The sequence below is a fragment of the Spermophilus citellus genome, assembly GCF_964194105.1.
Source record: "Spermophilus citellus genome assembly, chromosome: 1".
Taxonomy (NCBI): Eukaryota; Metazoa; Chordata; class Mammalia; order Rodentia; family Sciuridae; genus Spermophilus; species Spermophilus citellus.
Window position 1 is genome coordinate 40,281,670 of NC_138182.1, and position 72,089 is coordinate 40,353,758.

At 37.0% G+C, this 72,089-nt stretch overlaps 1 protein-coding gene and 1 long non-coding RNA gene across 2 annotated transcripts; one reads left to right on the top strand and one right to left on the bottom strand.

Annotated features, from left to right (window-relative positions):
- Window positions 1–2,416: 2,416 nt before the first annotated feature.
- Window positions 2,417–24,878, bottom strand: ITM2B (integral membrane protein 2B). The gene is made up of 6 exons (XM_081263507.1): window positions 24,567–24,878; window positions 8,485–8,613; window positions 6,478–6,684; window positions 5,059–5,169; window positions 4,319–4,469; window positions 2,417–3,155 (listed from the first exon to the last, which is right to left on the bottom strand). Exons 1-6 carry the CDS (start codon window positions 24,681–24,683, stop codon window positions 3,070–3,072), a joined length of 801 nt encoding a protein of 266 aa, XP_081119633.1. The 5' UTR covers window positions 24,684–24,878; the 3' UTR covers window positions 2,417–3,069.
- On the top strand, window positions 22,154–30,167 carry LOC308632004. Its single transcript, XR_014018413.1, has 2 exons — window positions 22,154–24,446; window positions 29,016–30,167. It is a non-coding gene; the product is annotated as an uncharacterized lncRNA (long non-coding RNA).
- Window positions 30,168–72,089: the final 41,922 nt, after the last annotated feature.

The window sequence follows — 72,089 nt, forward strand, 5'->3', positions numbered from 1 at the left end:
GGTTAGAGCCTGCCTGTCACACTGGACTTTGATGAAAAAGGCAAACACTTGAAGGCAGTGAGAGAAGTTGGGGTGGTTACCACATTTTGCTACCCTAATACCTCAGTATGATCAACGGGAAAACAGAACATTTTCTTACAAAATACAAACCTTTAATGGTCCATAGACTACTGAATAAAGTCCTCAAGATGGCATATAAAGGAACTGGGGGTGTAGCTCAGTGGTGCAGTACTTCCCCAGCATGTGTGAGGCCCTGGGTTCAATCTCTAGCATCACACTTAAAAAAAAGGAAAAAAATAAATAATAAAATAGAGAAGGTCCTCCATAACCCAGTCCCATGCACTTTGCATTCTAAAGTTCCCACTAACCCTCCTGGGTCTGCTTTTCCCTTACAGCACTGATCATTGTGCATTATTGAAGCCAGATTTACAGATAGGTAGTTAGTGTAGTTAGGTAAATTGGGTCTAATATTGAGTAAGAGAACTAAAATGGAGGCCATTATAGAGAATGGAGTCCAGGAAAGCAGAGCAGCACTTGGTTAATGTCCAAGGCTTGGGACCTATTCTAAGGAACTGTTAATGAAACAGCTCCCAGCAAACGGGGAAATGCTGAACAAAGCTGCCCCAGGCCCTTCCTGCCCAGGTTACACCTTCAGGGCCCCTATCTTCCACCTTTTGGGCCTTCCCATCTGCATTCTATCACTGAAAGATAAAGGGAAACAAAATACATGAGTGTGGGAAAGCTGAAAGAAGACTTTAGCTATAAAAAAGGGAAGACCTGCCCCTTCCACGGATTCCGGATTCCGCCTTTTGGGTCCCCTTCTTCCTCTGGGGAGAAGTCCTTTCTGCTGTTCTTTAATAAAGCTTCTACTTTCCATTCTAAACTTGCCTTGGTGTGTTTCTCTGATGTTATACTTCAGCATTCGGGTAAGCAAGAACTCGTCACCATGCCGATAAACAGCGATAACATTATAATTGGCTGGTTATACATAAGTCCCTTTTAGTATATTATAAGCCTCCACAAAGGTGTATCTTTTAACATACAGTGTTGGGTATATATAGGATGCTCAGCAAGTATTTGATGAATGAATAATATGCTCCTACATTTTTATCATGAAGTCATAAAATTTTAGTAGTTCTCCTTTTATCAGAATGCGATCATTATGTATAATTTAAGGCACCAATTTAAAAAAAAATGAACATAACTCTTTTAAAACGAATTCTCAATCCCTAGATATCCACCTAGCTGGCCTACCACTCTAACAATGTTACTGAAATCAAACCAAGAACCAGGAGTTGAATATAATCTTTCTGAATTAGAATCAGTTTCTACATCAAATCCTTTACAGGTTTTTTAAAGCTTTAAAATTTTTGAAATTTTTATCTCAGTAATTTGCAATGAAATCACTCTCAGGTTGGTTGGTTTGGTTTTTTTTTTTTTTTGGTACTGGGGATTGAATCTAGGGGAATTCAACCACTGAGACACATTCCCAGCCCTTTTTTTGTATTTTATTTAGGGACAGGGTCTTACTGACTTGCTTAGGGCCTTACTAAATTGCTGAGTCTGGCTTCGAACTTGTGATCTTCCTGCTTTAGCCTCCCAAGCCGCTGGGATTACAGGCATGTGCCACCGCACCTGGCACTCTCAGGTATTTTAAATGGTAGTAGATTCTGAATTATTTCAGACAGGAAGCAACCTTTGACAAATAAATTCACTATAATAGTTTGCTGGACTCCTTGATGCACATCTGTCTTCCCAGTGACTTGGGAGGATGAGGTAGAGGATCACTTGAGACAGCCTGAGAAACACAGCAAGACCTCTTATTAACACCAAATGAACATCACTACTTTAACTCAAAATGCACCACTTTTGCTGGGCACAGTGGCACACACCTATAATCCTAGCGGCTTGGGAGGCTGTAGCAGGATCACAAGTTCAAAGCCAGCCTTAGAAAAAGCGAGGCACTAAGCAACTCAGTGAGACTCTGTCTCTAAATAAAGTATAAGAAGGGCTGGGGGTGTGGCTCAGTGGCCAAGTGCCCCTGAGTTCAATCCCTACTATCCCACCCCCCCATCCCAAAGGATATACTCAAAAGAGTACAGCATTTTATGCTTCTTGGAAACTTTAGACTTTACTACTAGTACTACTTTACTACTAGCAATTAAACATAAAAGGTATTTTATTTTGAACAGCATCATTCAAAGTTGAGTCTTAAATGTTACTTTAATAGTATCCAAAAAGAATCTGGTTTAGTTATTAATGACTTATTTTTATTTTTAAAAACTCTAGTATTTTACTCACTGTATATAGAGAACTGAAATTTTAAAAAATAGTTTCTTTCTTTATGTGGATTATCTTAAGATATGAAGAACCAAATTATTCTTTGGTTTTATTATACGGGAAAAACAACACGCAGTCTAGTCAAACAACTTTGTGATATTTATATTCCATTGCACAGATATGGGTTATACAAATTAGTAACACAAGTTATTTCTTAAACTCCAACATTTTCTAAGATATTATTACAGCATATGCCTAGGATATTAAAACATCAAGGTGGAAATCATACTGTAAATAGTTGAATGCAACACTGAAAATACTGTACATTTTAATTAAAGGAAAATTAAAATGTGTGCTCAAATGCTCTAACAAACTAGGCAGCAGGGAACTAACAACTACAAATAAGTCACTGTGGTCCATTTTAATGTATGCACATATGTGATTATTCTTTAGATAACCCCTCCTCTTGAAAATGCATAATTAAAACATAAAAATCCAGATAAATGATTAAAAATTTTAATTCATCCTAACACTAAGATTGGTGGTGAAGTGCAGTATTATCCATGACTTCATACAATTACTAATTCGAATATAAAAGACACCACACTTAGAAAGAAGAAAAGATGTTTTTAAAGTTAATGGTTTTAATTGAATTAATGAGATGAAAAGATAGTGAAGCCCTGTTTGCTACTTACATGAAAGTAGATTTAAAAAATAATCACTGCACAAAATACAAAGGATGGGGTTATGCTGTGGTATTAAATTTTTCTTCATGTTTTTCTTGACTGTTCAAGAACAAATTGAAGTTTCCACGGCAAATTTGTTTTCAAAATGCCGAATTGTGACACAATCACTGGCTTCACGTTTCTGAATACCTGTTTGGGAGAAAAAAGTTTTTAAATTTTTGGTTCTTTAATAAAAAATACTCACATTAATCTTCAGATAATGTTTGAGATACATGAAAACATTTCATTATATTCCATAAACTTCTATAGCTTTGCTTACATTATAGATAATTTCTCTCCCTTTTCTGAATTAAGCATCTTCACAGATCATAGCAACAATAATAAGACTTCCAGATTGTTTGCAAATTTTTTAACCTGAAGGTTTTGGAAATGTTTTACATCTTGACTGTGGTAGTATTTGCATGACCATGTGTACATTTGTGGAAACTGAGAAATATACAATAAAAAGGAAAAATTTCGGTATGTATTTTGTATGTATCCATTTGTATGAATCAGTTTTGACTTTAAAAAATTATGAACCTATCTACAAAGAACAAATTAAAAAAATTATGAACCAAGATAATTTTAAAATTTGTTAAGAAATCAAGTGGTAGTTTTCAGATGACTCATCAGCCCCAGGCGAAGAGAACAGTATTATTATTGTTAATAAAAGCCAGGAAAGCCAGGTGACACAAAGAAGTCATACCACAGTGCATCTGAATGGCACTTCTTGATTTCTATAGTTCTGTCACAGGTACTCTTGTATTATTTTTACAATAGAAAGAAAATAGGAACATACTGTTATCCTTATTTTTCAGGTGAGAAAACAAAGATTAAGTGATTTGGCAAAGTGACATTAGTTGGATCAAAGCTCTTAATTCCTCACCCTAATTCTTTTCTAACTAAAGTATGATTATCCTCAATGTGATCTAAAAGAAAAACAGCTTGCTTATGATCCAGATCACTGAAAATACAAGTGAAGATCTGGTCTGAAGAGACCTTCCGGATATCAGAATGGATGAGACACGGTGGGGATAGAAAGTCAGACTAGGCAGCTATATGGAAAGCGAGACACCTGTTTTTTTCAAGACAATGCCATTTCAAACTGACTTGTTTTCTCTATCTGCAAAGGGTATATTTAGAATTAAGACGAATGTATAAATCTGGAAGTATTACATAGTGACACAATATCATTTTATTTTCTCACCGCAAGCATACTGAAAACGATGATCAAGCTTCGTCTAAATATTTTAACACAATGAAGTGGCATAATGGAATTTTCTGCCAACACTTTTAAAGTTAAAAAGTATTACCTTTAATAGTTTCTCTGCGTTGCAGTTTGTAAGTTTCCTTGTCATGACACAGTCGATAAATAAAGAAACCCAAGTGATCGATGTTTTCAATGCGATCAGTAATAACCATGTGCTCATGAATCAGGTATGACTGTGGCAGATAGGTTCCAGCCTACATTTAGAAAATAACATAAGAAAACCTCAAAATGTACATTGAACAAACTAGAAAAAAGGACACAATTCTTAGAGATTTTAGTATTATACAAGAATTGACAAACTACTAACCATCTAGCATATATATATATTATATATATTTTCTTACGGATTTTCGTTTTCTGAGATAGGGCCTGCTATGTTGCCCAGGCTAGCCTCAAAATCTTGAGCTCAAGTGATCCTCCTTCCTCACCCTCCGAAATAGCTGGGACTATAGGTGCAGGCCACTATGCCCAGCTATAAACAAAGAGTTTTGTTGGAATACAGTCATGCCTAGTTGCTTACATATTGTCTATGGCATCAGAATTAAGTAGTTGGCTAAGACTTACTCTCTAGTCCTTTAAGAAAACTTCAGAAATTGTATTTTAATTTCAAAATATAAAACTTTCAAAAACTAAAGAAGACAAAAAGCTATGAGTCTGAGTAGTTCTTTGTAAAACTCTTGGTTATATTTTGGTAAGATGGGTTCCTATAGTGCTAATTTCTCAACAGAGAATTCCAAGACACTGTGACAATATTATTAATGAAAATACTAAACATTTTTATACCTTGATGTTAATAAGTAACTCCAACAGGTTTCTGGGCGGCATAACAATGGAAGTGTTCAGAGGGATCACATAGCATTTATCCAGGTTAAGATCTAAATACGCAGTGAGTTTCTGGGAAGAAAAAGATGCATTCTAGTTAGATGAATATTTGTAAGACAGGCAGCAACTAGATTTTTGAGATTAATTGGTACCAATAAAATGGGTTGACTTTAGAATGTATCAATCATCTGTATTTCAATAAATTAAGAATTTGGTGAGATAGGAAAATAGGAATGGGGGAGAAAAAATTACTGCTAGTAAATAAAATTCTTACCAGGGGCTTGTTTCTATAATAAGTAATAATAGTACCTATTAAAATTAATTACAAATACCTATCATTGGATTGGGAGATTTGGTGCCCTTCATTTATAAGCCCAAATACCCCTTCCCCTCTCTCTTATGTATGTGAAATACTAGCACCATCCTTAGAGCACTGGGAAAACGACCTCTTAAAATGATTTTGTCTTCTGTGGTTCAGATGAGAAAGCCCAGTTCACAATATAGCTTTGAGGATAGAGTTAAAGTGAACCCTACAACACTGAGATTTCTAAGAACTCGGTGTTAGCTACTATTATTTACTGTTTGCTTTGGCTAAGTTTTTTAACTTGAAGTATTTTCTCAAAATGGTTTATATGAAATGTCTGCAAAATTAACTGCAGGGATACATGTCAATGTTCAAAATGGCAAAACCACAGGCAATCAATGAAGTTCTGAATATCTGAATCCTGGTTTGAGGAAGCAAGTTCCTAGGACGAAAGTACTGGGGAAATTGAAATATAAACTAATATAACTAAATAATATGTTAATTTTCTTAGACATGATAATGACATTGTAGTTGTGTAGAAGAATATCCCTTTTCTTAAGAGGTAACAGATTAAGTATTCAGGGGTAAATAGTCAAATGGTAGGAAAATAAAGACGAAGTAAATATGGCAAAATGTCGGAGCCGGATTGGAAGATTTGGATATCACATCAACTCTTTTCCATTGCATAAAAATGTTGAAAAGTAGGGGGGAAATGCAGAATGAGAACTTAGGCAAAGATCAATAAATAATTAATTTCTGAAAAATTCTATAAAGAAGTGGGAACACAAATTACATCCTTCTAAGAAAATACAGGAGTAAGAAAAAAATAAAAATAATTTGCCAGCAAAGGAAGAACAGCCATGAAGTGGGCTTTCACAGTAGGTAAGGCAAGGGAAGAATGGGTGTAAGATGTGAGAAGACCAGGTCCCTAGGGGTCTGCTTGAGAGAAAGCAAAGAAATCCAATTCCATTTTTAAAAGTAAAAATTAAATAGAAAATTTAACAAACACTGATATTAAACTACAAAAAGCACAAACGAAAAACCTACATTCTTAAAATTCTGGACACTTGGCTCACCTTGTTAAAGTCATGAACAATGTTAGCAGGATCACTATCTGCAAATTCTGGGACAGGCACGCTGATGAATTCAACCGCATCTTCTTCAAAGATTTTAATATTTTCTTCAATTGTCTGGTAGCGAGCAGCTGGGGCATCTGCAGAAGGCTCATTTAAGATGACATCATCTTTGATGTACTTTATTCCACAGTAGTACACGTCATCTGGCTATAGAGAGTTTAAACACTCATTTCAGCAATTCAGGGTGAGACAGGTTTTTAAATGTAAGCATTACTTAAGCTGCCACCTCTATCTAAATAGCATTTTGCTTGCAAACTCTTACTTTTAGATGACAGGTCAGACAGTTTAATTACAGAGTTAACACATTCTTTAAGATCAGGTTCTGAAGTAATATTAAAAAAAATGGCTTCAGAAGGAGAAAAACAGCTGATTTTTCCCTTTACTTTTTGTGGTAGATAAAAACAGAGTGTAGGAGAAATTATTCATCTAGTGACAAGTAAGTGTGAAGAAACACACAGGCCTACTTCTACCTGCAGGCACTGTTTTTCACAAAAGAATATATGAAGAAACAAGTCATGTTTTTGTCTGAAAGAACTTGCTTTTGATATAGTTTACTTATTACATGATTTTTCCTTTATTAGCCAATACTGATAATTTTTTGAATTTTACACATAAGTACACGTAAATCTGATTTTTCCTTTATATCATAATTAAGTGAAAAACATAGTAAATCTTTGTAATTGTATTATATTTAAATGTAAGCATTTCTGAAAATGCTACAAAGCCAAGTTCCAACCTCTACCTAAATAGCCTTTTTCTTGCAAACTCTTTTACATTTCGATGATAAATAAACCAAAATATAGACTTCATGTGTGTGTACATGTGGGGGGGTTGTTTACAGTATACATATATACAATAAATACTGGAGGCCTATTAACAAAATGTTTTGGCGCCAAATGTTATCTCTGAACAGTAGAAATGCCAAATGATTTTTGTCTGTATCACATGTATTTTTATAAAAAATTATATTTTTAAAAATGACTAGTGGGCTGGGTTTGTAGCTCAGTGGCAGAGTGCCTGTCTAGCATGTGTGAGGCACTGAGTTCAATTCTTAACACTGCAAATAAATAAATAAGTAAATAAATAAATAAATGCTGGCCCATTAACTAAAAAGACATTAAAAATAATGACTGGTATTTCAGTAATGTCCATCAACATGCTGTCATCTTGAACAATACAGAAAAAAGCATAAGACTTATTCATTCTATATTTCTAAATTAGTTACTTCAATTTTTAAAGTGAATTAGTTTTCAACTGTTTCTTAAAATTCTGAAACATTGAAATATTTGAAATAGTCATAAAAAACTTAATTTCCTACAGCAAAATTCCTAAAGGGGAGAAAAAGCCCTACTGCATGATTGCCTAGAGGAATATACACAAAAGAAGTCATAATTAATTGAAAGAAAAAAACCTATGTCTCAATTCACTGGGATTACTATTAAAAATTCTAACTTATAAGCAAATTTTACCCTAGGTTACTATATTATCACTGCTGCAGTTATCCTACTCTTAAAGAAATCAATGACTTTGGTCTGGGCTCAAGAGCAAATGGCTATCGTAGGGGTAAATCAAATTGGTTTACCCATTAGCCACAAATACTGTCTATCAACAGACAGTATTTGTGGCTAATGTATTTATTCAAATGGCAATTCATGATACTATACCTTTCAGCCGCTAGTTATACTAGGAAAATGAAGTCAAGTCAATTTTGAAAAATTACCCAACAGTCTAAACCCTTTAGTCAGCAACATCTCAAAATACTGCTATTCTGCCTTTTGGCAAACATATGATTAGAAGATTTTTTTTTTAAATACAGCTTTAAAACAGGACCACCATTCTGGCTAAAAGCCACAGACTGCAAGTAGAAGCTTAGGACTAGTTAGGAAATCTTTCTGATACACATGATGGGAAGGCCAAAAAAAAAAAAAAATTTTTTTTTCCACTTACTTGAAGTGCAAAATATTTGTACAGATAAGCTCCTCCAAGAATGACACCTGCTAGCATAAATGCTAGTCCAAAGCACATGCACCAACACCAGGCTCTTCTCTGGCCAACTGGTACCACATCATCTGGATCCTAAGATATAAAATGGACAGTTAATATCTCTGAGCAGAATCACAAAAGGCTCAGAATTAGAAAAACCTTAAGGATTATTGTTTTAATGAATGAAGACATAAAGACCAAAAGAGTTAGGGGCTGGGGATGTGGCTCAAGCGGTAGTGCGCTCGCCTGGCATGCGTGCGGCCCGGGTTCGATCCTCAGCACCACATACCAACAAAGATGTTGTGTCCGCCGATAACTAAAAAATAAAAAATATTAAAATTCTCTCTCTCTCTCTCTCTTCCACCCCCTCACTCTCTCTTTAAAAAAAAAAAAAAAAAAAAAGAGTTGGGACCCTGATCAAAATCAACCCAGGAATAATAACTGGTAGTAATAATAACCTCAAGGCCTGCTCATCTGGAGGACACTGGTCCCTAAGGAGAATTAAACCGATTCTAATTTTCAATACCATATCTGCTAATCATGTCTAAAGCAATGATATACTCTATAATTTCTATTTTCCATGCATTTTTGATGCTATTATCTAACATCTAAAAATTCACAAAAGGTTACAACTGTCTTGCAGTATTATGATACCAAGCTTCATGTATTACACAGATCTAGGGAATCTTATCAGATCAGTCTCAAAATTATGTGTTACCCTGCTATAAGTAGTTCATGCCAGGCATAAAACCATTCCTGATTCATCCATAAGAACAAGTAACAGGAAAATAAGAAAGGACAGAACAGACAATACGATGCTAAAATTTTTTAAACAATTAGAATCTCAAAGAGCACAAAGTTACTCAGAAGTAACCCTATAATTCCATTGTTCTAAATTAAATAACAGTTTGCTAAAGTTCCTCATTTTATTCAAAATCAAAGCAGCAGAAAAGAAAAAGACTGGTTATTAATTAAAAAAACTAATTCAATAATTAAAAATTAAAACCTAATATGGAGTATGTTAAGGGAGAAAGTAGACTTAACCTAAGCCATAGAATAGTATGTATAAATTTAGACAGAAAAACTGTATTAATGATGAACAAAAATATTGTGAGGTTATCAGACCAAGAAAATATATGTGGTTGAAGCAATCCCTTAAGAAAGAGAGTAAGGTTATGTTTTCAATTCCAAGATAAGGAATTTTATCTTGATTTTATTGGGAAAAATTCAATCCCAAATGTTACAGCAACCAAGAGCAATGTAACAGTATGCTCCTAGATTGAATGAGGTTCTATTTTTAAAGACAGACTTTAACACTTAACAAATACTGTTTAATCTAAGAATCAGATAGATCAAGCACTATGAGTATTACATTTTGCTGTGATACTTGTTCATATGCCAAGTGTGCACACTTAAGGCACTGAGTATACCACTGGGAAGCAGTATACTTGCAGATAAGCCTGGAAGACATACATGAAAATAAAGTTAAAAGTAATACGGGGGAGTTACTAGGTATTATGACTCTTGAACAATAAAGTCTGTTTTGTTTGAGCCCTAGTCTGATACAAATATCTAGGGAGATAAGAAATTGTTCCTAACATAATTTCAGGGCAGAGGCAGGGTGGGGGATGGGCATGACAGATGGAAATAAGTCATTTCCAACATTTGGTATCAGCTGCTGAGACAGTCAAATGTATGAACACACCCACCCTAACTAGCAGGCTTTCTCTTTTAATAGCACATAAATAGACAAAGACCCCAGGCAGATACCTATAAAAGAATATTCAGCCTTAACAGTCAAGTTTTCAAGCTTTTTGATATATCAAAAAACTGTTAACTGTTCAGCAAACAACAATTTTCAGAAAAAAACTGTAAATATCTACCAAGTGCCAAGTAGGCACTGGGAAGATAGCCTCTGCCAAGGAAAAGACCAATTGGATCAGTCTGAAAAACAGAGACATTTACAATTGTAAAGAATGTAAATATGATACGGGCACATTAGGGATGAGATTGGAAAGAAGATTTCTTGGGGAGAAAATAACTTGAGTGGAATGTTAAAGGATAAATATTCATTACCAAAGCAGAAGATTGAGTTAAAAGAAATTATATGTAAGACAAAAGGATGAATAAAATCATGGAGCAAGAATGCACATTTCCAAGGACTATGTGCTATTTTTAGCTGGAGTACCCAATATGATAGGGAAGGGTCAAGACATGACAATTAGAAGTAACTGGGGAAGATTACAAAGGGCCATTACAGGCCACGGTATGAACCTGAATTCTCATGTTATTAAAAAAATCATTTTTCAGAATTATTACAATAAAAGAAAAAAATAGCAATTTCTTGAAAAATTATATTTATAAAATACTTCAATTATTCACAGGTCATTTATTAAGTAACTCAAAAATGTGAAATTTATGGCTTAAGAATGAGAAAATAAACAGTCTTTGAATAATCAAATTATGAACCCAAAGTCCATGCACCATAGTCAGAAGCTTCATAAGAGCTACCAAGGGTTCAAAGTCTAATTTCTTTTTCCTTCTCTACATTCCTAGTAATCACTTCCTATCTTGTGTTACAAAAGTTCACATACAGATCTTCTCTCTTCCTGATGCACTATAAGGTTCTTAGGAATATCCATTCACAGTCATTTTCTATTACTCGTAACTCAAAACTAAGCATGACACTTAGTAGGCATGAAAATATTTGATGCATGAACAAAACTTAGATACAGAAAAAAAGTTTTGGCTACTAAATTTTTTATGATTTGCAAAAGTTACATCAGCAACTTACAAGATAATGCAGGAGGGAATCATAATTCACGATGCAACAATAAACTGACAATTTAACAAAAACGATAGCCTTACTTAACCCAGTTCAACATTTATTAAAGGCCTATTGTGTGCAACACGGCACTAGATCCTGTGGCAAATTCAAATGTGATTAAGACATGGCTCATATCATGAGCAATTCATGGTCAAGAATTAATACTATGTATGACAGACAAATGTCTCATAATGTGAGTCATGAAAAACGGATTAAAATACATTCAAGATTTAAGTTTTGATTTAAAGTATTCTTAAGTGATTAGATTTTAACATTTAAAAGAGTAAGCTTTACTTGAAGAAAAGCTCCATGACTATCCTTCTGCAAATCTCATAATTACTGGTAAAACTTCAGATTTATATAATGCCTTTTCAAGTAAGGAGTAGAGAAATTCCCATTAAAATTGTTTCCTTTCAACATTTTACCAGAGGTCCTAGTCAGTAAACAAGGAACAGGAACAAGAATAGGTATAGGATTAGAAAGAGAAAAAAAATTGTCATTATTTGTAAATAATCTTTGCATAATATCTGAGAAAGTCAGATTATTCAAAACTAATTACAAATCAGCAAGATTGCTAAAAATCAAATATCCAAAATCTACTTAAAGATGTCTACGTGAATATTCATAATGGTATATTAAAAATAGCCTCAAACAAAAAAAAATCTGTCAATGGTAAATGAATAAATAGTGATATATTCACAGTATGAAATAGAGCAATAAAAAGGAATAAAAATAACACACCCCAGCCTGGCTGAATCTCAAAAACATGCTAAGTAAAAGAAGTCCTACACAAAAGAGTTTCATTTGATTTCATTATGAAATTCTAGAAAAGACAAAACCATGGTGACAAAATACAGCTTAGTGGTTGTCATAGTGAGAGGCTGGAAAAACTGACTATACAGAAGCATGAGAATCATTTTAGGGTGATGGAAACATGTCCTATCTTGACTTTTACAGTGGACTCATGACTTTACATTGCTACCATAAACTCAAACTGTACAAATAAAATGGGTAAGTTGTACTGCATGACAATTAATTTCAACGTGGAAGATGGGGAAGACATCAACTGAGTTCAGGAAATAAAGAAAGTCTAACAATACCAAGTGCTGGGGAAGGAACTGAACAAAGGGAAGGTGTCCATCAAGAGAATAAAATGTTGGGGCTGGGGTTGTGGCTCAGCAGTAGAGCGCTTCCCTAGCACGTGCAGGGCACCCGGTTTGATCCTCAGCACCACATAAAAATAAAATAAAGGTATTGTGTCCAACTACAACTAAAAAACAACTAAAAAAGAGAATAAAGTGTTACAGACTTATATAATATTGTTAAAAAGAATCAACTAGCCCTGTTGACTTAATTAAACATAATAATGGACTTAAAAAAAAGGCAAGTTGTACAATATATAAGTATATATTTAAGAATACTAAGTATGATATTTAAGACCTTAAAAATAAAATATACTATAGGTTCTCTATATATTCTCTATATTTTCATATACTTGGAATATTTCATAACTAAGGACAATGAAAAAAAATCACTAAGCAGCAGGAACTTCTTCACTGGAGTATATAACTTTACCTGGCCTCATTTAATAGAAGTCACCCAGGCATTTCCTACCCCTGTACTGTAATAAAACTGGCACACCTTAAATTGTGTTTATAAGGTAACGGAACTCCCACAGGTGCTGTACAATTATCATCTCATTAATCTCCCTGAAACCTCCAGATTTTAGCCCAGTTTATAAATGAAGACACTGAAGTACATGCTGGCCTATAAACAATAGCAGATACAGAAACGGCAGATATACAAAGTCAGGGCTTTCAAAGTATTTCACTGTAGCACCATACTAATTTCTGGCTCAAATAAATCTTACTGGATGATAAAGTAGAATTACTTAGCCACTATATTGTAAAATGAAAGATATAAATTATGTTCTGTTACTTCTATTAGTTAAGAATCAGGTCATCTCAATCAGTTCTCTAAGAGGCTTCAGTAAATGTGCTTGAGTTATAAATTTATAAAATGTTTTTTTCCAATAATTTTTTATTCTGTTCTCAAACTAACAAATCACTTCACATCCTCAGGCACTTCTACTGGCACCTTTTTAATATGATAAATGAAGCTTGTAAGAGACATTTTCAAAGCTCAGATGCACTATCTTCTATTATTAAAACAGCAATGCTACACTAAAGAGGAAAATATATCTTAGGTTTAAAAATTAAGAGACAGAAACACATACACAATGGCACAGAAACACTTTAACTATAAAAATAAAACAGAAACATGGAAAAGTACCGACATAATTTACTCAGAATATCATGGGCTATTAAATCTTGAGAAGTAATTTTTTTTCTGCTAAGAAACACAATACATTTCAAAACATGTAAGACATGTAATGCATGTAAATTCAGGTATACATAGGTCATCTACCCATGATGTGTTGTTTGGACCACATATTTCCCCAAACAAAATCAGCTGCCAATATTTTTAAAATTTGCTTATTCACATTTTTTTAAAATGTTCTGGTGTTCTCAACTCCTCTCAACATTTTTCTTGCTGCTTGAAGATCAAACATACAATACAATGTTCTTTTCTACAGTGTTGCTTGATTTTGTACCCTGATCTTCATTTTCAGCTATGACTAAATAAGGCTCCTCCTGGAAACTTATTATATAATAAAACAATTTAAACTACTTTTCCATATAAAAGATTTTGCATTCTAGGTTTTAGAGGCTGGTAGATGTTCTACTGACCTAACTTCTACTTAGATTTCTTTCTTTAATACAGAAATATCAAAAAGACATGATCTAGTGATCTGTCCATTATTAACAGCCTTAATTACCAAATATATCTGCTATATGTAAAATAAACTCTCTAGCTGAGATGTTAACAATCTATAGATACCAAATATGTCTTTGCACTGTATTCTTATCCACTTAAATCAGTATCTGAATTTTGCTTCCTAATTTGCCTTCTCAAATAGGACTGCTATTGTCTTAACTGGCATTATGAAGTCCATATGGAAAATATTATGTTTGACACATAAACAGGAAGCAGTTTTCCAAGTGATTGGCATTATATGGTTAGAAACAGAAAGCTGGCTTAATATTTCACAAAGGTCTCTGACCTTTTCAGGACTGGCTTTTGTTCAGCCAAGTTAATTAGTATTGAGTCAAAGTTGGTAATTACACCAACGTTATGATCAATAATATTATTCCCTTATTCTGCATTTGGAATGGGGGAAGTTTAAATAAAGGGGAGAGAACACTCTCCATTTACAATGTCTACAAGTATTTTACTAACATATTTTTTTTATTAACAAATCCTACGAAGTATAGCAGCAATAGAGGAAGAAAATAAAACCAAAAAGCTATTGCATAACAGTCTTAACTCTTGTGAGAAATCTATGGAATCTGAATCAAATTATCAGCACCAGAGAAAATTAGCACAGGCCTAGGTAAAAAAAAATAGGTCAGAACTTAAAAAAAAAAATCAGGCAGGCTATAAAAGCATTTAGGGCTGGATCATAACTTAATCACATGTGTACCATTAGTGACCAGCAGAGTATGTGGTACAAAGTAAAACACTACTATAAGAATACCTTAAAATCTATGCTTTTTTCTATAGTTGAAAAGATGACCATCACTTCTATGTGGTATTTATTCAATCTATGGATAGAATTGTACTAGCAAGAGTAGTTTATGAAGTGAAATTTTAGCAGACTTTCAAATTCATATTTGGGAGTTAAAAGGAATTAGAATAGGAAAAAGAAGCCTAGACTAGCACAATCAGATGTTTGTACACAGCGGTATTATAGGCAAATGTTCTTCACTGTGAATGATAACCTTTCCCAGGGAAAGCTAAATTAGTTATGACAGATTTTTTTTTTCCCTACCACTGACTGAATCACACTGGGATCATATTGTTCCCGTGTCAACTACCTTTCAAAAAATTTAAAGCATGATAGGAATGCTCTACTCCTGTATAATTCATTATAAAATTGTCAGGATTGTAAAAGAAAAGCAAAACTGTTTTGGACTCATTTTTTGTATAAATGTTGGACTTTAATGTCATTCACCAAGATAAATATCACTTGTTCATATTCAAATATGTGTAATTCCATTTGAAATGCAGAACAGAATGCTTGCCAAGAAAGAGAGGGGATAGGGAGGAGTGTTTACTTATTATAATATTGGAAATTGAATCCGATTGAGCTCTACCACTGAACTATACCCCGAGCCTATATAAAATAATAATTTAAATTTGGACAGTTATAGATTATCTTTCACCTAAGTTTGAAATTTTGAAAGTTACACAAAATAACTAACTAGGAAAAAAAAAACTATAGTTCTTGATATCATAGTTCTCTATAGGGAGCTGGTGAGAAATGCTTTGACCCTCGGGCTCTAATGCCTGGCACTCAAATGTGTGGACTGTAAATACTCAGTGAAATTATTTGCTTGCTTTTATTTTTCAGACTCTTGGACTAGGGGACATGATTTTCTTGTGAAAGCAGACATAGACATTTAAGTAGGTTGTGATTAATTTGGTACATACTGCTTACATAACTGGTAGGTCTTTCCTAGCTACACCATGTGCTTCTGGAAGGCTGGGATGCTTAGGAATTTTTAAATTCTTCATATGCTGTCTGACCATGGAGTAGTTGCTCCTGGATATGTGATCAATACAGTTATCAGAAAGAAAAAAAAAATCCCCTAAGAAGGACCATGAAAAGTCAGTTATCCCAATACATCATTTTTTACAGAAAAACCTAACATAGCTCAGGGGAGTTAAGAGAAATGATTTGTGTAACATTACAAATATCTGGAGCTAATAAGGTCTATCATCTGCCTCCACAGGCGACTTATGGAAAACATGGAGCTATTATGTCAGCATCTGACTAGATAGCTTAGACAAATTAACTTGGGCAATAAATAAAGTAAAACAATGTCCCATTTGGACAATATACACCCAACCAGATATAATTAACCAGAAATTGCTATAACCATACCCAGAAAAATTGGTTACATGTGTAGTATGTAAATACAAAGAAAGGGCTAACTAGTCACCTTCCATTTAGATATATCTATGGGTAATATCTAAAACCACAAAACAAAACAAAAACTATGAAAGAGCAGTATAAGCCAGTATTTAAAGTAGCTATTCAACTATGGTCAAGGACCTTTGGGGTGAGGGTGGGGGTGTCCATAAGGTCAAACTATTTCCATAATAAAACACTGACACTGCTTCACTTTCATTCTTACTGGTGTGCAGCGCTTTCCAGAAGCTAAACATGTGATATCACAATAGACTGCTATTGAGCTATTCATTAAAGAACACTCTAAAAATGTAAAACAATGCTTAGTCTTTAAATCATTTTGGTTGCTTAGAAAATTTTATTATTCATAAAAATGTTATTTATGGAGGCTGGGGTTGTGGCTCAGCAGGAGAGTGCTTGCCTTGCATGTGTGAGACACTGGGTTCAATCCTTAGCACCACATAAAAATAAACAAAATAAAGGTATTGTGTCCATCTGCAACTAAAAAAAAAAATCAAAAAATGTTATATGTTAACATACTAAGGTTTATTATTATTTTAAATATGTTAAGTTGTAATACTGAAAATATCAAGATATATAATCTGCATAAGGCAAAAGCTCTTTGGGATTCTGAACAATTTTTAATATAAGGAGTTCTGAGACCAAAGTTTTGAGAACCCTGATTTAGAGAAATACATAGCTCAGATCACCATGTATGGTCTGGGCAGGTTGTTTCTTGCACACAGATGCTAGCTAAGGGGATCAGTGGGGCTTGTCAAATCCACCCAACTGTATTCACCAAAACCCAAGAGAGGATACTTTTTTCTAATTTTCTCAAAAGCAGAATATGGTTTAGTGGCCACCCTGGAAGCAGAATACAAGAAGCAGCTAAGGAGTAAACATGATTCCTCTAATTAACTTAAGGGCTTAGAAATTAGAACAGTGATTGTCTCTAAGGAGAGAGGATGACAAACTCTAAGAGTATCAGATACATCTGAGTTGACAACAGTGTTTTATCTTTGTTTAGTTCAGGTGTAATTTAAAATTATCTAGCTGGACACTCAAGATCTGTGCATTTAACTATGTTTAACGATATTATGATTTTTTAAAAGTATGTTCCTCTAAGATAGGACAGGACTATTTGCATTTTAAAACTAAGTATTAACTTTGGTAAAACCCAAAATTGAATTTTAAAAATTATATAAACACCTATTATGTAGGGAAGAAAACCAGTTTTAAATCCTAAGGGTTTTTATGTTGCAGGAATGAATCCTTGACAGTACTGCTTCCTCAACAGCACACCTCATTCAGTGAGGGCACAGAACAAAAGGGAGAAATATCATTCATTTGATTTTCCCCATCAACTATTTAAAAATGTACAAATTATTCCTACTTCACAGGCTATGGGAAAACAAGCATTATACCACATTTGAACACATGGGTCATAACTTTCCAGCCTGCTTTTTACTTTAAAAGGAGACTGTAAAATAATGGCCCAGTGTTTCTGGCTAACTTACGGCACAAATTCAAGTAAAATTCCTGATTTCTAGCTCACTTTTAAAAACTGGAGGATTAGACTGGGCACAGAGGCACATAACTATAATCCCAGCAACTCAGGAGGCTGAGGCAGACAGACTACAAATTCAAGGCCAGTATGGACTAGTTAGCTGGATCCTGTCTCTCCACATTCCCCTCCCCACTCTCCTTTAAAAAAAAAAAATTATCATTATTATTGGTAGCACTGGGAATTGTACACAGACCCTTGCACATGCTAGACAAGCACTCTATCACTGAGCTATACAGCCCCAGCCCAACATAAAAAATAAAAAGGGATGAGGAGTACCTAAATTCTACTTCAGTACTGCAAACAAACTGGAGGATTGAAAAACAAATGAAAGAAAAAGCTGGAGGAATATTGGGTTAAGGGTGGACTTCAGGGACAGAATGCAGTCTTAGTGTGTGGGAAGCCCTGGGTTTAATCCTCAGCACCATAAAAACTGGAAGACTGAGTGTAAAAAAGAAAACCAAGAAAATTCTAATTGTTTATATGCAAAAAATCATTTTGTTAATTCACCTATTTGGGCTTAGGAGCACTGAGTGTACCATCTCTGCTTAACATGCTTAGATGCCCTAGTCAAAACTTAAGCTTGGGAAATTTTATTTCCTAGTAGTAAAATAATAGCAATGAAAAGATGAATTGAAGGAGAAAGCTATAAAATGTAAGATGAAAGACTAAAAATGATAATGCAGACCTAAACAGACTGTCTCTCAAAATTGTTTTTCCCAGCATAAAGATGTGGTCTTCTTTTATATGTTGCAATGATTCAAGAGGTTTAATTAACAACAAAATTTACCATTTTTTACCATTTGGGGTTTTTTTGTTTTGTTTTGTTTTGTTTTTTAGACTGGGAATTGAGCCCTGGGTGCTTAAATCACTGAACCACATCCCCAGCCCTTCTTTTTATTTTGAAACAGGGTCTTGCTAAATTACTGAGGGTCTTACTAATTCAATGAAGCTGGCTTTGGTCTTGCAGTCCTCCTGCCTCAGCCTCCTGAGCCCCTGGGATTACAAGCATGTGACACCATGCATAGCCCTGTTTTGGTTTTTATATTAATTTTAAACAGTAATATAAAATTTTAATTATAGATAAGTTGAGAAAAATTTAGATTTAAGCTTAATTTTAAAACTTATTCTTAAAAAAGCCTTGATGTATAATTTTGGCATTAAAGGTTAAATATTTAAATGTGTAAAAACCCACCCAAACTCCTTGTTCCTTAAAGTATGGAACTCAACTTTGCCCAAAAGGTTTGTGTAAATATTTGAAATTTTGGAAGGATTAAGTATCTAACACAATGCTTAGAGTCAATTTTCCAAATAAACTTCCAGATGTTACTTTTAAGTGGTATTTATAAACTGCAAATTTTATTTCAATGTTAATTTCTCTTGTCATATTTATATTAGCTCTAAGTCACAAAATTACTGCTGAAAACGTATCAGGAATAAAAGATAAAAGCATTAAGTAAAAAAAAAAATCAGAATGTCTATCATACAAAGAAAGGGTAATTTTCTCATTTCTATAACTCAAGATTCAAATTTTTCTGTTTAGGATAAAGAGTCCACGTTCCCAAAATGTACAATTATAGAAATACCGCATAACCAATCAATCATAGAGATTTAAAAATCGGTAATTACTTAATCTTGTTCATTCAATTGTTGAATGAGATTATATTAATTTCCTTAAAGCTGCTAAAAATATACCTCAACTACTGATTAAAGGGGATAATCACAATTAAATGGAGATTTTTAAAAATGATGGATATCCTCAGAATAATATCTGTAAAGTAATTTTCAGTTGTCTATTTGGTAAGACTTTCATTGTTAACTTTCTGCAAAGAGGGGCTGGCAATAACTATATTTATACATTACACAAGCTTTAAGTACAGTTTCATTGTTTATTTTCTAGATCATTTACACAAAAACCACCTCAGTTCACATTCAGAATAGTTAAATCCTTTAATAGACAGTAGTTATGGCCTGAAGTCCTTTGGTGTGAAAGTCCTTAAGTTCAATAAAAATAGCACATTTGCCAAAAAAGTTTGAGAGTGAATTCATTTGTCCTAATTGAAAAGATGAATTTTTTTTCCTGGATCTCCATTTACATGATGTTATACAAAACAGCTCACAAAGCTTCAGTTAAAACAGGAACTCAGAATTTCCTTTCCGGAAAAAAAAAAAAATGTGGCTTTTGAAGAGACACTCAGTTATCTGTGATAAAGAAAATGTCCCACAGTTAGAATAGTTATATATATATTTTTCCTATGGACAAAAGTCAAGCCTTAGCAATGCATAATAAGCACTTCCTAAATTAAATTCTAAATAAGCCTGTGCCAGAAATGTGTTCATCATTTCTGGCTAAAAAAAAAAACAACACCACACACACACACACACAACAAAACAAAAAACAACTTCTATTCACATAAACCTCTTATACAACAGAATTGAATTCCGTGAAGTCTTACTGGCTGATTATGCCCAGGATAGTACACTAGCTTGTCTATCTGGGAAGACTACAATCCTGGGAGACCTTCTGGCAGGTATCTTGCCCTCCAATGGCATGATATGCAATCTCACCCACACTCAACAGCAGCAGTGTCCAGCTGGGGATGAGTACCAGGAATGCAAACACAGGAGGTTTTGCCAAGGCACTTGGGACACACAGAGGCAATTCATTTATCTCTCAGCACTAAATCCCCTCTTCAGATAGCGACACCATCCATGGAGACCAAAATGTAATGACTATAAAAGTTTTACTGGCCAATGTTTGCAAACACAAAATTATATAACTAGGTAATGATATGTATTTGGTTAAAGAGAATTAAGTTTCCAATTCCTTCTCTTAATATATTTCAGTCCTATTATGCATTTTATGATCCTCCCTCAATCCCACAAAACCCATAAAAAAACAAATCACTACCATAAACAATAGGCTGTATTATGAAATCCTTCAGTCCTAATTGTGCAAATAGGTATAAACAATTGTGCAAAAAGTATAAACAACTAGGGTCCAAACAGCCATTTTGTGATGGGTAACTCAGAGCCTAGTTGTCTTTGGCTTTCTCTCATGCTCCCTTCCTGCCCCATTTTCTCTCCTATACAAGCACTTTATTTCTCTTTCTTTTAAAGACATCTACGGACTTAGCAGGCAACACTCTGCATCAGCAAAACTGCTTGTGGGGATAACTAATGAAGCAAACGTAGGCTTTTTCAGGACCTGATATTGGGAAAGAGGTTTCATAAGCAGGCATCGCAACAAAAGAGTTGTTGACAACTTGTCTGTTCTACAGTGAGGTAACCAAAAATGAAAATTTGCTTTATTACATAATTCCTTTATTCAACTCCTTTTTCTTCAGCCACTGCTACTTCAGATGAGGGAGAAATGTTAACATGTTAAACAAGGAAAGGAAGAAAGGGAACAGTCTAGTTAGAGTGAGGCAGTAGTTGTTATTTTTCACAATTAAAATAATTTAATTCTTGCCAAAATAAAATTATGCAATCCTAACATCTCCATAGAATTTTAAAAACTGGAAGAATCCTTACAGACCATCTGGTCCTACCCTATCTCACAGACAGGAAAACTAAAATTTAAGCCCAAGATCAAGCAGTTATATAATGACAAAACTGGGACTTCTGCTTTAATACATTCAGTATTTTCTTTGATATACCATATACAAACGATTCTCCAAGGTTCAAAGCTACAGACATAAAATAAATGGATTGTTACCTACAACATAAAATGTGTTTATCATTTCAAAATCATTTTTTGTCACTCAAAACGAATTCTATAGATTCTTTGGTGTTTCTATTCCTCCAAGAGCTTTGTGACCACCAAGCCAGGTATAGGAAGGTGAAAACAATTAACAGGAAAATTTAGGGGAAGAGAAAAAAAAAATGCAAGCTACTTGATTGAGATAATCAATAGAAATAGCTGCTGGGATTAACAGCTACTGAAAAGACAAGGCTGAAACCATAATAGAGCAATGGAACTGCTTCTGGAGGGTAGTTCTCCCCCTGTAGAGGGGAAAACAGCAAAAGACAGGAGCAGGGGCTGGGGATGTGGCTCAAGCGGTAGCGCGCTCGCCTGGCATGCGTGCGGCCCGGGTTCGATCCTCAGCACCACATACCAACAAAGATGTTGTGTCCGCCGATAACTAAAAAATAAATATTAAAAAAAAAAAAAAATTCTCTCTCTCCTCTCTCTAAAAAAAAAAAAAAAAAAGACAGGAGCAGTGTAAAAGTATTGGAACACATGTTATATAAGACAGCTGACTAGAGTGATTAGAATTCTTGTGGCATAAGGTAGTAGAATCTGCAGTTTAAAACCAGAACTCCAGATGATACCAGGGCAACTGGTCCTCAAGAGCACGTTTTGAAAAACACTGGTAAATAGACACTGTGGTCTAGGAGGGTTAAAAGGTCTTAAAAATTCTTACTCGGGTAAAAGGTATTAAAAATTCTTACTCGGGTGTACTAGTGTTAACTAGCCTCACTAGATCCTCTCAACCAACCAGGCAAAGGAAATGCCCCAGGCAAAACACATTTCGGCTAATTCCGTTCCCAGTCCAGGCAGTCAGACAAGGTGGTTGCCACATAGTCACCAGCAAGGAGCAAGAGAACATTATGTAATCACTGTCCCAGCTTTAAGATGAAGAGATCAGAAGTTCTCTCTCAATCGTCTGTCATTAAGTAAGGTCTCCCTTAATCTATTAAGTGACTGATTATAAGAATCCTATTTTTAATGTAGAGAAATATTTTGTTACCCAGTGAAGAAAAAAGTCTTTCAGCTTATAGGTGGGAAAAGAATTCATTGTTTTTCTATCTACCAATGAATCTGTGACTAACATGTTGGTTATAAAGGAAAAGTCTCTACTAGTTCCAGTATTTTTCTTTGAATATAGGGATCTGAGAAAATAAGAAATGAAAAACAAAGTACAGAGTTGTAAATGGTTACTTTTATTAGCTGCAATAACCACAAAATTTAAATTAGGATGAATTTGTGAGAAAGTCTAAGAACTGAAAATAGGGCCACTAATTCACAAAGAACAAAAACTGTCAGAAGTCAGACTTAAAGCTACTCAGCAAATTTAATTCTGATGTTTGTCCAGAGTTTCAAATCTTCTTCACTACAGTGGAACAGAGAAAAGCTATATGAAATGACATCATCCAATGCTTTCTCCTCCTCTTTTTTTTAAAATGGGAGGAGTTATATTTGTTTATAGGATTTAAAAATTACATACATATGTAACAGCATTACAAATATATATTTGAGGTTGTTCTGACTGGATACTTGAATATTAATCTATTTCAGGTACCATGTATGTTAGATTAATAAAGAGCTAAGATAATTTGCTACTGCAATTTTTCTCTGTGCATTCCAAACATTTTCTTTTAAGACCAAGACTGTTTGCAATGGATTCAGGAAAACAATACTAATACCAAAACCAAAACCTTTAATCCTTTTAGGGAATCAGTTCACTGTCCTATTTCAAGGCAAGGCAAGTCATTTAAAAACCAACCCCAGTTATTTCTAACTACAACATTGCCAGAAAATAAGTACAGGCACATCCAGATTATCATTATATTCTCAAAAAATTTATAGTATATTAGTGGCCCATTTTTCAGTAGTAATTTTCATTAGACCATATAAAAATTCTTATTACTCATAGTTGGCACACAAATGATTTAAGTCAAAACTAAAATTACCCTGCTAAGTCTTGAAGAGCGCTAAGGAAAAATAAACTAAGCAACATAACTTCTACAATTAATTTCAACCGTACTGAATTCTGCAACCTAAAAGAAAGATCTAGTAGGAAGAGGCAAAACTTCTGAGAAAATCATATTCATATTTAAACCACTAAAAGTTAATAACGGCTCCACTTGTGATTTTTACTTAGGGCTGAAGGGGGACTTTATAAAACGAAGGAAAATTTTAAGGAGCTGGAGACAAATTTTTTTGGTTTCACTTTGCACAAGAGGCGCCCACAAAGACACTGATAAAATACTGAAATGTCAACTGCTGGTTTTACACTTATATCCACATAGTCATTACTGACCTTTACCTGGAATATAGTTTTAATTATCAAACCAACAGCCAGAACCTACTCCTAGCCGACTATCGCCTCACCCCCTGCTCCAGACCCCACGCTGAAGTTCACCTGCCAACACCGAAGAGCTGTGGAAAAGGAAGGTAAAGAAGAAAACGCTTTTTTTTTAAATTAAGACGCTTGCAGTTGCTGGACTTAGTCCAAGTGCTGTTCAGCCTGGAAACGAAAGTAGGAAACAACAGTGGTTTAGGCTTGGAATGATGTCAGCCATTTTAGGCTCATTATTTATACTGGGAAGGGGAAGTGCCAAACTCGGCGAGGCTTGTTTTGCCGGTCGCAGCCGGTCCCAGGTGGAACCAGCCAGCTCCGGGCCCCGCGCACATCCCAGGACCGCACGCGGACGGGGGACGCGCGCAGCTCCGCGACCCCGCGGGGGGCGCCGCTCGCAGCACACGCACCTCGGTACAAAGAAGGAACCGCGGCCGCACCGCGGGGGGAGCGCGGGCTCTCCCGGGGTCCCCCACCCTGCGCAGCTGCCCCGCCGGGCCCAGCCCCCGCTCCCCGACCTTCCCGGGCTCGGACCTTGCAGTCCACCGCGACGGCGTCGGGGGGAATGATGAGCGCCTCCTCGCCGCTCTTGGGATCGTCCTTCTTGGCCTCCTTCTGGGCCAGAGCCGAGTTGAACGTCACCTTCACCATGGTGCGGCCTGGAGCGCCCTAGGCGGGCGGCGATGGGCTGGAGGCGCGGGCTGCGGGATCCCGGCTGCAGCTGCAGCCTCCTCGGCCGGGCTCCGAGCGCGACTCAGCGGCGGCTGTCGAAGCTCCGGTGGCTTTGCAGCGGCTGAGGCGGCGACTAGCTCGGCTCTCGCAGCCTCCCTGCTCTGGCGCGGGGGCGGGCGGGGCCTGAGGTCGGGAGGGGCGGAGCTGGCGGGTGGAGGGGCGGAGCCTGAGGGCAGGGGCGGGGCCGAGCGCTGCGCCAGACCCTGCCCAAGCCCCCAAGCCGCGCGCAGAACCCTACCAGTCGCGCTGGAAGGGTGTACCTAGGGCAGGGCAGGTGGCCTCTCTGGGTCGCCTGGATTTTCCGGTTCTGATTTCGCTTTCAACCGGTTTACCTCCAGGCCCAGTGTTGGCAGGTTGGTGGAAAAATCGGGTGAACTTTTGTGGTTCGCCGCACACAATGGGTTAACCTCTGGCAGCGCTAAGGCCGCCTCTTCCTTGTCCGCTGTCCCCACCGCGAACCTAAGGGCCAACGACTTCTTGTGTTAGAAAGATCTCCATTTTTGCAATTTATTAGCGAACCGATTCACTACAGCACAGAAATGTTCAAAGCTCTGTATTTGTGATCTGATTTTATCTTCCACAGACCTTGCCCAAGGGCGTTGCCTGACTGACTTGCTTCTCCCCTCCCTGGGGAGGTCATTGCCTGCCCTGCCTAGTCCCAGATCAGTTCGGATGAATCCTCTTAGCAGATTTGTATTTTGAACATCTCATACTGGTAAAACAAAATGTTCCTCTCTTGTGCAGGCTTGGAACAAGCCCATGTGAACACTGGACTGATTTGTGATTCAAAGCAAGGTCCTTTTCTGCAAAGTGAAAACTACTCATTTAAGGCTAAAGCAAAATTCTCATATTTTGAAGAAGTTTCACTTACAGCTGAAACCTCTGTAGAGAGGGAGGATACTGGCCTGTACTGTTTGTGGGTTTATGACTGTGTCACAGATGGCCCTTTGGACAATGGTTGATTCTGTATCCTTCTCCCAGTCCACTCTCCTGGTTCACCCCAGACTTGTGGCTGTGCTCTGCAAGATTCCAGCTGTGTCAACTCTGGCCTGGGTCAACCCTGAGAAAAGTAGGTTGAGTCTGAGGTCTTTGAGGATTTGACTGCTGAATGAGAGACTTAGGTATCTTAGATCTTCATAGAAAGTCAGATCACAAAATCCCCAAGAAACAGCCCAAGGTTACAAATTTCAGAAGCATCTTGGACTGAGAAAGAAACCCAGGCCAGGCTTGGAGCCATCTTGGGTATTCTGAAAGAATTAAGTGTTCAATGAGAGTAGGAGTTGGGTTCCAGTTGTAATGAGATTTAACATAAGCTAGCCATTGAGTTGCAGCAACTTATTTAAACTCCCTGGGTTGTTCTCACTTGGCCAGATGTCAACTCTGGTGTTCACTTTGTGAACTGGCATTTGGTAGTAAAAGTGGAATCTAATTCATCAAAGTTAAGTACTGCTACCAGCTCCCTAGTTTTGCAGATTTCCTGAGACATGCCAACTGAAGACCAAGGAATTCTGGAAGCAAGATCTGAAGGATTATAATTATACATATATCAATCTGTCAGAAGACACCATTACAAGTTAGTTTAAGGATCTTAATTGGCTTTACTTTCAATTCTAGAATTGAGCAACATTTCATTCCATAAAATAGAATAAGTTCCAATGAGGACCACAGAGGAGGTTAGTTTACAGATGGAAAAAAAAAAGGGGGGGGGGGATTGGGAATACAGTTCTGTGGTACAGTACTTGCCTGTCATGCAAGAGACCTGGGGTTCCATCCCCAGTATGACAAAAAAAAAAAAAAAAAAAAAAAAAAAAAAAGAAGAAGAAGGAGGAGGAGGGGAAGGAGGAGGGGAAGGAGGAGGAGAAGAAGAAATGGGTCATTTCAAAGTCACAGGGACAAAGAGACAGAACGTAGAAAAATAACTGGTTAACATCAGTTTACTTCAGCTTACCTTCTTTGTGTGTAAAGATTAAGGCGAAGGGAACTTTACTATCATGCCTATTAGGAAGCTTGACTGTTACCTCTCTAATCCTGACTTCTCTTAAGAACAAATAAATACCTTAGTTTCAGCTTGCTGACATGAAGCTTTAAGCATGAGAGACACCGTTTTGACTTTTAGCCTGGTCTGCTGGGGTCTACTGCAGGAGCTTAGTCTAAAACAAAGGCATACTGTAATTCTTATTTAACACTTCTAGGTCTATGTTAGAATGAAATGGTAGAAAAGTACCCAAGGCATCTTATAGTAGAGAGAATTAGAGGGGAAAAAATTCTTCCTGAACAACACTATTAAACAGATGAGGAAACTGAGGCAAAGGAAGAACAAAGGAGGTGGACAGAACCAGAAATCCTCCGTGATCCCAGGATCAGATGCCTGAATGGGAGACCTTTCATTATGTTGTGTACTAGCAGTGAGCAACAGTTTAAAATCAGTTGGCAAACAGTCTGGAATAATCTCCTGGTTTTGTTTCTCTGTTTTATCTGGTGTGTCTACAGAGCTGTGTGGTGCACAACAGCCAGGATAATAAAGAAGCTGGATCAAGACCAAACATAGCAAATCCAGTCTCGTGATTTATGAAAGGTTGCCCGTTGACCCTGGAAACCAAGGAGTTGGGGAGGAGGAGACTTGGTGACTTAACAAAAAAGTTAAAAACATAGTCATAAGTTACCATTAACTATCAAATATAAAGGAAGTCTTAGAAAAACTTTGTTTTCCTTTTTCATGATGATTTTGAGAGAGCCAGAAAAAAAAAAAATCTGTTTTTCAAGTGAAACTAGCTTTAGATTTCACTAGGATCTGAGGTTGTTTTTCTACTTAACTGAGAAAGAAGACAAAATGGAATTGGGGAACTAAATTCTAGAATCAGAGTTCATTTAGATTTGTGTGCTATGACTGGACATGGGTTATTATTGTTATATTTATGTTCTTTACGTTTCTGTTTCCTCTGTTCTTTCTCAAGGAAGCAATTCCTTCTTCAGAGAAATTTCTTGAGGTTTATCAGAATGAATGGAAAACATTTTTTTTTTTTTTTTGCAAATATAGGGTCTTTGGTGAAACAACATGACTGAATATGCCCTTTGAAATGTGCTCTTGGCACCTCCCCTATAACCCAATGTGTGGTTTTAGCTAGGCATCTTGTGGCTTTGTCTCAATTTTCATAAGGGAAGTGTTCCTTCTAGAGGAGAGGGGAAGACTTCCACTTGCCTCTTCACACTTTAGCACTATTTTTCTGTTCTTCATAACTTTGGGCATCCTTTATTGCTTCTAAACTTCTTACCTCCCAATTTTATATTTATCATCCACCTTCTACCTCAATAGCATTATGCTTTTCAATTACTTTATCATATCAGTTATTTAAATTCAATTTTAAAATAATGATAATAAGTTGTCATTATTTTCCTTAATGGGTGGACTAGATGAGTTTTTTTCTTAGAATCTTGGGCTACAATATTTAAGGCTGTTGAGAATTTTCCTAACAATGATGGCAGATCTCTTGATGTTTTGTTTGATTGTGAAAAAACTGGATCTGTCTTCTCTTGGTTTCCCTACTCCAGAGCAGGGTTTTTCTAAGAGCATCCCTATTTAGAATATGTTCCTTCACACTAAAAAGGGGAGAAGAAAAGGGAAATGGTGAGAAACAAACAAACCAAAAGAAAAGAGTGAAATCAAAAGAATGAGAGGATGAGCCAAACACTAGGAGAAAATATTTGCCAAAGATATATTGAATAAAGGACTTGTATCCAAAATACACCAAGAACTCTTAAAACTGAACAATAGGAAAGCAATGACCCCATTAAAAACCAGGCAATCTCAATAGATACCACCAAAGAAGATATTCAGTTCAGATGGAAATAAGCATATGAAAAGATGTTTCACATCATATGTCATTAGGGAATTACAATTAAAACAGCCACGAGCTACCCCTACATACCTATTTGAATGGCCAAAGTCCTATTCATCAACAATACCAAATGCTGGTGAGAGTGTGGAGCAATAGGAACTCGAATTCATTGCTGGTGGGAATGAAAAGTGGTTCAGTCAATTGGAAGACAGTTTGACAGTTTCTTGTAAAACTAAACATATTCTGCCATACAATCTAGCAATCATGATCCTTGATGTTTACCCCAAGGAATTAAAAACTTATGTTCACAGTCAAAATACATTCTACTGTCATGTATAACTAAGTGGAACAACAACAATTGTTTTTATGTCTATCAAAAAAATAACTTGTATTTTTCTACCTGTTTTGTTTATAGTTGCCAAAACTTGGAAGCAATCCAAATATCCCTCAGGAAATGAATGAACCCATACACAGTGGTACATACCGATGATGGACAATTATTCATCACTAAAAAGAAATGACCCATCAGGCTATGTGAAGACATAGAAACTTCAGTTCATATCTCTAAGTGAAAGAAGGCAATCTGAAAATCTGTATACTGTATGATAGCTGTATAACATTCTGGAAAAGGCAAAACTATGGTGACAGTAAAAAGATCAAAGGTTGGGAATTGGGAAGGATGAAGAGGTGGTACATGAAGGATTTTTAGGGCAGTGAAACTGTTTTGTATGAAACTACACTGTTATACATACTATATATTGTACATTTGTCAAAATCCATCTGATGCACAATGCTAAGAATGAACCCTAATATAAACTATAGAGTTGGGGTGATAATAATGTGTAGGCTCATTGATTCCAACAAGTATACCAGTTTGGAATGGAATGTTGATAGTGGGGGAGGTTGTATGTGTGTGGAGACAAGAATTTATGGAAACTCTGCTTTCTTGCTCAATTTTTCTGTGAACCTAAAATTGCTCAAAAAAATAAAAGTTTATTAAAAAGAGAGAGAAAGAAAAGGCACAAAGTTAGGTGGACCAAAGTACGGAACCCACTGAACCCAGATTCTTCTGAGTATCTTGCTTAAAATTTATCATATATTGTATTTTCATTGGCAATACAGTTACCTTTGTTTGCATGGAGGTTTGGTTTCAGGACCTTTGTGAATACTAAAATTCTTGGATGCTTAAGTTTCATATATAAAACTGGCATAGTGTTTGCATCTAGCTTATGGAAATGTTCCTAGATTGCTTACAACACCTACTATAATGTAAATGCTATATAAGTAGCATTTCTTAGGGAATAATGACAAGAAGAAAAAGACTGTATGTGATCAGACAGATGCAATTTTTTTTCTTGAATATTTTCATTCTACCATTGATTCCATGGATTTGGAACCTGCAGCTATACCCTGCAAACAAACCAACTGTTTGTAGTAAGATATCAGAGTCTAGAATGAGCTGCAGTAGCCTTGTAAGGTTTCGTGAAGAAGAATTTTGGTTGGAGGAATAAAAGGTTTCAGAAGATAGAAGAGAAAGAATAAAAACAGCCTAAGAAGAGGGAGAGAGGACTGAGCCAGGGGAGAGAAGCTCGGGCAATTGGAATCCATCTGCTGAGTAATTGTGGGAAATGCAGCTGGAAGGGAACTGGCGTTCCATGTTTGCATGTTGGGTGTGCTGGCCAGCTTTCTGTTACTGGAACAAATATCTGATATAATAAGCTTATAAAGAGGAAAGGATTATTTTTGCTCATAGTTTGGGAGGCTTAAGTTCATGAGTGGTTTGGGGCCTGTTGCTCCCAGCACATCGTTGTGGGAGCACATAGAAGAGAGAACTGCTCACCTCATGGCAGCCGAAAGAGGAAGAGAAGGAGACTGGGTCCCATAATCCCTTTGAAGGTGCACCCCCAATGACCTAAAACCTTCCATTAGGACTTACCTCTTAAAAATTATCCACCTTCTAATAGTGTCATTCTGGAGACCAAGCTTTTCACACCTGAGTCTTTGGAGGACTTATGATCCAAACCACAGCATCATGTTAGAATGTACTATGGATTTTGTCTTCAAGGAAACTGCTGTAAATTTCTCCAAATCTGAGTTTAAAATAAAATGACTCTATAAGGATTAATCTGGCACTGTGGGTGAGTAAGAAGGAAGGAAACACCAGAGGCAGAAAGACAAGTTCAAACCAATTTCCTTCCTCCTCTTTTTGAAAACATGGATAAAGAAGATAAATTTCTTAAAGCTCTTTTATTTATATCAATAAAAATAATACTATGTCTAATAGAAGTGGTTATAAGTGAAAAGAGGTAAAAGACATGCACTGAAGCTGATATCATAAAAAAATCAATCGTGCTCCACTTGAGCCTTCCTAAACATTACACTGGGCTTCATCCTGGAAGGCTCTGGACTTCTAATGGCATGAAGTTGTTGTATTGTCCTAGTCATTGCTTTGGTAATATGGGTCACAGAAGGCAATACTAATATTTCTCTATTGTGACTACATACACATATCCTCACATGAAACTTGTGTGTGCTTGTGTGTCTATAATTTAAATTCCTCTATGTGCTTTTCAAGGCCCTCCATAACCTGGTAACATCTCTCCAAGTCCTCTTCTCATCTTCCATATACTCTCTCCATTCTATTCTGTTCGGTCTGAAGACACTGAATTTGCCCTGTTTATATCTTCATCAAAATCATTACTCAATTAAGATAAAGCATATAGTAAAGTTATTTCTAATGAAAGCGGAACATGAAGTTAGTGCTAAGAAATTAATTTCAGTGAGTTTCTTAGATGCTTGACTGAAGTGCAGAGAAAGTTAGTACCATCTTATTTATTTCTTCCTGCACTTTTATGAACTGAAAGAGATCTGGCACATCTATAGTAAGAAACAGATAACTGAAGGCAGACTCCATTTAACCCCAATTTTAAAAATGCATTAATCACCCTAGGAATTAATTCAAATCCTCATGTGATCCCTATATGTATATTTTTTTCCTTCCTTGTTTTATTTATTTATTTAGATACTGGGGATTGAAACCAGAGATGCTTAACCATAGAGCCACATCCCCAGCCATTTATTTATTTATTTATTTATTTATTTATTTATTTATTTATTTATTTAAGACAGAGTCTCATTAAGTTGCTTAGAGACTTACTAAGTTGCTGAGGTTGGCCTTGAACTTGTGATCCTACTGCCTTATCTTCCCAAATTAGTGGGAATACAAACTCATTGTGCCCAGCTCCTTCCTTGTTTTTTTAACCTTTCCCATAGCTGGGATAAAAGCAGTGGTAACTATGTCTGATACTATTAACATTCTGACACATTTAAATGAGAGAAAGAGAAAGGGAGGGAAGGAGGGAGGGAGGGAGGGGGAACAGAGCTGGGGAATACTTAACTCTAACTCAGAAAATGTTGTTTAAAGTATAGATGCTTTTCTAAAAGTGCAGCATATAACAATATACACTATTTCCTAGAAATATTTTCGTAACTTTAACTGCTCGATTCCTTAAAATTTACTTATCTAGAACTTGTATGAAAATAACTTACATAGTTTAACCATGGTTTTATAAATCACATCTCTAAATAGTTTGTATCTTATATTTTCTATGTATTTATTAACTACATCTAAGACATAAGTGCTATTTAAATCTAAATCAAAATGGGGGTGGGGGGACGTACTGGGCAAGAGTTTCAAAAGAAATAAAACAAATTTGACTGGCTTGGGAAACTGAAATGTCTAAAACCCATAAATTTGAAGTCTCATGTTCTTATACTTAATAACCAGAGGACTTTGCCTTTTGTTCAAACGGTGTTCTAGCTAATAGAATCAAAGTACTGGAAAACAACTTTAAGAAGTCTCTGGTAGTTCTTTTTCTGCCTAGTCTAAGAACAGATTATAGTCCAATGTAATGGGAAGGTCATGCTTATTTAGACAGACTTTATTTTTTTAAAAAAAACCACAACAAAATTACTTTTCTTATGATCATTTAACAAAACTTCAAAAATCAAAGACATAGTTGAACTATTTTTGTTTCTTGCAGAAATGAGATCAATGGCAGCTATTTGTGGGCAGGTACTAAAGTAATCTTTTCAGCCTCAAACTTCAAGACACATTGCATCTGGCAATAGTTATTAAGCAAGGAAGAGATTCATAAAGCAGTGTAATTAATGTGATGAAAACAGTAGGGCTTTATTGCACACGTAGTCTACATAACTTCTGGGTGGTGGAACAACTCAGCTACTCACAGTGCTGAGAAGAAGTCAGTTTCCTTCTCAGGAATCATTTCCTAGATCAGCATGACTGTTTCTGCCTAGTTAAACTGTCCATATTTTCCCAGTCCCTAGATGACACATAGCGCTGGGAAAGACCTCCCCATGAGTTACTTAGAAGGAAACCCTTAGAAGCAACTGGCACAGTTAACCTGTGTTGTCCAGACCAAATTCCTTCTCTTGCTTTCTAGGGTGAGTGGAGGTGAAGCGTGGACTTGAAAGCCCTGTTTCTTAAACTTGGGGAACACTTCAAGATCTTTGGACTGGTGAAAATAACTGGTTTTTATTTTCCTAGGTTTTGCCCTAATACTTTCAGTTTAAAATTTTTTAAGCATTTGCTTTAATGCTGAAGAGGAAACTTAAAAATATTTATTATCCTTTTAATAAAGTGATAGCTATAAAGCAAACTGGGAGTTTATAACCAAAGGAGCTCTAGGTAGGATAAAATTATAAGAAATGAACTGTGCTGTGTGACCCATGCCAGGCTGTAAAGAAGCACGTTTCAGAGTCTCCCTGTACAGACTGATTCCTACAATGTCCTCAGATACAGAGGAGAGTATCTCCTTCCCCAATCTGCCTGGGTCCTGTGCTAATCAACTGGCTAAAGAATATGGGAAGTACAAACAGGTCCACCAAAGCAGGAGGCATATACTTAGATTTTTACATTGAATCTGATGTGATCAACTTCCTTGTACTTTGAGTCTTTGAATAATAGTGAGGACTTGTACCCAAGAGAAGCTGTTTGTATTCTGAGTCAGAACATATCTAAAGAAACTGGTTGTGTCTGATCTTTCATCTAGTTTTCCTCTGACTTGTTTTAAGAAAAGGGGAAAGGTTTGATTTGTCAAAATTCAAGAGAACCAAGATACAAATGTCTTGTGTAAAATACAAATGTAAAAACCCCTTTAAAATTTTTTAAAATAAATTTCCCTTAAAGGATGTTTTGGTCAGATAAAATAAGAGTAGAGTCAGGATATACCTTTTGAAGGCCAAGGGAGATTCATGTGTGTTAAATATATTAAACACAGAAATTTCTCCTTAGGATAATCTTGGGTTTGGTCGATCACACTACATAAAAGCCCTATAAATTCCATCTTAAAGAAGGTGCACAATCTAAACTAGAAACCGTATGTTTAACTGCCACTTGATTTAAGAGACCACACGGAAGAGAAAAAATATAAAAGAAAATCTGATCAGATGCTAAAAGATATGTGAAAGAAGTGGTCTGCCTTTGGTTTTACCAATGAAAACGGCAAAGGAATGAAAAACAGTCAGCACCTCCTTCCCTTTTCTAAGTTCTGAGTTCAAGACAGAAAATTATTAAAGGAATGAACACAATAAGATACCCCCATCACACACATCCCCAAATAAAATTACATAGAACCGCAAGCAAACCTCTACTTAACAGAAAATTTTTTAAAAAAATTACTGGTGGTTCAAGAAACACCCATACACTTAAGAGAATTTCCCCCAAGGAGTCTAGTCAGTTAAAACTGCAGAAGTTACTAATTGGGGTGTGGGAGGGGCAATACTTCAAAGTGACAGCATTGATATCAGGAAGAGGGCCTTTGTTCTACTTGACTCTTTTAGTGCCCTTGCCTGGGTCAAACTATAGACGGATCATGCTACACCAAATATGCCTAAACTAGTTTTTACTTTTCTTGGTTTGGTCAATTTTTAAACTTTGGTACATATGTCTTTCTAAGAGTGAATTAATTACATTTTTCAGGGAGAAATGATGATGCTTTGGAGGCATGATAAAATGTTATGAATTATAGTCATTACAAAAAAAATAGCATGGCTATCATTCTGAAACCAGAGTTAGTTTTATGAAGAATTGGAGTGCATATAAATGAAACAAATATGTAAACTGTAGACAGAGTCTTAACAGCATTTAATTAAAGCAATTCGATTCAATGTTTTAAAAGACTTTTGCAATATTACCTATTACTTTTACAGAGTCATAATGGAGATGAGAAAGGTCTGTCGTTAATGGTAAGTAGGTGAGTGGTTGCAGAAGACTGTGCAAAGATAACAATAAAGAAAGAGAAATTGGGCAGAGAGGGCATGGGGTATGAGATGTGGAAGAAAGGACTGATGTCATTAAGAACAAGTGGTTCTATCAGGCAGACATTTGAATTAATAAATCCTGTTGTCTAATGGAATGTACTCCCAAAAGAAAATAAGCAGCTCAGTTGGTTGCAGATCGTTTTCTAAGAAATTTTCTTACAAAGTTCCCAAGAATGCCAATATTTCAGAAGCTCTGATATCCATGATCAAACAGTATTTTCAAAGAACTGAGGAAGGAAGACAAGACTTGAAGTCATGACATAATGAATAAAACAAGATAGTGAAGAATCATTGCCAAACTGCAGTTAACCCTGTGCCAACTTGGTCAGAATAAACAAGATTGGGTTCTTAAATGATGCAGCAGTCATTTGGGGAGCTTTCATCTCTAAGCCAAACTGAAGAAGGCTACTTGTAACAGGCTCCCTTTGCGAGGAACCTTAGGAAAGTCACACACACACACACACACACACACACACACACACGAGAGAGAGAGAGAGAGAGAGAGAGAGAGAGAGAGAGAGAGAGAGAGAGAGAGAGAAAGAAGCCAAAGAGTGTTTTTAGCCTCACACATCCTGTGCTTTTTTTTCCTGCTGCTATTTTAAAAGATAAACATTACATTTGTGGTTAAGTTTGTTTGTTTGTTTCCAGGTTAAAGAAAACAATATGGTCATGAAAAGAAGAGACCTGAGATGCAGTTAATGACCTTGGAAATGCAGGCTCTTTTCCTGATTTCAAAAACAAAATTAAAACAAAGAAAGAAACATTTTTAAAAATGTGGTTTTAAGAACAATGAGGCTCTTGAATCCATTAGGCCTACTGGTTCTAGAATGACTTAAACAAAAGACACTCTGTCTGCTGGGAAGCTCTGAGCAAAGAGATGGCCCACCTTGCTGTATAGCTGCAGTCCACTTTTAGGTTTCATTCAATTGGTATTTTGCAGGCAGGAAGTTGTGTTCATCTATTTTATGGAAACTAGACTGTTTCATATTATTTTTAGTTAGAAAATGAAAACAAATTTTATTTAGAAAGTATTTTAGTCTGTTTCATGCAGTTGTAAGAGAAGATGGGAGAACAGATTATTTATAAAGAAAAGAAGTATATTGGCTTCCAGTTCTGGAGACTGGGAAGTCTGAAATCAAGGGGCCACATCTGGTGAGGGCTTTGTGTGCATCATGCCATGGTGAAGGGCATTGCATGGTGAGAAAGCAGGTGTGGGCAAGCTCAGCTCTTTCTCTTCTTATAATGCCACTAATCCCATCACAGGGGCCCCATCCTCATGACCTCCAAACAGCCCACTTCCAAATACCACCAGTATGTATGTATATATATATATATATATATATATATATATATATATAGGCACTAGGTTTTCAACACATGGACTTTTTTTTTTTTAAAGAGAGAGTGAGGGGGGGGAGAGAGAGAGAGAGAGAGGGAGAGAGAGAATTTTAATATTTATTTTTTTAGTTTTTGGCGGACACAACATCTTTGTTTGTATGTGGTGCTGAGGCTCGAGCCCGGGCCACATGCATGCCAGGTGAGCGCGATACTGCTTGAGCCACATCCCCAGCCCCAACACATGGACTTTTGAGGAACTCATTCAATGGTAACAGGAAGCCAGTAGAGTTTTCTTGTGGGCTTAAAGGCAATCCCACTTTACCACCAGGTAACTTCTGTACCTAGATTTCACAGATACCAAAAGTGGCCCTTATTTTATCCAGGACTCTGCTGTCATCACACAGGACACTACTAAAAGCTAAGCTATCATTTCCTGGTAGATCAGATAATTGGAGAGGTGGAGATGAACCTGTGTGGGAATGGTTGGGACAGTGGGTGGAAATGCCTGCTGTTCTAGATAGATCTTGAGAAATGACTCAATCTGCTGATAACAATCACTGAAAGGTGTTGCAAAGTGGCTTCCTCGACACAGTCTACAAGTGATTGACCCGGAATGGTGCCTTTACTGCAGAATTGGAAGACAAAAAGGATTCCAGGAGATCCCAGGTATATGGTCTTATATAACTCCCAAAACAATGTACTGATCAGCCTTGTATTAGTTTTTTTTTTTAAGAGAGAGGAGAGAGAGAATTATTTGTTATTTATTTTTTAGTTTTTGGCGGACACAACATCTTTGTATGTGGTGCTGAGGATCGAACCCGGGCCGCACACATGCTAGGCAAGCACGCTACCGCTTGAGCCATATCCCCAGCCCCTTGTATTAGTTTTTAATAAAATTTTAATGTAATTGCTCTAACAAATTATCACAAACTTTGTGAGATATATATATATATATATATATATATAATTTCACAGGTCTAGAGGCTAAAAGTCCTAAAGCTGTGTCACCAGGCTGAAATCAAGATATTAGCAGGGTTGTGCTCTCTCCAGAGATTCTAGGGGAGAACCAGTTCATTCCTGGTTTCAGTTTCTGTGGATGCTTTTTGGGGGGACTTCATCACTCTAGTTTTCAAGGCCTGCACCTTCAAATTTTTCTCTGCTCCTTCACATGATCTTAAATCATATGAAGATCAGAGAAGAAATCAGAACTATTGCTAAAATGGGTAATATTGCTAGAGATAAATTGTACTTGCTTGAAAATGTTCAGTGGTTGATGTTCTAACACCTGTTCCATTCCAATCATATTAATAGGGGTTTGGCTCTGAACTGGGCATATATTCAATTTATTCCATGGAGCCTAAATGTGAAGCAATACCTTTTTTCTATCAAAGAATTAAAAGAGTAGATGGCCTCTCTTCTTCATCTAGACTTTGACATATCTGGATATGATGCTTGTGATTATTTATCAATATTTGCAAATCAAAGAGAAGGATAGAGCCTGGGTCTTTGATGGCATTATTAAATGATATATTGAGAAACTTCACATCTTACTCTATTCAGACTTTCTATTGAGTTACTTAAGACATTTCCTCTATGTTGTTAAAAGAGATATGCATGCTGTGTTAGTTATCTATTGCTAGATAACAAACCAACCCTAAATTTTATGGTTTATAACAATTATTAATTTTACTCATACATCTTTAATTTGGGCATGGCTCAGCTGGGATGTCTTACCTCTACCCATCCCCCACTGCCTCCCCTGCTTCCCATCACTGCGGTGGTGTGGCTAGTTTGGGCACTGAAATGTGTGCTTTCAAGATGACTCACTCAGGTGACTCGCACATTGGTGCTGGCTGTCTACCAAGCTCAGCCAGGGCTGTGGGCTGGGCCCTCAGTTACACTCCATCTGGGCCTCTGCATAGATTCCTTGAGCTTCCCCACAGCATGGTGGCTCAATTCCAAGAGCAAGAATATTGAAAGAACCCAAGAAGAAACTGTATTACATTTTGTAATCTCACCCGAGGTCACACAGTTTCACTTCTTCTGAAGTCACAAGCCAGCCAGATTCAAGGAAAAGAACATAGCTGTCACCCCTCAATGAGACAAGTGTCAAAGAAGAATGTGTGACTTTGATTGTTGCAGACAGATTGGGAAAGTATACTCTGCCACAAATACTTTCATACATGAAAGAACACAGATAGGATGTTAGATATGAAATGAGAGAAATAGTTGTAATGTGAAAAAAAAAAGTTACGGATGGGGTGTAGGTCAGTGATACCTTGCATGCTTTAGAATGTCTGAAGCCCTGGGTTCAATTCCCAGTACTAAAAAAACAAAACAAAAATCTAATTTAGAAACTTCCAAAAGAATAAATATATTTGAGTATCATATTTGGCTTGGCTGATGGTGCATTATAAATTGATTAAAGTTTTTTGGAAAAATGTTTAATAGTGTTGATATTCTGACACAATATAAAAATATATAAGCATCCAAATACTAAAAAGATGTTAGTAAACATGATGATTTTATGGTTTAATAAGTATGTGGATATTAAAAATGTCAACTGTATAAATTTGTAGATAAAAGTGAATATACACATATTAACAAAACATTACAAAAATAGTATGCATGAAATATGAGAACTATGCTATATGTATACATCTGTATTGATAGATTAGAAGTATGTATGGAACAATAGAACTTGAGTTTAGTGGACTTTGTGTTTTTTTCTATAAACTTGCTTAGATGAATAGTACTGGCAGGAGGATACCAAGTTAAAAGCCAGCCTCAGCAACTCAGTGAGACCCTGAGCCACTTGAGATCCTGTCTCAAAATAAGATACAAAAAAGCATTGGAGATGTGGCTCAGTGATTAAGCACTCCTGGGTTCAATTCCTGATACCAATAAATAAACAAATAAAATTAGTACTAACAAATAATTTTAACACATTATATAAATCAAATATATCACAAGTTCCAATAGTCATAAATAACAAAACATTTTATATTGTGAACCACCAGAGTCTTAAGGAAAACCAAACTGAAAGACAAGCAGTAAATTCAATAAACATAAGCATGAATGCTAAAGGAAATAGTTATTAGAACAAATAAGATTTAAAACGAACTATAATTGAAAACCTTAGAGCCGGGCATGGTGGCACACACCTGTAATCCCAGCATCTCAGAAGGCTGAGACAGGAGGATCACAAGCTCAAAGCCAGCTTCAGCAAAAGCGAGGCACTAAGCAACTCAGTGAGACCCTGTCTCTAAATAAAATACAAAAGAGGGCTGGAGATGTGGCTCATTGCTACAACACCTCTGGGTTCAATCCTTGGTACCCCCACCAAAAAAAAAGTATACTGCAATCATAATTGCTCACAATTTTTATATTATTTTTAGTACTAGGAATTGAACCCAGGGTGTTGTAGCACTGAGCCACATCCTTAGCCCTCTTTATTTCTCATTTTGCTATAGGGTCTCCCTAAGTTGCTAAGCCTGATCTTGAACTTGCAATCCTCTGGCCTTAGCCTCCCAAGTTGCTGAGATTATAGGCATGTGCCACTGTGTCTGGACAGGCAGCTTTTAAAAAATTGTTATTGATAAAAATTAAAAATGATCATTGAAATAATAGGCCTACTAGACAAACCAAATAACAATTAAACCAAAGAATAAAACAGTGAACTGTGAGAAATGAGCACAGGAATTCAATTATAATAGAGTATACCAGACAGAAACAGAAAGTACTGCAAAAAATAAATAAATAAATAAATGATAAATTAATGCATTTTAATCACATGAATGTAATTTTTGAAAAAAAAATAAAAACTTATACCTACAGGTAAATGTGATAGGTAAACCTCTAAAATGGTCCCCAATGATCTATGTTAGAAATGCAATATTGTAAAGCTTTAGTTTGCTTATGTTCAGGAGAACTTCAAAGTACAAGTCGGTGAAGTTCTTCATAGACTCATTGTGAAAATAATTACCACAAAATACACCTCAGCTGCACTTTATGAAGTAAGATACTCTACTTTCCTCTCAACCATTGCCTTACTGTGTGACTAAGATTTTTTTTTTCTATTGCACAGTGGGATCTTAGCATCAATAAGCAGGTTTGAAATGATCCAACAACTTTCTCTTACTGTTGCACCATAGCACTGAGTCAGTTGGAGAAAAACAGCACATCTTAAGTCAGGTGAATAAGAATCACATTAATAATAATAGCCTTCAAACTGCATATTTACGATTCGTAGTTAATTGTAATGAGAAACTAATTACACTTGTATCATAGTTCAGGCAAGAAGAAAGGCAAAAGTTATATGATTTTTCCAGAGATGTCATACAACAGCAAAATTGGAATATTCTGTAATTTCCAGCTTTGTCATATTCCCCTGGACTTCTGTAATGGAGTTTTGGTTTAGATAGACTTAACTAGTTTCAAGTAAAGATAATAGGTAATACTGATTGAACACTGTTATATCCAAGAACTGTGCAAAGTGCTTTATGTATATTAACTCAGGTAATCCATCCACAGGACATCCACAAAAGGTAAGTATTATTATCTCCAATTCTAAAGGTAAGAAAAAATAGGTCCAGAGATACTCAAGCCATGTACCAAGGTCCTGCAGCTAAGTACTGGAGTCAGGTAGGAAGCAGGCAGTCTGGATGTAGTCTTTGCTCTGAACTTTGTGTGCAATGGAGACACTTGGGTGCTGTGGAGTGGAGGTGCTAGGAGATTTCAAATTTTCATGAGGTGGAAACTGTGAAATGAATCATTTTATTGGGCATCCAGGAGTTTCAAAAACAGTTGTCACTGCCTCGAGGTAAATGCTGATGCTACTTCTAACAGTTCATTTATACCCTCTTTCTTGTTGACTTTGTTTCTTCCTCTTCTTCTGTGGATTGACAGCTAAGGAGGAGTGGCCACTGATACCAAGCCAACAGGCCTCTTGTGCTGAACAGTATGTACACATGGAATCAGAGCTTAGAGACACCAGAGGGAGGCACACATATGGTGAACTTTCAAATTTCAAATATGGGAAGCCTCGTTTCATTCTTTTATCATATTGATGTTTTTTTCAAATCACATCTGTTATTGGTTTTGCTTTTGTCAAGATTTTCTTAGAAAGACTTATCTTTACTAGCTAGTGACCATATTTTAAATTTTTAATAATTGGTAATAAAAATATATGCTAAATAATTAGTAACTAAAATATTGGTAATTAGTAATACATGCTCACTGTAACAGATTTGTATAGATCAAAAACGTTTCACTTGGATCACAAATTTAAAGGCAAATAAAAATCTACAAAATTGCTGGAAGAAAACATTGGCAATTTTTTCTCTTTTCAGTACTGGGGATTAAACTCAGGGTGCTTTACCACTGAGGTGCATCCCCCATTTTGTGACAGGATCTCACAAATTTGCCAGGACTGGCCTCAAATTTGCCTCCTGACTTGGCCTCCTGAGTAACTGGGATTACACCACGCCCATCTAAAACATTGGTGAATTTAAATAATAATTTTGATTTAAGTTCAGGACTCTGAGAATAAAACAACATCTATAATAATAAAGAAAAAAAACATCAATACATTAAATTGCACAAAATCTTCTCATAATAATATACCATAAAAACTAAGAGGATTAACAAAATCAGAACAAAAATTATAAAACCTATGATAAATAGCTCTTTTAAATTCTATACAAAGAGCTACTTCAAATTAATAAGAAAATTATATCTATAAATATAACTAAAATTATAACTAAACAGAAATTTTGCAAATGATGTAAATAGTTTACGAAAGAGCACATAAAATCTTTGACTTCACTCATAAGTAAACATATTAATATACTAATGAAATGTAATCTTTATTTGATACCAAAGACTTAAACTTTATAGTACTCAGTGTTGACAAGGATGTGAAAATGTGACCTGATATAACCTTTTAGAAGGTATCACTGTAGTATTTATGAACATTTTAAATTCTTAGACTTTTGGATCAAGTAATTCCACTCAGAATTCATTTTGTGTGTATATTAATAAAGACAAACCATATAATGTATGCCCTTGTGCCACTGGTTTTAATAGGGAAAAATTGAAAACAACTAATATTCTTCAGCAAGGGAAGGGATAAGTAAACTTCATGTTTCCCTTCCACAAAATACTGCCCAGTATTTAAATAATAATACAATAGTAAACTTGCTTACTTAGTTGGGCACAATGGCCTGTGCTGATGGTCCCAGATCCTGTTGAGATCTATGTGTTTAAGTTCGGCCTGAGAACACGTGAAACCCTGTTTCAAGTGGGGGAAAAAGTGCTTACTTGGAAAGATGGTCAGAACATATTATTTAGTGGAAAAAGCCATTTGCAGTACAATATATATGGTGTGATCCATGTGGGTATGTGTATATTACAGTATTGGCATGTATTGATTAAGATGCCTTGTTACAAGTAAACAAGAAAGCATGGAATATATCAGATTCTGTAATTGGTTGTCTGGGTTTGGGGTTGGTGTTAGTGGCTTAGTCCAGTGGCCCAGTTTGGTTTCTATGATTCTCCTGGCTCAGCCTTGTCTGCCAACTCCTCCAAATGGTTCCTGCAATAGAGATCACCTCCAAGCTTGGTTTGTTTGAGGGGAAACCCCCAGCAGATTTCCCTTTGCCTCTTGTTGCTCTGAACTGGATCATGGTAGTGACTCATGTGCCCATTCTCAACCCAGTTCCAAGACAGGCAAACATCTCTACTAGTCTCTTAGCCCTGGAGAAATGGTTACTGGCAAGGAAGAAAAACTGAACATGATTGTGTTCACCTAAGAATTGGGGCTCACCAAATGACATGGCAACTATACATAGAATGGAATGGATCAAGGGCTGTAGGGGTAGACACAGACTTTTAATTTTCATTTCTTCTTCTACACCATCACTTTTTTTATATAGTTGCATGTGTCTGATTCAGCATTTTAGCAGGAATTATATGAACAGATGGTGTACTCAAAAAGGTTTAATAAAGAGATTTTAGTGAAGAGACTGCTTATCAAGGTGTGGGCAAGTTTCAAAGAACAACAACAACAACAAAAAAAAAAAGGGGGAGTAGGGAAGTATGCAGGAACTAACTAGCAGCAGCAAGAAGTTGTCCTATGCCTAGGTGCAAAGTGGGGAGGGGTAGGAAGGGGAAGGCAAAATGGTGATAAGGGAGCCTAGGATGAGTTGTGGCTAAGGAAAGACTGAAGAGCAGCTTCCACCTGAAAATAATGAGACAGGAAGGCAATGCTAGTGTGGAGAAATAATTAAATAATCCTTATACTCCAGTCTCCTGTTGATGTTTCCCATTAGCCAAACCCAACCAGAAACCCAAGCACAATCCATAAGATGAGGTAATCTATAGAGGTCAGCTTCCTGGGATTCATAGCAGAGGGAGAGTGATGGAGAAGAGATCCTATGGGGGCAGGGGTACACAGATGGGGCTATCAGACATTAATTGGAAACATTAATACTTGTGATGGTTAGTTTTCCATTACTGTAACAAAATACCTGAGATAATAAACTGAGACAATAAATAAACAGAAAAGGTTTATGTTTGCTCACAGTTTTGAAGTTTCCAATTCATGGTTAGTTGGCCTGTTGCTTTGGAGGCTGCAATAAGGCAGCACAACATGGCCAGAAATGCATGATAGAGGAAACCCTCACTTCATGACCAGAAAGCAAAAGGTAGAGAGGAAAGGGAAGGGATCCCAATATTACCTTCAAGGGCATAGCCCCAGGGACCTAAACCCTTCCCACTAGGCCACACCTCTTAAAGGTTCCACTACAATCTAACAGTGCCATGGGGTAGATACCAAGTCTTTAACACATGAGACTTTGGGGTACACTTATCGAAACTATAGCAATGCCTTTTTTAAGGAATTAAACCAGAGACACTGTGCCTAAGAAAAAGTAGGCCCAAATCTCCATCATGTTGGATTAGGCCCTGAATTCCTTAATGAGATTCTCATAGTGCAAGAATTAAAATCAAGAATCAATAAGTGGGATAGATTCAAACTAAAAAGCTTCTTCTCAGGAAAAAAAAATCAGTGAGGTGAATAGAGAGCCTACAATTTAAGAACAAATTTTTACCACAAGCATGTCAGAGCACTAATCTTCAGGATATATAAAGAATTAAAAAATCTTAACACCAAAAAAACAAATAACCTAATCAATAAATGGGCCAAGAATCTGAACAGACACTTCTCAGCAGAAGATATATAATCAATCAATAAATATATGAAAATATGTTCAACATCTTTAGCAATTAGAGAAATGCAAATCAAAACCACTCTAAGAGTTCATCTTGAGTCAGAATGTCAGCTATTAAGAATACAAACAACAATAAGTGTTGGTGAGGATGTGGGGGGAAAAGGCACACTTATACACTGCTGGTGGAGCTGCAAACTGGTGCAGACAATATGGAAAGCAGTATGGAGAATCCTTGGAAAACTGGGAATGGAACCACCATTTCACCCAGCTATCCCTCTCCTCCAGATATACACAAAGGACTTAAAAACAGCACACTACAGGGACACAGCCACATCAATGTTTATAGCACTCAATATTCACAGTAGCTAAATTGTGGAACCAACCTAGATTCCCTTCAGTAGATGAATGGATAAAGAAAATGTGGTATATACACACAACAGAATATTACTCAGCATTAAAAGAGAATAAAATCATGGCACATGCAGGTAAATGGATGGAGCTGGAGAATATAATGCTAAGTGAAGTTAGCCAATCCCCCAAAACCAAATGCCAAATATTTTCTCTTATTTAAGGATGCTGATTCATAATGTGGTTGGGAGGGCATGGGAGGATTAGATGAACTCTAGATAGGGCAAAGGGGAGGCAGGGGAAAGGAGCAGGGAATAGGGGTAGGAAAGACGGTGGAATGAGATGGACAGCATTACCTTAAGTACATGTATGAAGACACGAATGGTGTGACTCTACATTGTGTTTTACCAGAGATATGAAAAATTGTGCTCTGTATGTGTAATATGAATTGTAATGCATTCTGCTGTCATATATAACAAATTAAAATTTAAAAAATCATATTAGTTAACCACAGAAAATTTGAAATAAACAAAGCATCACAAGTAAGAAATAAACTCACTTGTATTATAAAAAAATTTTTTAAATATGAGAAACCCTTTGACAGATTTCAAGAGAATGAACCTTGAGGATATCATGTTCAGTAAAATAAGCCAGTCATTAAAAAGTAAATAGTGTATAATTCCACTTATTTAAGGTAACCGAAATTGCCAATTCATAGACACATAGAGTGGTGGTTGCCATGGAGAGGAGGGGGGAAATGGAGAGTTGTTGGAATGGTAGAGAATTTCAATTTTGCAAGATGAAAAAGTTCTAGAGACCTAGGACTCTTGTACAAACGACAGTTCGAATGCACTTAACACCACTGAACTGAACATTTAAAAATAGCTACAACAGATTCTGGCCATTCTAATCATTGTTTAGAGGCATCTTGTTTTAATTTACATTTCCCTGATGACATTTGAATGTGGAGCATTTTTTCTTGTGCTTATTTGCCACTGTATATCTTCTTTGGTGAGATGTTCATTCAGATCTTTTGTCCAGTTTTTTAAAATCTGGGTTGTTCATGTTCTTATTGCTGAGTGTGAAGGGTTGTTTGTATATTTTGGATCTGAGTCCTTTAACAGATATGTCACTCCCAAATATTTTCTCGAAGTCTTTGGCTTGTCTTCTCATTCTCTTAACAGTGTCTTTTGCAGAGCAAAAGGTTTTAATCCAGCTTATCAGTTCTTTCACTAACAACACAGAAGGACATGGAGTAGTGAGAAACCTCATTCATTCCTAATGGAATGTGAAATGGTACAACTACTTTGGAACACAGTTGGGCAGCTTTTTTACAAAATGAAAAATACTCTTACATTCGACTCAGCAAACTTGTGTATACACAAAAACCTGCCCAGGGGTGTTTATGATAGCTCATAATTGCCAAAAACTTGGAAGCAATTGAGTGGGTGAGTGGATAAATGAATTGTGACACATTTATACAATGGAATGTTATTCAGTTTCTTGTCATTGTGATACTTAATACCTCTGAACTTCAAACTTAAAATGGCTAACATGGTATCTTTTAGGCTATGTATATTTTATCACAATAAAAAGATAAATGCATAAAGAAGCCAGTCACAATACAGTACTCTCATGTATAAGAAGGTCAAGGACAGGCAAACCTAATTGGAGGTGGGGGTAGGGTTGCAACAGCGGTCACCTTGGTGGGTAAGGAAAGGATCGTGTGTGTGGGCAGGAAATCAGAGGAAAGTAAAACAAAGTGTACATTTCAAGGAGTCTGAAAAGGGGACAAATTGGGGGCTATTAGCTTAGAAAACCTGGAGTGAAGCTTTTTTTTTTTTTTTTAAGGAAGGGGAAAATCAAATGTATTTTTAGCTTGAGGAACAGATGGAGAGGGAAGGACGACAGTGCAAGAGAGGGAAGGGACAGATGACATCCGGAGGTGTGAGGGGAGAGGATGGAGCAGGCAGCAGTGGGGTCATCCTCAGAAGGTACAGGGACACCTCTTGCACTGTGACCATGAAAAGAGGGAGCAAGGACGTGTGAGGGCTGACAAAGCCAGGAAGTGAAAGGGAATCATGCCCAAAAATTCCGAGTTGCATGGTCTTTCTTCACCATATGCACCTGCCTTCCCTGCACCCGTTCAATATCTTGGATATCTGAAAACTCTAGCCCCTGTCATTGATTTCTCTTTCAAAAGCAGCCTCTGCCACCAACTACTGTTTTTCAAAAACATGTCTGCTGAACTTCTCCCCATCTGAACATATAGGTATTTGATTAGAAGACCTCTGTTCAAGATGCAACATTTTGCTTTACTATGGATGTGAATTTTAGAATAAATCAGTTGGAAGATGTACGTATTTTTAATTTCCTCTGTGTCCTGAATTTAATAAATGCAGCTGGGAAATAGGTATCTTATGCTAAAATTATGTTGAAAATAGAGAGAGCTATCTGCTTTCCCCACAAAAGTTCTGTTTTTTTAAGTGGAAACTTTCTTTTCATTCCACAGAGAATATTGATTTCATACTTAGATAGCTAAATTAAATACATTTATATGCACTGGATGTATCAGAATTTTGTTAGTAGGAGGAGAATAATTGGAACATGATTCCTTGTCTATTCAGAACACTGAATATTTCATTACATGGTATCAACCCATGATAAGATTCTGGGATGGCTCTAGAATGTGCAGTCTCATTAACTTGAGAGTAGAGGCTTTTGTTGAAGGACAGGAAATATTGCAGTAGAGGCTTAGCTAGAAAAAAAGTACTTCATCAAAAGTGTTCTGAGAGGCTCCTATGGAAAGGCACACACAGGCAGTTCAACAGGCAAAAGTAGGAATGGCTAATGCAGGGGAGGGGGGAATGGAAATCTCAATAATATTTAAAGGATGCAAATTAAAATGATACTAAGACCCCACTTTATCTCATATAATTAACAAGGTTTGTACGTAAAAGGGTAAAAGGGTAGAGGGAAATTTTATGGATTGCTTGTAGAATATAAATTGATGTAATTTTTTCAAAAAGCAATAGAAGGATGTCCATCAAAAGACTTGACAATGGCCATACCTTTTGAATTGATATTTGAGTGTCAGGATGCCATTCTTTAAAGAGTTCAGAAAAGTGAAAGAAAGCTTTCTCACGTAAACATGTTCGTTACAGTGCTGATTATGATAGCAAAGGCTAGAAATACAGATGTCTAGCTATGAGGATTTCAATGAAAGATATATATGACAGTGTAATTTTTATAGTCATTTAAAAAGTTTATGAGGAATTTTAAATGATGTGGGGGAAAATGCTATGTAATAATAAGTGGTTTAATACTATTTCTACTGTGTGTGTATAGAAAAAGACTAGAAAACATCACAATTTAAAGTAGTTATCCCCAAGTGACAGGGTTTTAGTGATTCCCCCCTCCTGCATACAGCTGTCCATTTTTTTCCACAATAGATGAATTGAAAGTTCATCTATTGTAAGGGAAGAAAGTTCTCTTTGATCACTTTTGGTAATGGTTAAATTCCCTTACTCTGGTAAAATGGGCCACAACGTCTAGCTACAGTCAGCTATTCACTCAACAATATTTCCTGAGAGTCTGCTGTATACCAGGCTGCACCATATGTTCTGGAAATCAAGGGCAAAGCAAACACCCAGACCTCAGACTCACGCTGGCCCTCACAATCTTGCATCCCAGTGAGAGCTACAGCATATTAGTTTTCTAAGGCTGCCATAATGAAGTACCACACACTTAGGTGGCTTAAAGCAATAGAAATGAATTTTCTCACAATTCTGAAGGCTAAAAGTCCAAGATCAAGGTGTTAACAACATTGGTTTCTCCAGAGTCTCTCTCCCTGGCTTGCAGATGGTGGTCTTCTCTCTTTTTCTTTATATCATCTTCCCTCTGTGTGTGTCTGTATCCATATTTCTGCTTTTGGTGATACCAGTCTTGTTGGAGAGGGTCCTCGCTAATGACCTCATTTTAACTTAATTACTTCTGTAGGTATTATCTCCAAATACAGTCACATTCTAAGGTATTGGGGGTTTGGACTTCAAGTTGTGAATTTTGAGGGTGACACAGCTCGGCCCATAACATCTAGCATGATCATCACATCAGGAAGAAGGGCTTGAAAAGCTGAGACCAAACATTATTCTTGCACTCTCAGCACTTAACTTCTAGAAAACAGTGTCAACTTTTAGAAAACAGTGTTGTGTTGACTGGATTTCTATACTTGCTGATTTCAGTTTTCCTCAGTGTGTTTGTACATTTTGTAGCTTCTTTATTTCACAGATTAACAGGAGTGAAACACATTTTCATCTAGTTTTGATGAAATGCAACTGACATTTAAAATTTGTTTTCTCTTTCAGTGTCGGAGAATGAATATTTATTCTTTGATGGCTGATATTACAAAGTCATTCATTATCTTTCAGAGAACAGACTGTGGTGTGAATTGATACCTGCTGAGTTCCCAGATGAGTATGTCATGATTCCCAAGAAGGTTTTGGCTGATTCTAAGTCCCTAGAGCTGTAAACAAACAGAGGTCTGGGGAATGAATAAATTCTGCCCAGGCTAATAACTTCTCTGGGACTCGTTTTCAATAATATTCAAAATTCAGAAGAATACTTTTTTTTTTGATACCGTATAGATTCTAACTAAATTCACGATCTACTTCCTATAAACCTCTCATTCTCATTTGTTCTTAAGTCCTTCATGACATGTGGCTGTCTACAAATAAATTTGTTAAAAATAAAGCAGATTCTGGAGGCTGCATGAATCACAATTGGAAAATGTTTGTTATATTGCATGCATGCATACAATTCATTGCCCCTCCAGGCCAAGAAGGGACCGGATTTTGCATAATCACTTGAGCAGCTGTGGAAAGGTAGAGTAGTGGAGGCAGCTCTAGCACTTCCCCCTTCCAGGAGGACTGCAAAGATGGAATGAGTGAATCCTCAGAGTGCTCTTGCAGTAGCTCCTGCTGCATAGTGATGTGTGCAATATTTGAGAGCTGCTATTATTAGATCTTGCAGTGCCAACTTCCTGTCTTTGATGGGCTCTGGCCTTCTTGCCCTTTTCCCATGCTGCCTCCAGGCTTAACTCTAGTCAGTTACCCAAGGTCTAGTTCAGAGTCAACAGTGAGTTCTCTATGACAACTTGGAGCTCTTCTGTGGGTGACATTTTAATAAAGGACACACTTGACCTCTTATCTATTTGAAGTTCAGCCTCCAGCTTATTCCATCCACACAATTGGAGCAAAATTAAAATTCGCGCAACTTTGGAAGGATATTTTTGGTGTTCTTCCACTAACCTAGAAGTACTTCTTATTCCCCTGGATTCCTCCAAGTCGTCTGTGAATAGTCCCTATAGCACAGTCTCTGCCACCACCTGCTCCCTCTGAAGGCTCTTTGGTAGGTTCATAGGACTCAGTTGATTCCATCAGGATAGCCATGTGGTTGCTCTTCTCTGCTGGCAATGTCCTTGTCTCTCTTCCCCAGCATGACACCTCCTTTATTAAAAAATGGAACCCAACCCTCTGGGATCTTGCCCCTGTTTAATGCTTACTTATCTTCTACGTTATGCTCGTTTGCCCTTGTGAATTATTGCCTGGAAAGTGTGCTGCTTTATTTATATACCATTTGGCACTCAGATTATAGCCTCCTTGACAATAAAGTACATGTCCCTGAATTCTTTTGTACATGACCCTACTATTTTAGATATATACTAAATATTGCTTACATTGGTCTTTTATTACCCCCACCCCCAATTACTCTCCTCTAGCTTTTCTAGCTGATCTCCTTATGTTAACAGAGACTGTCTAGACTTTTCTATCCTCTTTTATCTTGTATCCTCAAGTATCTTCTGATGCTTGTTTTACTTTTTCCTTCGACCCAATCCATGTGAAATTAAGGAATGTTTCCCAGAGTATACAAAAGGGGGGAAATAGGCAAAGTGACCCACTCGAGGTAGAACTGAGCCTATCCTCGTTAAGGCACCCACAGGCTTCTTTACTGCACCTTGTCATGTATCTTTCACTTATTTCCCTCTTTTTTTGGATTGTTAGACTATATCCTATTAGTCTCATTAATCTCTAGTTCTTGGCCCATTGCGCAGAACACAGTAAGTGCTTAATAAATGTTTATGGAGGAAATGAAAGATTTGCCCATGAGGATAGTAATACTTGTCCTACTCTCCTTTGTTTTCTAAAAACCTAGTTTTAGAAAAATGCTGTGATTTGTGGGCACTGGAGTCAGAATTCATGATTTTTACCCCAGCTTCACCACTTTTGGCTGGTGACAGAGGGCAAATTACCTTTCTGAGACTAGTTACATCATATGTAAAAACTCACAAGAATAGTAGGGCGCAGTGATGCACACACCTGTAATCCCAGTGGCTCCGGTGTAATCCCAGAGGCAGGAAGATTGCAAGTTCAAAGCCTGCCCCGGAAAAAAGCCAGGCACTAAGCAACTCAGTGAGACCCCCGTCTCTAAAAAAATACAAAATAGGGCTAGGGATGTAGCTCAGTGGTCTAGTGCGCCCCTGAGTTCAATCCCAGTAACCCCCCCCCAAAAAAAATCTTTCAGGGATGTTGTAAGAATTTTAATACTTAGACCACTACACAGTATATAGTAAACACCTTAGAAATTTAGCTATAGTTGGATTTTTAAAAGGAATTAAAATATATTAATATTTATTTATGCACAGAGACTAGGAAAATGACTGACACACCATTTATTGAGTATGCAGTTCTCCAGAGACTGTTTATAGGATAGTTTATAGGACTGTTTATAGGATAGTTTTTACTCACGCAAATAATCAGCAATATTAATATCTAGACATTTTTTCACAATTACATTTTTTATTTTAAAAATTATTGTAAAATATGTATGACCTAAAGCTTGCAAATTAACCATTTTTTAAAAAATTTATGTTTTAGCTGTAGGTGGACACAATATCTTTATTTCATTTTTATGTGGTGCTGAGGATCGAACCCAGTGCCTCATGCTAGGCAAGCACTCTACCACTGAGCCACAACCCTAGCCCCCCATTTAACCATTTTGATACAGTTCATACAAGGCATTAAGTACAGTTCCATTGTTAAGCAATCATTGCCACTATTTCCAGAACTCCTTTTGTATTGCAAACTTTACCGTTGAACTCCCCGGTCACTTCTTCCCCCAGCCCCTGGCAGTTACCATTCTATTTAATGTCTTGATGAATTTGCTCTGGATACTTCATTTTTTTTTTTTTAAAGAGAGAGTGAGAGAGAGGGGGGGACAGAGAGAGAGAGAGAATTTTAATATTTATTTATTTTTTTCTTAGTTCTCGGCGGACACAGCATCTTTGTTGGTATGTGGTGCTGAGGATCGAACCCGGGCCGCACGCATGCCAGGCGAGCGCGCTACCGCCTGAGCCACATCCCCAGCCCCGATACTTCATTTTAAAAAAAAAAAAAAATATTTGTTCTTTTTAGTTATACATGACAGCACAATCTATTTTGATATACAAGCATTGAATATATCTTATTCTAATTAGGACTCCATTCTCCATTCTTGTGGTTGTACATGATGGTGAGCTTCACTGTGGTGTATTCACATGTGTACATAGGAAAGTTATGTAATATTCATCCCACTGTCTTTCCTTTTCTTATCCCTCTTCCCTTCCCTTCATTCTCCATTGTCTAATCTACTGCACTTCTATTCTTCCCCTCATCTACCCTCTTACTGTGGGTTAGCTTCCACATATCAGAGAAAATATTCAACCTTTGGTGTTTTGGGATTGACTTATTTCACTTAGCATGATAGTCTCCAGCTCCATCCATTTACCAGCAAATGTCATAACGTCATTCTTATTTATGGCTGAGTAATATTCCATTATGTATATCTACCACATTTTTTTTACTCCTTCATCTATTAAAGGGCACTTACGTTGGTTCCACAGCTTAACTATTGTGAATTGATATGATTGCATCACTGTAGTATGCTGACTTTACATCTTTTGAGTATATACTATAGAGTGGGATAACTGGTCACATGTCTGTACTTCATTTTAGTAAATTCATCCAGTGTTTGTCCTTTTACTTCTGTCTTATTATACCTCACATGTCTTCAAGCTTCATCCATGTTAGAGCATGTACCAGAATTTCCATACTTTTAAAGCTAAATATAATTTTTTTAAAAATTTTATTGGTTGTAAAACATTCCCTTTCTATTGTTGTGTGTTAATGTGTCCTGACTTTTCATAACTGTAACTAATGAAAATTGAGCTCTGTCTGTATAAAGTTATTCAGGTTTTTTGAGGCCTCAAACAATAATAGAAGATTTAAAAAAAAAAAAAAGAGGAAGAAAGACAAGTCTGGTGTTCAAGAAATCTCATTAAAAACGTATCTTTTTGCTTTTACCAGAAACACATAGGTATATTAAAATGCATCTGAGAGTCTGTTCAAGAAGCAAAGAAAAGAGTTGCTACAATGTGCGACTTTGCTGTTATCTACCACTGATGATTGCCACATCATCTTGGTTAATGTATTCACTAACCATAAAAGGTGAAAATGTGCACTTCCTTGATAATATTGAGAATGAGTTGGCAAATGATCTCTGTGCTCTGAGATGGGTGGAAAGGTGAAATGGAAGATATCTAACCTGGGCTGGGGCTGGGGCTGGGGCTGGGGCTGGGGCTCAGTGCTGGTGCACTTGCCTGGCATGTGTGAGGCACTGGGTTCAATTCTCAGCACCACGTATAAATAAATAAAATAAAGGTCTTCCAACAACTAAAAAAAAAAAAAATTTAACTGGCCAAGACTTGAGTTTAAGCCCCTAAAACAGTTTTGTTTCCAACAATTGCTAAGATTATTAAATTGCAAAACTGGATAAGGACACTTCTGGCATGTATTTTACTTCAGACAGCAAGCTACTAATGAAAAAACAGCGAGACATCAAGGAAAGAAAGAGCAAAAATTACATATAACAATCTTGGTACTTGAAAATGTATTTTTCAATATGAATGAGAATTCTGATAACAAGCGCAGGAAATTTTCGAGGTATAGATGTTCTCTTTTCTTTTAAGGGGAAAACAATTTAAATTGGATTTTATGTTGTTACTCCAGGTGGAAGAAACTTTTTCAAATTCATTATTTATACACTGCCTAGCACAAGAATTATTTGAGGCAAGTGACAGAGTATTAAAAATGTAATGTAAGAAATCTGAATAGAATTTCTCCTGCTTGCCTTTCTTTGTCCAGGCGCTGACCTTTACTTTGAAAATATTAACAGAAACATTCGCAAAGAATATAAACTCTAATGACTACAGGGAAACAGTTTTAGCAGCTTCTGGGTTGGAGTGGCTGTGTCTTATCTACCTAGGGTTGGTCAGTTGGACTCTCTCTTGTAATTAGGGTTTTCTTGGCCTGTAAGTACAGTAGCCATATGTTCTAGATTTTTTTGGGACAGCCCCAATTAAAACATTCTTTCCTGTTGTTAGACCATGTGTCAGACCATGTGTTCTGATATTTTTATGTAAAATGTGGTCAGCTGAACCAAAACCATTAGTATTTCCCTAATGGGCCTTTTCTTCAGGGTCCACAGAGGCCTGTGTGTCTGGGTTGGGGTCCAAGTCCTAACCATTGTTTGAGATCAAGCTGAGGCTTTTATATTTCTGTAAATCCCATAAATCTCAATCTGATCTCCTCTCCCGTCTCCTCCTCCCCTGGAACACTCTGCCTTGCAATGGATGGCACACAGTCTTATATGGTTCTGTGTTGTTGTATGTGGGTGAGTCTCATCTCCTCGACAAAATTCTACAGTACGGAGGAAAGGAACATTGTCCAAATTTCCCCCACACCTCCTACTGGGCCTCACTCAGTACTGGTTATATATATATAATATATTATATATATATATATATATATAATATATTATATATATATATATATATATATATATATATATATATATAATTTTTTTGTGTGTGTATGTGTGTGTATTATTCAGGACAGTGACATCTTTTTAAATAAGTCTAGAACCCTAAATGAACCTGTAAATAGTCTTACTTAAACCCTCACCATATCTTTCAGAGTTCAAAAGTATATTTTCAGTGTTGGATTTCAGTGTGTGTGTGTGTGTGTGTGTGTGTAAAACCTAGCCCTTGGGGCTGGGGTTGTGACTCAGAGGTAGAGCACTCGCCTACCATGAGTGAGGCACGGGGTTCGATCCTTAGCACCACATAAAAATTCAATAAAGATATTGTGTCCACCTATAACTAAAAAATAATATTTAAAAAAACCCAAGCCCTTGGCTTCTCAAGTATCCTAAGGTAAGTTCTATGACTTTGTTATGTTATTCTAGACATATAGCTAGATACATGTTAGTTTTCTGTCATTTCTGTTGTAATACCTCTCTTCTTGGTGCACTACTTGCTGAACATTGGCTCCGTGGGAGACCATTTCCCCTAGATGATTGCTAGCAAATCTGCATCCCTCTGTTACTGTCTAGGGGTTCTGTGTTCCTTGTTGCTGTTCAGCAAAGAATTGAAGAACAGGACACAGAGATAGCAAGCAAGAAGTAGGTTTATTGTGAAAGAGACAGACTTCTCTAAAGAGAAGGGGCCCCAGAGCTGGGAATCTGATGGGGGAGTTTGGGTCTATTCTTTTTATGGTTTCTGGACTTTCCTCCTTTCCTTATCTCCTCCCCTGTCCACACGCTCCTCACTATATTGATGAGTCCCTCTGTCCATGCATCTGTTTTAGTATTTCTATTGGATCCCTGTTTAGGGGCAGGAGTACAGAAATGTCTGTCTGATTGGGCCCCCCGCTTGTGTCCATGAGCAATTTCATCAGGCTCATGGACAAGAAGTTGACCTCATCAGAAGACCCTCTCAGGATCCTTTGTTCTGACCCAGCTCCCGACCTCCTCACTCGCCATCTTGCCCTGGCTGCCTTAGCCCTTCTACCTCTCCCTCACCTCCCTTAGCTCTTCTCTGCATTCCTGCAATAGGCAGAGGGTGTAAGACCTGGGGAGAAATGGGCAACAGCAGGAATCAGGTTAACCTCTTCAAAATACTCACAGCAGATGAGATTAGATAGGCCCAGGGTGGGGTTGGGGCCTGTGTATCTTGAAGGGCTCCACGGTTCTGATTTCAGAGGACAATGGTTCCAGAACGCTTAGTACCAATTTCTAACGGCACGTTTTAAGGCTTCTTGTCAGCGGGTCTCAGTCATACCACCTTCTCTATCCAATTTCCCTGCTTCATTCGGTATTAATGCTCTTCTTTTTTTTTCTGAAGAATTGGAACGTTAAAGAAGATTAATTTGCTATAATTGTATGTTTAATGTGTTAGATTTATAGGAGTTATTTAAGAACTTGGGAGAGGTTTTGCTCATTAGGCGATAAGTTTGCTCTTGCAGGCATTTGAAATGTTAAAATAAAAATTGACTATTAAATTTATAAATGCAGTTTAAAATGTTTAAGAAGACTTAATTATCCAAGTTTATAAATGGTACTGATTTCTATGTTTAGTTTCTTTAACACGAACCCACTAATTATTAATCAAAGAAAAATGAATTACTCTTCATTTGCATATCAAAATTAGTAATTTAAACTAAAACAAAATCATGTTTTCATTTTGTAACTTTAAAAATGGAATTTAATTTGCTATCCCAGTATGTATGAATTATTTTTTTTTCTACTCCCAAGGGTTCTTTTCCTGCCCAAGTCATAAAAATAAGAAAACAAACCTCTGATAACATCCAAAACAGAACTTGTGTTTAAAACTAACTGATATCTTAGAGTCTTTTTGTTCTTAGAGTCCTGAAATTTCTGGAATATAAATGATCCATGAACCCTTTCTTTAATCTGAAGAGAACAATTAGCATTTTTTAAATTCCCTGTTAAATATAAAGGTCTTTTAACCATCAGGTATGGAATATGCAATACTTACCCAGAATGGAATTTGCTCACTTGCTTTGTAAGTGAACTGTGCTGATGCAAAAGCATAACACTAAATAAATGATGGTGACTCTTCTATTAGCTGGAAAAAGATCTCATACCTGGCACCTCAACCACTAAATCACTTTTTTTTAGGGTCAATCTAGGTTTAAAAGAAGAAGGGAGGGGGTTTGGGGTTGTGGCTCAGTGGCAGAGCACTTGCTTAGCACATGTGAGGCACTGGGTTCAATCCTCAGCACCACATAACAATAAGTAAATAAAATAAAGGTGTTGTGTCCATCTACAACTAAAAATATTAAAAAATAAATAAATGAAAGAAGAAGGAGAGGAAGAAGAAGAAGAAGAAGAAGAAGAAGAATCACTGTGCCAGCAGATTCAAACACAAATGCAAAACCTACTTTCTCTAATATTGGGAGAGTTGAAACTGTATACCGCTCTTTTCTAACTTCTAGACTTTGCACATCTGTTCGCATTAAAGTACAAATGAAGCCACTACTACTGCATAGGCCCACTATCCTTGATTAAATATCTGGATAGATTCCAGAGTATTTTTCAGGCTAGTACACAGCTGGGTCTACAGTGAGAACACGGTAACAAATGACCTGTATATATGTATGTATGTATGTGTGCATATAATTTTTTTTTGGTACTGGGGGTTGAATCCCAGGGTGATTTACCACTCAGCTATATCCCCAGCCCTTTTTATGTTTTAACTTTTGAGACAGGGTCTTGCTAAATTGTCCAGGCTGGGCTGGAACTTGTGATCTTCCTGTCTCAGCCTCTAGAGTTGCTATGATTACAGGTGTGTGCCACCACACCCAGCAACAAGTAACCTATATAATGGCTTATCACGATAATCCCAAACTATATTTGGCCATGAAGTTTTAAAAAAAAATTTATTTGGCACTTCTTGCTATTTGTGTTTTTGTTAAGGGAAAAAAAATGCCTACACACTACCTTCTGGATAAGTTTAATGGAAGAGTATCATGCAATTGCAAAACAAACAAAAATTGCCTTGGGCAAGTATTATTTGTGCAAATACAGATTTTCTTGCTATTTTAAACCAAACTAAAATTAATGAATAAATTGGATGCTCAAACCAATATTAGATGTGACTATCTTCTTTTACTCCAGAGTTAAGACTTTGTTTATTTTATCAGCCTCCTTTAGTTTTGGTGTACTATATTATAAGTACATGTTATACGTTCAAAGCTCTCAAGTGCACATCCTAAAAAAATACTGGTGTTCCCCTGCTTCTGCCTCCCACATTATACTGTTGGGATTTCTCTTTTAGAAAGTGTTCCCTGCCAAGGAAAATTTGAAAAGCCTCTGGTTGACCTTAAGCTAAGGGCCCCTAGTTTTCCTGTGGGATTCTAGTCTTTCCACTCTCCATCTGATGGAGTGCACCAACCCTGACAACATATCAATTTTCCTGAAGATTTCATTATATTCCTTCCCTTTCCAATAATCTTTAAAGGCTCTTTGTGGACCACTAAATTCAATTCCATGTTTCTGGCTTGGCTTTTCAGATAGACACACTGACTTTACTCTAGTTCCCCTGAGTCACCCACCAGACCTCCTAGTCCTGGAGAGGCATGGTGCCTCTATTTCCTTTTCTCCTGCCCTTGACAGGTCCGGCTAATCCTCCTGCACAGAGCCATTGCCAACCTCTTAGAACTGCTGTGTGAAATGAAGCTCTTTTCTAATCAGCCTGCCTCTTCACGGTGTCTCTCATGTGTCGTGCATTTTGGTTCATTACATCATTAAATCTGAGATTCTCCCCCGCTTCTCCTTTCACCTACTCTGATTCTTCTTATCCTTCACAGTCCATATACCCATGAACACTTTGTTAGCATCTTGAGTTCACAATGATCTTTTCTTCCCACAGACTTACAACTAAATTTTGCCTAAGAGCTTTCTTTGTTCCATGATCTTCCCACTGGGGTCACAAACTTCTACAATTTTTTTTTTAATTGACAAGCTTGTGATAACTGTAGGGATCTATTCCTGATGAATGAAAAAAGCTCTTTTTTTTTTTTTTTTTTTTTTTTGGAGTGGGGCAGGAACCAGGGATTGAACTCAGGGACTCTCGACCACTTTGCCACATCCCCAGCCCTGTTTTGTATTTTATTTAGAGACAGGGTCTCACTGAGTTGCTTAGCACCTTGCTTTTGCTGAGGCTGGCTTTGAACTCTTGATCCTCTTGCGTCAGCCTCCTGCCTCAGCCTCCTGAGCCACTGGGATTACATTATGCACCACTGTGCCTGGTGAAAAGAGCTCTTAAATGCAATTATAGGACCTGAATTTAGTCTCTGGTTTTGTCATTCATTGATTCTGTTCTTTTAATCAAATCACTTACACTTTCATATTCTTGCTTTTTCCTCTGTACAAGGGAATAATAATCTTGGTTGTGTTGTTTAGAAGTATTTTTTGGTTGTAGGTGGACACAATACCTTTATTTTATTTAGCTGAGGATCAAACCCAGTGCTTTGCACATGCTAGGCAAGTACTCTACCACTGAGCTACAAGCCCAGCCCCCTCTGCTTTGTTTTAAAATAGAATTGTCACCCATGGAATGGTCTGCTGCTTGTTCTGGTGAGCTTCCTTGCTGCAGTCACCAGGGATAAAGTGATGGTTGTTAAGCCATTCCAGTGGAAAAGCCTGATCTTCAAAACCAATCTGGAGTTACAGGCTGTAGGAATCTGATTGATGAGAATATAACTTACAAGAGACTGGTGGCTCTTGCTTCTTTTCTACATTCTCTCCCTAGGTAACTTCTTGAATTCCAAGGGCTTACAATGCTTTTCAGATACCAGTGACCTCCAAATGTTTGGGATACCCCAGACCTCTCCACTAAGCTTCATTGCTATATTATCTAAATGCACTTTTCTCTTGGAGGTTTCACATGCTTCTCAAACAGAACAATTCAAATTGAACTCTTGCTTACTCCATAATCTCACATGCAGAGTCATATCTGATCTATTTCTCCTACATCATTTTAGTGAACGAGAAATGGCTCAGGTCAGAATTATGAGACTGCTCTTTAATGCTCCTTTGCTAATCAATAACCAAGCTCTATTATCTTCTCTCTTAAACATACCACACATTTGTCCCTTTTTTGTATTCTGCTACCACTCTTGTTCCAGTTACCATTATTCTTTGATTGGACTCACAAAATTCTAACTTGTCTTTCCATGTCTACTTTAATGCCCCTTCAATCCATTCTTTACTTAGCAACCAGAATCATTTTTTTTTTAACATTGCTGGAGATCAAACCTAAGATCTTGTGCATATTAGGAAATGTTTTACCACTGAGCCACATCCCTGGTTTCAAGAATCTTTTTTCTTTTTTTCTGGAACCAGGAATTGAACCCAGAAGTGCTTAACCACTGAGCCACATCCCCAGACCATTTAATTTTTTTTTTTTAATTTTGAGACAGGGTCTCACTAAGTTGCATAGGGCCTCACTAAGTTGCTGAGGCTGGCTTTGAACTTGTCATCCTCCTGCCTCAGCCTTCTGAGCAGCTGAGATTACAGGTATGCACCACCGTGCCCAGCCTCAAAGGATTTTTTTAAAAGCCCAAATATTATTACGTCTAATCTTATCTTTATATTTTACACTCCAAGTAAGTCTACACTATTTCCAAGTGGCTAGTAAGGGCCTTTGTGACCTAGTCTCTGCCCACTTCTTCAATCTCATTTCACAAGCTTTCTGTTCTCCTTGATTCCTTTCAATCTTATTGACCTTTCAGATCCTCCAATATACCAAGCTCTTTACTCCTTCTGTCTGACAGCTTTCCCCTCACCAAGGGTCTAACCTGCCAAGAATTGAGTTAAAAATCTTAAAACTGTTTCTTTTCCAATAATTGCTAAGATTTTATTAAGTGACACTCCTCAAAGTGTCAGAAAAGCTTTTCCTATTCCTCTATTCTAAACGGAACTTTTATTTTTAGGATTATTTGTCTTTCTCCCCATTGGAGTATAACAGGAGAGCAGGAACCACTTTCCACTGATACCAAGCTTACCGCTGTGTCAGCATACTAACAACTAGGACCAAGGGATTTGTAAGGTCTCGGAGAAAAATGATCTGTGAATTTTACCTCTCTGGCCTCCCACAGCCATTCCTCTTCAGGTTGTGCTGGGTAAACATTACCAAATTCTGCTTTCCCCCTTCTTCACTTCCTCTGCCCTTCTAATATGTCTATATGATCACAAGCAATCGCATTGCTTCAGACAGATTATGATACCATTGACTGGGTAACAGAAATACTCTGCTACGAATAACAATAGCCACACCACACACATTTGCACCATACTTCATGATGTTCTAAGTGCTCTTAATGTCTACTATCTCATTTAATCCTGGAGTCTGGGTCTGAAGATGTATTTCACTACCTCATTCCTGTGGATAGTTTTCAAAGCTGTATTGACAGCAGCTTATATCTAATTCATCACCGAAGGAAGGATGACTTTAGTTGAAGGCTGAATATATGCTTTTTGATGTTAACTTTTGGTAGTTTCATTTCAAGACCGTGACCTTTTACCTAAACTTACCTGTACTCAAATTCTGGGGGGCTGTGGATATAGCTCAGATGGTAGAGTGCTTGCCTCACATGCACAAGGCCCTGGGTTCAATCCCCAGCACCACAAAAAAAGAAAGAAAGAAAGAAAGAAAGAAAGAAAGAAAGAAAGAAAGAAAGAAAGAAAGAAAGAAAGAAATCTGGGGACTCTTACTGTATGTTCCCCTCAGCTTACTGACTATAATTCCTTTTAAGATTCTTAGGACAGATAAATTAGATACTACTAATTCATATTTATCAAATGCTTATTATATGCCAGATAAAATCCCAGTCGCTTTATATTCATGAATCCATTCCAACTTCACAACAGCCTGTGCCATAGATTGCTTTGTCAGACCCATTTAGGGAGAAATTGAGAAAGATACAAAGAAACTATATCATTTGTCACCTTGCTAGAAAGAGGGGAACTTGGAATGTGAGCTCAGCAGTGTAGGCTCTTTTGCAGCATATATGTGAATGTTTGTTCTTTAACGACGTTTATTATTTAATGTATTCACTAGCACTTTAAGCAGTGCTTACTGTATGCCAGGCATTTAGCATTAGGCAGACACATAGTTTGCACCCTAGTGAAGAAGATGAGTTTGAACAAATGATTAATGATGTGTTAGGAAATCCCACACTGTGCTGTGGGATCATAGATTGGAGGGACCTCGTCTAATCTGGAGACTGGGGAGGCCTCCCTGAGGAATGGCTTTTGGCTGAGGCCTGCAGAATGTGTATGCATAGGTTAAACAAAGGGGCGCTCAGCAGTAGGGCAGAGCAGTCCAGGAATGCTTGAACAACTAAGAGAAGCCAGAATCTGGAGTTTCTAGAATAAAAAGGCCAGAGGGATGAGGTGATGTTGGAGGACCAAGCACCAGTTCCCATGGCAGAGGGCCTCTGGTGCCATAGTAAGCATCTTGGGTAGCTACTGAAAAGATTTGAAGACGAGCAGAGCCTTTGAAAGACTGCTACAGCTTCAGTGAGAAGAAGGCAGTGATTAGTCGGGGGATGTCTTGGTCCATTTTGTGTTGTTGTGACAGAATACCTGCCCCTGGGTTATTTATAAAGAAGACATTTATTCTCACAGTTCTGAAAGTTGCAAAGGTCAAGAGCACAGCATCGATATCTGGAAGGGGCCTCTGTGCTCCTCTGTGCATGGCAGAAGGGCAAGAAAGCATGTACCAGAGAAAAGCAAGAGAGGGCTGAACTTGCTATTATAGCAACCCTCTCCCTTTGTACCTGAGATAATGGCATTAATCCATTCATGAGGGCAGAATGCTCATGGCCTGATCACCTCTTAAAGGCCCACCTCTTAATACTAATAGAAGAGTGATTAAATTTCAACATGATTTATTTTTTAATTTTTTATTTCTTTTGTTGGAGATAGACACAATACTTTTTATATTCTTTATGTGGTGCTAAGAACTGAACCCAGAGCCTCACGGGTGCTAGGCAAGCGCTCTACCACTGAGCCCCAACCCCAGCCCTCAACATGAGTTTTGAAGGGGACTTCACATCATAGCAGGAGGTTGTTGCCATCTGACAGGAGAGGCTGGTGGAGGCAGCAAGAATGGCAGTAGTGGGGCTGTGAAGGAGTGGATGGGGTCAAAACAGATCTAGGAGGGGAAACAGAATTTGATGATTGATTGGATATGGAAGTTGAGAGGAAAGAAATCAAGCTTTCTGACTTGAACAAAGTTTTTTTTTTTTTAAATATTCTTTTAGTTGTCCATGGACCTTTATTTATTTATTTATTTGCCTATTTATATGTGGTGCTGAGGATCGAACACAGTGCCTCACACATTCCAGACAAGTGCCCTACCGCTGAGCCACAGCCTCAGCCCCTTGAACAAAGTTTTGACAAAGAGAAATGGAAACAGATTTGGGTGAATGGATTGATGAGATGATGGATCTAATTTTAGGGTGTTGAAATAGAAGCACATGTGTCCATCTAGCATTTGGATTATAAGGGTCTGAAGCTCAGCCAAGTGTAGTCAACAATATAATTAATATAATTTCTTTAGTCCCCAAATGAACATTTTCACTTTACTTTCTAAAAGTAAAATGTTTCTTAAAATAATTTGTCTGTTAAAAAACGTTTTTTCTTCTGAAAAATTATTATTAAATTAATGATAAACTATCATAAAATGAGAATGTCCTATAAAAACCTCATTAATTTGTACTTAATGGTGTTTTGAGAAATCAGAGGAGACTTTAAAACATCCTTTGGTCTGGAAGAAAGATAATTAACAAAGGCAAAAAAAACTCAGCACTAGCCCTGAATTTTGGCACAAATGCCAAATTGGTAAAGTCCAACTTAATGAGGCTTTACCACAACAGTTAGCAGGCTTGAAGTGTTTGTTCTTTTTAAGTCAGTCCAAACCATTCCTTTCTCCCTTTCTACCTCCAACACAATTTTGTTTACACCATTAACTTGATTAGCAGTCTCTGTCTACATATTACAAAGGTATGCTTTGTCAACCTCGGATAGAATAATATGCCTAGGAACTTCAGAGTGTTTTTCTGAGCATAAAATGCTGCCTCTTTTAGTGTAATTGTGGCAGGGTTCATTGCCCCCACCCTTGGCCACCTAGGTGGGAGAAGATTTATCAAAAGAGAGAACTTAGTTTAGCAAAAGAAATTTCAGACATCCTTTTCTGAAATTTTATATCATCTACTGACTCTAAGGTAGTTTTTGGCCAATTACCATAATATTTTCATTATTAATTTAATATTCATAAGGGCATGTATAACCGTTTCAACTAGATTTTTCACCTGGTAAGGGAAGAAACACTTATAGCTACTCTTGGGAAGGTTTTTTTTTTTTTTTCATGCTGGAAATTAAAACCAGGGCCTCATACAAACTAGGCAAGTGTTCTACCACTGAGCTACACCCCCAGGTATAGCTACCCTCTTTAATCTCTAGCTTCAGGCTTTTTACTGACTTTCTGCTCCTTTCCTTCTAGCCCTACCTTAATTGGGTCCTCTAACTAAGATCCTTTAGGTATCCAAAGACTAACCACTAGTATAACAAAGGCACAGGAGACTTTAAAAAACAAACCTTTAATTATTAACTTGTTCTATGAAACTGGTATTACCTTAAGACCAAAATCAGATAAAGGTATTACAAGAAAGAAAAACTACAAACCAATATCTCTCATGAACATAAATGCAAAAATTCTCAAAATATTAGCAAATCAAATCCAACAATGTATAAAAGTGTATACACTGTGGACAAGTGAGATTTATTCCAATTATGCATGGCTGGTTCAACATTTGAGAATTAGTCAATATAATGCACCACATCCACAGGCTAAAGAAGAAAAAATATGTGATCATATCAATTGATAGAGAAAAATCATTTGACAAAATGCAACACCCATATTATGATAAAACCTCTCAGCAGACTAGGAACATAGAGGAACTTTCTCAACTTGATAAAGAACATCTACAAAAAAACATAGATAGCATCATAATTAATGATGAGAATCTGTATGCTTCCCCACTAATATCAGAATAAAGGCAAGAACAGCCTTTCTTGCTGTTCCTAATCAACAATGTACTGGAAGTCATAGCCAGTAGTGTAAGACACAGAAATAAAATGTATATAGATTAAGAAGGAAAAATTAAAACATACCTTTATTAAGAAGTAAAGGGAGACATTTGAGGTCTCTTTTAGAATCTGTAGACTTTTCTTACTGCATATTTTCTTTCCATTTCAAACATGTCTTATCTTTATTATTGCTTTCCTTCTAATTCCTCTGGATTTAGTTTGCTGTTCTTTTGCTAGCTTCTTAAGATCAAAGTTTAGACCATGTAGGCCATTAACACTCCTGTATCTAGAAGTTTTTAATGTTTTCACTATTATTTAGTTTAATTTTTTTTTCTGATTTCACTGCAATTTTTTTCAGCCCTACAAACTATTAAAAAATATGTTGCTTAATTTTCAAATTTTTTAAAAATTTTCTTTTGTAGTTGTAGATGGACAGAATACCTTTATTTTATTTCTTTATTTTTATGTGGTGCTGAGGATTGAACCCATTGCCTCACGCATGCTAGGCAAGTGCTCTGCCACTGAGCTACAGCCCCAGCCCAATTTCCAAACAAAATATTTAAAATATTTAAAAAATATTTTTATTAGTTATTGATAGATCTTTATTATATTTATTTATGTATATGTGGTGCTGAGGATTGAACCCAGTGCCTCACACATGGTAAGCAAGTGCTCTACCACTGAGCCACAGCCACAGCCCCCCAATTTCCAAACATTTGATGGGGGTTTTCTGGTTATCTTTTTTCTTATTCATCTCTAGTTTGGTTCCATTGTAGCCAGAGAGCATTCTTTGTATGATTTCAAATTTGTGAGACTTGTTTTATGGCTTAGCATATTGTCTATTTTGACAAGTGTTCATGTGCTACTGAAAACAATGTATATTTTGCAGTTGAGTATAGTATTCTATATATTTCAATTGGGCCAACTGCCTTGTTCAAATCTTCTTCATCTTTATTGATTATTTATCATTTGTTCCACAGATATTGAAAGAGTGCTAAAATTTCCAATCATGACTGGGGATTTATCAAAATTTCCTAGTTTGTTCACTTTGCCTAATATATATTCAAATTATGCTATTTTTTTTTTACAAATTATTTACATATTATAAGATTTTAGTTGCATGCAAATTTAGATTGTTTGATTTTACTGTTAATTGATCCTGTATCCTTATGAGATTCCCTCTTTATCTCTAGAAATATTTCTTGCCTCAATGACTATGTTGTCTGCTATTAATATAGCACACTAACTTTCTTTTGCTTTATGTGGCTTATTTTTTTCCATTCTTTTTCTTGATGACTTTGTGTCCTCATATTTAAGTTGAATCTCCTCTAAACAACATATAGAGTTTGCTTTTATATCCAAAAGAAATTTTGGTCTTTTAATTGATAATCCATTAACACTTAATGTAATTAGAGCTGTGCATGGTGTATATGTCTGAAGTCCAGCTACTTGGACAGCTGAGGCAAGAAAAGCCCTTGGACCCACGACTTTGAAACCAGCCTGGGCAACAGAGCAAGACCCCATCTCAACAAAAACAAGAAAAACATTTAATGCAACTAGTAAAATATTTATGTGTAAATCTATTCTCTTATTTGTTTCTATTTCTACCTTTTATTTCACTTATCTTCCTTTTGGGGGAAGGGAAGATTCGATTATTTTTTATTATTCCCTTTTTTGTCCTATTGTAGCATATTGGTTATGAACTTTATGAGGCTCTGGATTATTTTATGTTCTCCTAAAATGGAGGCAGACAGAATGCAGGTGGATCACCTTAATCCTGTTAAGCTAGGTTTGAAGCTTTATTAAATTAAGTCTGTCTCATTTTTGCCTTTGTTACCAGGCTGTAGTCTTTGGGGGATCTCAACTAGAAGTGTGGGTGTTGCTATTCCACCTGGGTGGGCCTCCTAGCACTCTCTTCAGTAGCTAGGAGCTGCAAAAAAAACTTTACACAGCCTTCTCTTCCTTTTCTTGCAGCCTCTGCCTGTGCTTGCTCAGCTTAGAAGTTGGCAAACATCTCAAGGAGGGAGTTTGGGGTTTGCTTCTCTGCAGTACTTCTCTCTGGGATTTTACCACCACAGCCTAGCCACATTAGCAGCTTTGAACAGCACTCTGTCTCTTCAGCTCAGTGGAACTGCTGCTTGCTCTATTTCCTGCCCTATGAATTGGGCCAGGGTGAATATGAAGCTAACTTGGATGTGGCTGCTTTGTCTCAGACATCATCTGCATTCGTCCCTTTCCAGTGCCTTCAACTGATTATACGATGTGTTTTAACCACCTGTGTTGGATGTTTCCAGCAGGAGTGGCAGCTCAGTATAAGCTACTCTGTTATCGTTGCAACCAAAAGTCTTCTTCTTTCATAATTTGGCACACTATACATCACAAATTTTTTAAAAGAACTCCAGAGACTGAAATAAAGAAAGTACAAAAGAAAAAAGTAAATTATAGGCTATAGAACTTCAGTCCTAAGACCATCCTCAAGTCTTTCGGGCTCAGTATTATGCATCAAACACAGGCCCTTCCTTTCTCATCTTCAGTTATGTTCTTTAACAAGAACTTTGTACTTGCACTGAGAAAGCTAAGGTTTGTTATATATATATAATGTGATCCTGAAGGAGATCAGTAGGGTAGAGCAAGCAGATCTGGGGGAAGGGAAAGTTAAGAGAAGGTACTGGAGAATGAAATTGATCAAGTCATATTATGTGCATGCACAAGTATGGCAGAGTGAATCTCACTATTATGAATAATTACAATGCATGCATTAATTAATTAATTAATTAAAGAAGGTTGGACTGAGAGCTAGGAGGCTTGAGTTCAAGGCTAACACTTGTTTCTGGCATGAACAATCACTGTTTTACAATAATCCCTTTTATTTACAGGGGTTCCAAGATTCCCCAATGGATACTTGAAACTGCAGAACAGTATATACAGACCTATGATAAAATTTAACCTATAAAATACACACAGTATACTGTATGTTTATATTAATATAAACTAATTACATTAATTTAACTAAAAATAAAATGGAATTATAAAAATATACTATAACAAAAGTTATATGAGTATTTTTAAAAATGTGATCCTAGACAAACCTCTTCCTTTTCCCACTTTGGTTGTATTATTAGTCAGGGAGGATGGTCATTCATGCCTGCTTAACCTAAGTTCTTTTAGGAGCAAGCAGAATGTAAGTGAGTAAAGAAACACCACGGAAAGTGGATTCCCCATCTTCCTAACAGTGTTGTATGAGATCAGCTTAGCCCTGAAGGCAAGATTCATGGGGTGCTTCCCCATAGGGATGTAGGTGAGTTCAAATTTGACAGTTTCTTCTCATGTTCTATTTTTCTTTATTTCCCTTAATTAGAGCTGTGGATTAGATAAAACTGTGACCACTTTTTCCTGCCGAGTCTAGGTCTAATGGTCCTGCTTAACCACTAGAATAAAAGAGAACGCAGGTGTTTGAGTGGGCTGCTGGTTTTGGGAGAGCAGGCTGGCCTGGTGGGCTGACTGGAGAAGACTCCCTGTGGACAGGCTAGAGAGGAACCCAAATGATCAGAAAGGTTTGGGTCAGTGTGCAATCTGAACAAAAAGGGCCAGAAATGTGATTCAAAACTGAATGGCATTAAGCTTAAATAGCCAGATTGGTGTGCTCTTGTGATTGGAATGACCTAAAACTACTGAATTATTGAACCTGACAGGACTGAGCTTCAGAGGCACAATCTCACTTTGTCTCTGATTACCTTTTCTGGGCTTTACCTCTGTCCAGTCCCCTGCTGGTGGTCATATTGTCCTTTATGTATTTTACCTGGATGATGTTCTTGTTGTTGGTCACTTCATGGTCCCCTCACATCTTTGCACACAGACTTTATGTTCTCATTGACAGCCTGGCTCTTAGAGGATGGCTTCCTATTTTTGACTTTGAGGTAAAGATCTTGTTATAATCCCCATGTTGTAATTGCACAATGAATCTCATAAACTTATCTCCTGACTTCACACCAGTCTGGAAGGTCATCACTTTCATTCAAAAGACATGGAAACTGGGGGGTCACAAGGGCTAAGGTATCTGCCTAAGGTCACAAAGCTTAATGTTTTCAGAGCTTGTGTTCAAATTCAGGTCTGACGCCCCAAACTCAGAGATCTGCCTGCTGCTCCTGCTGCTGAATGAGTAAATTCCCCGGAATCCTGAAGCCATCTGCAGAGAGGGGGAAAAAAAAAGTGATATAGTCAAAGAACTCCCTAGTCTAACATTCTTTCATATTTATGTTCCTCCTCCTAGAATTCCATTTGTTCATGTTTATTGAACACTTGGTATGTGCTAAGAACATAAGAACACAAGACATAATCTAGTAAAGTATAAATTGGTACAGCCTCTGAAGATGGTAATTTAGCGGTATTTTTCATCTTCCAAATATTCATAACTTTTGATCAGCAATTCTACTTTAGGAATTACACATATGCATAAAGCCTACAGTCTAATTAATGGGAATATTGACAAATACATAAAAAACAGGCAAAGTATATGATTCTAAATTGAGATAAGTATATTATGAAAGAAAAACAGTGGTCTATCAGTCAGGGTTCTACCAGAGAAACAGAGCCGATATTTACGTATACATGGCAGGTAGGGAAAGAGAGAGACAAGAGATGGCTTAGGTAGTTGTGGGGCTGGCTAGGCAGATCTGAAGTCTGTTGGGCTAGGAACTCAAGCCAGAGCTAAAGTTAAAAGGGGGAATTTCTTCTTTCTCAGGAAAACTTCAGTTCTGCTCTCTAGGCCCTTAGGTTGATTGAATAGAGCCTATTCATATTAACAAGAATAATGTCCTTTCAGACTGGAGTCATTTGAAGCTGATGTTAATCACACCTAATCTTCACAGCCACACCTAGATTAGCGTTTGCTTAAAGAACTGGGCACTGAAGGCTGGCCACGTTGACATATCAAACAACAGGAGAGGGCTAAAAACACATTGCTTCAGAGACAGAAAATCTAATCCAACTGCCTCAAACAATAAGGAAAGGTGTTGGCTGATGGGACAAGAAATCCAGAAAGTGGCTGACTGCTTTGGCTCATTCTGAGGGCCTTGGGCTCAGGCTGCTTAACAAGATGGTTGCCGCAGTTTCCAGGCCTCACCTCTCACATAAGGAAGAGAGTAAGCATCACTTCCTGGGACTGGGAAGATTTTCAGATGCCTCCAGCAAACCTGTTTTCACATCTCATTAGCCCAAATTGGGTCCCTAGTCCTTATTTGGGCCAATCGCTCTGACTGGGGAATGGCGTGCACCAACAGGCTTGGTGTTGAGGGACTGACTAAGTCCCCAGTGAGAGGAGTGGGTGACTATGATTCCCTCAGGCCAGGACCTCCTCTACTTTTTACAAATAAAAGTGATTGTACAAACAGGAACAGCTCAAAGCAGCCCTCCTAGGGCTCCAGATGGCCCCACCATCCCTGGCTGTCACAAGGGATAAATATCTTTGCACACCGATGGGTGGAAGCTCATTTAGTGAGTTAGACAAATTCCTCCCCTTAGGAATAAGATCCGTTCCCCAATAATGAGGCTTCTACCCAATGAGGGAGTGAGAAGAATGGCTATTGAGAAGATATGGGTAGTAAGGAGAAGGTCCAGCAATCCTAGATGTTTCCTAGGGTTCTGGTTTCAGTGACTGGGTAGATACCAGTGGTTTGCTACAGCTGTATTGTACCAGCACACAAAAGCCATTTACATGCACCTTGTCCCAACTCCATGTTCGGTGGGGATATTTACACCACAGAAATTGACAGATGATATAAACCAGTGCTTTTTACAATGGGGGAGCAGGGGTTGGCTGTTACTCCTTTATCATCAGCAGAGCAGTGATAGTGCTATGCCCTGAATGACAGGTGTGCTGGACAGTCTTGGTCTTTAGTTCCCTGTTGGAATTCTGCACATCCTTTTCGTGGTCATCGTTAAATTGATGTGAAATTCATATTAACACAAAATTTGCCATTCTTTTCAATCTTTTAAAAGTCCACACAAGCTCATGTGTTATGGCCTCTTTACTGTTCATTATGATATCCTATTTTATTTTTGAGAAGGTAATACATTGATGTGATTCAAAATGCAGAAAGTACAAAGAGAGATACAATTCTAAAAAATCCCCCCAATTCTTTGCCCAAACATCCAATTTTCTTTCCTAGAGAAAAACAATGTTTTTCTGCCTACTTCCAGAAAGTTACACAATAAACAAGTAAATAAATATTTAGAATATCTTCAAACCCATAGGTGCACGCATGCACACACATACACATGTACACACACGGAAATATTGCCATGACTTTGCTTTTCTTCATGTAACCAAGTACCTTGAAGATTGTTCCATATCATTACACACAAAACTTCCTTATTCTCTTTTACAGCTGCGTAGTAATCCACATGCCTATAAACAGAGCTGAGGTGAATGCCTTTGTCCATACTTTCATTTATGTGTGGGTATGTCTGGAGGGTAAAGTCCTATAGCTAAAACTATTGGTCAAGATTATGCACATCTAAAACATAAAAGACATTGCTAAACTTCCTTCTGCCAAGATCATGCCCATTTATATGCTTACTGGCAACGGGAAAGAGGCTTGTTTTCTCTCAGCATGACCCCAAAAAGTGCATTATCAAACTTTTTGTTCTTATTCATCTAATAGACAAAAATGATATATCATTGTAATTTAAATTTCCTTGCCTTTTTGAGTGGGATCAGTATCTTTTTTATATGTTCATGAGCCATTTCTATTTCCTTTCTAAGTGACAGTTTATATCTTTTCTCATCCCCCCCACCCCGGCGCTTCCCCCCCAAGTATTTGGCCCTTTTTAGAAAATATTTTATTAATTTATTTTGTTGTTGTTGTTGTCAATGGACACTTGTTTTATTTTATTTTATTTTACGGTGCTGAGAATTGAACCCAGTGCCTCACACATGCTAGGCAAGCACTACACCACTGAGCCACAACCACAGCCCTGTATTTGGCCCTTTTTTAAAATTTTTATTTTATTACATTGTAGGAGCTCTTTTTATCTGAAAGAAGTTGCCCTTTGGTCTAAGAGTTGTAAACACTTTCTCCCCCATTTTTCATTTGTCTTTTGGTTTTATATCTGGTTGGTTTTCCCATGCAGTTTTTAAAAAATGTACAATTGAAACTATCAAAGTTTTCTTGTCTGGC

Excerpts from the sequence above, each read along its gene's own strand:
- ITM2B (XM_081263507.1), bottom strand. The coding sequence starts at position 24,683 with ATGGTGAAGGTGACGTTCAACTCGGCTCTGGCCCAGAAGGAGGCCAAG. Across the intron at positions 5,170-6,477 it reads TTGTTCATGACTTTAACAAG|AAACTCACTGCGTATTTAGA; the intron begins GTGAGCCAAGTG and ends TTTTCTTCCCAG. Across the intron at positions 3,156-4,318 it reads ACGCAGAGAAACTATTAAAG|GTATTCAGAAACGTGAAGCC; the intron begins GTAATACTTTTT and ends TCTCCCAAACAG.